Raw genomic sequence first — 72,089 nt, 5'->3', positions numbered from 1 at the left:
AAGTTCTGTACAAATTGTATATACCTACTAGTATGTTTTAAAATATATGATTACTTAGAATATTGCTTCAGTTAAGAGGTTTAAGGTTAGCATAAACTCTGTTAGTTGGTTGTGGACTTAGCCTAATATGACATAAGGTGATTAAGGGAAATCCTTGTATAGTTTAAGTATTTTTTTTTATTTTTTTTTGCATTAAGTTCTGCCAGATAAAGAATGAGCAAGCATATTTCAGTTTTCGTTGAATCTGTTGGTTAAAAAAAAAAAGATTTGCAAATGATTTATGCTCAGTGTAATATCATGTAAGTTCCCTTCACAGATCTGCCAAACAAGTGATGTTCCAGAGAGTCGCATATTGGTCTGTTGAGTTGGGTTCTATACCTGAATTTTGGAAATGTTGTATGAAGCTCAACCTATCTGCTGAATGACACCAGTTTAGGCCGATATGGCGAATGCGTATAGGTCCTTGAAATGTTAAATATTGAAAAAGAATCCTATGTGTAATAGCTTGAAAGTGGTATGTTGAGTCCAAAAGTGGATCTCAGGAACTTTGTAGTGTTTGCTTAAAGATAAATGCTCTGTTTTCCTTCATGTTTGAGGGTGTTTCCTCTTTTATCTTCTCGAATGCTATGTGTTAATTATATGTATGTTCCTCTTGAAAGCATCATCTGAACCCTGAATGTTGATACATGTCTAGTGTTTCGTGTGGAAAGCTGTCCCCTGTTTTCCAGCTCATTACATAAGGTTATCATTCATCAGTAATCATCTAGTGTGCAGATTTTCCTTGTCAAATAAAGATTAATAAATTTGTCTTGCATTCTTGCATGTTTACACCTAGTCAGTCGTGTCTATACGCAAAACCATGAAAATTGTGCATTTTGGCTTCTTTGTGACTCTGCTACTGTCCTGATTTGTGCATCTATACTTAATGAAGTCTTAGTTAGGAGCTTGTACGATATGCACTTAGGTGATGAAAGAGCACGGTGGACTATATTTGGCCTGAGGCCTGTAGGTTATTGTAGGAGCTAACTGGCCTTGTTGAATTATGTATATGTGTGTATATTACTAGTATACATTCATTTAAGCACGTTAATGGGAAGGTTAGATTGGTCATTATGGATCAAGCTTGAACCCTCCCCGGTGTTAGCCATGCCTAGGATTCATGAAATCCCTTGGAACTCGTGCAACATCGGGAAGACGGGGGCAAAAGATTTTTGATACTAACCTTCTATACATCCTTATGAGTGTGTATACATGAGGTATACTTAAATATACACAGTATATACATAGTCCACTGGTCTGTTTTAAATTTACATTATACATTGTTTAGCCTTATTTATTGATTGCGTACTAATCCCTTCCTTTCGTTTTTATGCATGACCATCGCGTACGAGTCCAAGGGACTCGTCATTTTTCGCATTCGATGTTGGGCCAAATCCCAACGAAACTTTCTTCTCGATTCAGCCCCAACCCGCAGTGTATAAAAAAGATTCTTGGGCCAAAGCCCATGTGGCGAAAGGAAAAATTGATCGCAGCCGTGCTTAAATGGGCTAGGCCCATTTAATTATATTTGCTCTTTTACTTTATTGTGCGTATTTGATTTGTATTATACGACTAACACTTTATCTTATTTTTTCTTTTTTTTTCTTAGCCTAGATGGATCTTAGCGGGGTTCATAGGAATTATAGTTTGGAAGATTAAGTATGATCGTTTAGAACTTAGAATGAATTTAAATGTTTGATTAATCGTTAAAATTTTGGCTAAATGAAATGACTTTCCAAAAGACGCCGAAGGTTAAATAATTACAACATCTTTCAAACAAATCATGTTTATTTCAAAATATTCTAAAATGATGATGGCTTGGATTATATTTTTAGACATCAAAATCCTCTCCGATTTCCGACGATTTCGTCATATTTTAATACCGTAAATACTTAAAACTTTATTGATATTAATCTTATAACGGATCTTTTAATTTGTTAGTTGGTATAACTTATTTTCTCCAAATATTATTAAACGTTATACATCTCGCGCTTTTTCAGTTTATTTGTAACTTAACTCTTTTATGCATATCATTATTTTCTACAAGTCCTATTTTAAATAACACTCTTATATGTCTATCTATAACTTTAGCAATGCTTACAAAATATTTTCTTAAATGTTGTAAATGTTACATCTACATTTTTAGCTTTAATTAAACAACATAAGTCCGGTCGGTTAACCATTGTTAATGGATTTTAAAGGGTCCCTAATACCTTCCCTTTAGATTAGTTGAACCCTTGCTTAGATCTTTTGGTTTTGTAGACATTAAAACAGAGTTAACTTTAGAAAATAACTTTAATAGCTTTAGGTGTCCTAATTCACCATAAGTAATTAGGTGGCGACTCCCTAACTTTAATTAACCCCGGAATTACCGGGATGTTGTAAACTATTTTGACTCTGGTTAAAATAGGATATAACAGCTTGGCGACTTCACTGGGGATTACTTAGGTTCTAACCATAACGGGCTTAGTTTAAATAGGATTTGTGTGCTTGTCTTAATTACTTTACTTGTTGTTAACTGTTTTTACATGCTATTAATTCTTTGTTTGATACAAACTGTTTATGTGTTACTGTTTTGATATAAACTGTCATCCCGTTTCACTTTCCTCCACTCCTGGAAAATTCACACAAATTCACACACTTAAAGAGGTTTCGCGGTTCGCGGCTGTGCACTATTAAATCACACTCTAGTTGGATTGATCTTGTGGATTTAGTCGATCGGCGGTGTAGTTGACAGCCACGGACTTTCCACTCCCAAGTTGTCCACTTGGGAGAACCTTGTGTCATAGGAAACCAACTCTTAGTCAACATAGAGTAGAGCTAAACCAACACCGTTTATTAGGAGCATACATTTCATGACCTAGGAGGTTTAATACCCTTGGTGTATTAAGCCCATTAGATGACTTTACCCAAACGTCCAAGTGGGTTCACGACCCCAAGTGACAATAATCATACTTTTTGTGCATGTGTTGAGGGATAATTGTGCCTAAATATTGACTATTTGCTCTAACTAATTAAACTTTAGGAGGGAGGGAATGACTAATGTTTCTATGACAGGTATGGATTTGCATTGGAGTATATCTGTGATCAACAACCGACGAGAACCGAGGACATCGCAAAATGTAGCTACACGTTGTATTTACTTTACTTAGATTAGGAAGCATTTTATGTTGTACTCATTTGACATGTAATAAATATTACATTACTTTTGTATTTTATTTTGGGAAATAGAACTTGTTTAATTAGCCAAAAGTAATGGGATGACGTATTATGGCACATTTCACCCTTCAAACAAACGTTAGGCCTACCTCTGGCACAAAGAGGTCACATGCATATTAGGATGCGTTATTGTTGTCTGATATCCTTGTTTACATTTGCTTGACAACTTGTTTGCTTTTATTTGATGAATTATTTGCTACATGACTTATTTGACTCTACGTGATCATGACTTTACCTAGATATGTTAATGAGACTGATATCATTTGCATTTTTGTTTACCTTTTCTTATTATGTTTCTTTTATTTTTATCATTCCCAAAAGAGTTGATTCGTATTGACACTCGAGCTGGCCGACCATCCTTACCTCACAAGGTCGAAGAAGACGTAGCTGCAGTCATGAATATCCAAGGACATAAGCCAAGCCAAGCCGTTACATACTTTAACCATCCACAACAACCTTTCTACCCTTACCAATACGCTGAACCCTACCAAGCTCCACTAACTCCCTACCCTGTCTACAACGCCCAAGCAAACTACTACCAACCCCTATCACTTCCCTATCAAAACCCACGTCCATATCAATCCGTTCAAGCTCCAACTTACCAAAATCGACCACACGCTACACCTAAAGCCCGTCCAAACCCTGAAATAAAAAATACCCGTAATTACACTCGATTCTCCGAACCCTTGGCTCAATTGTTTAAAAGAATGAAAACAACAGGCGTGATATAACCGATTGAAGGGAAAAATCCCGATCCTATTCCAAGATGGTTTGATGGTTCCAAGAGTTGTGCATATCATTCTGGAGTTGTTGGGCACGACACTGAATATTGCTATGGTCTCAAAAACAAAATTGAAGCCTTGATTAAGGAGGGAGCGATCCAGCTCATTGGAGCTCGGCCCAATGTGGACAACAATCCTTTACCTACTCACGAAAACGCCAATGTGAACATGATAACTGTTGAGGAAGATAAGGATTTGAAAGAAGCCATTGCGCCAATTGGAAAGATGGAAAGGGGCATGGCATCAACTTTTGTTGCTCCCGAGGGAACAGTCCAAAGACAAGCACCACTGAAGATTGCTGCTAAAACTAATCACAACACCGAGACACCGACCATCTGGGGTGCCGAACCAGGAGAAACTTTGAAGAATTGGACTTGTACTCCGTCCTTGGTTCGCCGAGAGTCTTGGTAGATTGAACATGTAGTGAACTTTTTGAGATAGCACGATTTTAAAATTGAGGCTCAAATCGTGCCCTAAAACTTTTGTTGCTTTGCCTCATCTTTTGGAAGCTTAATTTGCAAAATCTATGAATGCATTTCTGATTTTCCTTAACTGTCTATTATTTGTTACTTTCTATTTTCTATTTAATATATAAATTATCAAATCTTCCAATTTTATGATTGTGACACGAATGAATAAAATTTATGTGCTGAATATGATTATGAAGAACGAGAAGACAACATATATCTCGAGAGAGTAACAAAGAAATTAGAGGACAAGACAAGATTCCACTTGGAATAAAATGAAATAGCCGATAGGTAATGACAGAAGCATGAAGGCTATTAATTCAAAAAGAAATCAAAGGACAATATTAGATTAGATCGCCTAGTTTGCAACCTTTCCTTTAATGTACTATATGAACTACGCTGACCTGATTCCCTTGATGGGATACATAGGCAGCCCATATAGGGTTCGGTTGCATTATAACAGAAAATTCAAAAAACCTTTTACCATTTATGTAACAGAACTACACATGGCCTGATTCCGTCAGTGGGATTCGTAGACTATCAACATACAGGTCAGTCATGTTTAGGTAGAAATCCAAAAAACCTTTAGCCATTTATATAACGGAACTACGCTGACCTGATTCCCTTGGTGGGATACGTAGGAAATCCACATTGGGTTCGGTCCCTTTATTAGAAAAATCTCAAACCATACTTATGTACCTACGAACTACATTCTGACCTGATTCCTTTAGCGGGATACGTAGGCAATCTATATAAGGTTCGGTCACACCACAACATAAGTTTAGTATACTCTCACGAGGTCAAAACTGGGGCATATCTTGAAAGATATATACGAGAGAATGGTTGGACATCGACAAGATTAAGGCTATCAGACAGGAAGTATTTTAGACAAATGACCTTTCAATTGTTTTGGAAGCGTCACAATCTAAAGTTGGCAGAAATATTTACAGCTTACATACCTATATTTACATATATATATTTCCTTATATACATATACTTACATATATATATTTCCTTACACATATACTTACATACATATCTTTAAAATGAAGCACTTTCTTTCAATCGCTTTCACTACTATTCATCTACCAAGGCTTGAACGGAGATCACAAGATCCAAACAACCTAGAAGAATAGAGCGCCAACAACGTCAAGCTTCGAGTCAATACGAATCAACTTCCCCCTCCCAAACTAAGAATTTTTCTTTGAGTGCAGGAATTAAAAGACCGCGAGACCAACAGTCAAAACTATCAATCATGGCCAAAAAACATCATTTTGCTCATTATGGCCTCGCCATAAAATCCAAACAGCTTTATATCCAACTTTATCTTTAATTTTATTTTTATTTTTATCACAATAACTTTATGACTTATTGACAAAGACACCTATTTTTGTAGGTTGTCGAAACCGAAGGCGAATTAAATCAGGATTACATGTCGAAAATTGAAGACGTCATTAATTGGGCTTGTCACGATCTCATCAACATCAATAGACAAATGGATACACCATTACTTTCCTATCTCTAATTTATCATTTACTTTATCAACTTTAATGACTTTACCCTGAAATTTATAGGAATCATCATTAAGTCTCCGAAGACAACCGAAGGCATCATTTGGCTATACAGCCTCTTCTGCATTAGCCAAACGGCTACACTATCACTTTACTCTACCAATTACTTTATCATTTACTTTACCAACTTTAACGACTTTATCCTGAACTTTACAAGAATTATCATTAAGTCTCTGAAGACAACCGGAGACATCATTCACTTTATATACTTTAACGACTTTACCCTGAACTTTACAAGAGTCTTCCTCAAATCTCCGAAGACAACCGGAGACATCACATGGCTACACAGCCTCATCTGCATAAGCCAAACGGCTACACACTCACTTTACTCCCTACTTTATCAATTACTTTATTATTCACTTTGCCTACTCTAATGACTCTATCTTAAATTCCACAGACATCATTTATCATCGAGTCCCGGAAGACAGCCGGAGGCCTTATTATTATCATTAAAGTCTCCAAATAAAACTGGAGATATTATTACATCTTCAGCATAAACATCACGCATTCATTCAAGTCCCTGAAGACAACCAGAGACAACATTTAGCCACACTGCCTCATTATAAGCCACACGACTTCATCCTCATTCTCACACTCATATTTACTATCATTTTACACTCCTTATAGGTTTTACACTTTCAACTTTACCCCTGACTTTATTAATGATTCTGACTTGAGTTTCAGTTTTGACAGAAAGTACAATCTACAGAGATACAGCGCAACGTGGAACTTTATCTTATGCAGTGAACTGGGGCAAATATGCTGAAGAGGAATATCAAACTCACAAGCAAAGGTCACGGATCTACTCTCGAACTAAGCTTTGCCTACGTCCACAAACATGTGATACGTAGGTTATCCAAAAAATTTCTTTCATATCCGCCGCTAAAACCCTACTTAATCAACACTTTTCACAAATCTCGTATCCCTTTCTATATCTAGTCTCACCATATTTCAACACTAGGGCAACAAGCGTAGCGTAGGTATCGACCCGCTTCTTTCGAACTACATGGAACCCAAGATATGAAGGCAACTCGAAACTAGGGTTTGGCCATAATTTTCCAACATTCCTTCTGCTCCATAATATTTTCCACCAATTCTCCTAACCCATATTTTCTCAAGTTCTTCCAAGTTCGTATTTGTTGGTCGGAACAAAATTGGCTACTATGTCAACTTCTTCGCCTGAAAACTCTTACGTCTCCGGTCGAAGAGGGGCATCTGTTGATACCCAATTTCGTCCCTCCTTTATTCCAATTTATTTCTTTGGGCTTCTAAATTTATTAATGAACTAAATACTTTGTTTTCACTACTATTTTTTATTTTCTACTACTATTAATATCGTTACTTTCATTTTTACTATTTTACTACGAACATTACTAGCATTACGTTATCACAAATTTTTATAGTTCATCATCATTTCATTTTCGGATTTGGACTCTTTAAATTAATTACAAGTCAACACTTTATTAAATCCTTATTTTTCTACATATTAATCAGTAATTGTCATCATAATATATATAAGTTAATCACTTAGAAGTTGTAGAAGTTAATTACTAAGCAGCCCAAAAGGAATTAAATCGAATGAAGGATGGGACTATGAAATTCAGCCAAAATGGCCCAAGTCCAACCAAAAAAAAAAAAAACAGCCCACTACCCGTCAATTCACCAGCCCATTGTTTTCAACTCAGAAGCCCATTATCTTTCACCCGATTCATCCCACACTGCCTTCTACTAGACCCGGCCCACTATCTCAATTAAATCCCTAAAATCTAAATGAAAACACCGCCGACCTTGTCGTCTTCTTTACCCCGTCTGCCCTCCCTCTACCCTCTCTCTTTCTCTCTCTTCGTTCCTCTCCCCTCTCCATTTCCAACAAAGAACCAAATTCCCTTTAACCATACATAGCCTTGTCTAACCATTTCCATATAAAAATTTGTCTTCCTTTCTGTTACCTGCATGCGTTTGTCGATTGAAAGGGAAAGGTCTACCCATCTTGCTTCAAAACACGCTATAATCACCAAAATCAGAGAAGGTCTAGCCATTTTGAGTAAGATCCGAATCAAACCACGTGAAAGGACTTCAACGTCGGATTATCACGGGTTTTGACTCGATTTTTGAATTTTGGATTTCAAATTCCCGCTCGCTCGAACCCTAACCCTAGCACCCATCTTCTACAAATACATCTTGAAAATCTGAGGGGAGGAGGTTTTATTTAGCCGCCTATATCCCTCTTGAAAATATCGGTATTCTTGAGCCTTAACATTTTCAAGTATTGATTCAAATTATTAAATCATTTTATTCCCTTTTTGCCCCTGCTATTAACTCGAATCCGAGCGTACTCAAGCTCGGAGTTTGTTAGTGTTCGAGTGTGTATCGGAGAACCGATGCCCCATTTCACTGTACACGAAAAAGTTAGAAACCCTCCTTCTCCTGCTGCTTTAAGTTCTGTCCTATGTAAACTTATGCAGTTTGATTAGCTTTTTTATTTTGCTTATGGATTTATTTTAGTGTCTGCTTCTATATGTTTGCGTGTATTTATGAATTAGTTGTTAGTATAGCATTGTTAGTATTTTAGCATTACAAGTCTATCCTTTAGTTAATATGGGGTTGTTTGATTAAGTTGGTTTAATGGCCATTATATGATTAGTATAGTCTAGGTTATGCCATAGACAGTTTTGCATCAGTCCAAGTTACATACATAAGTTTAGTAAACATTGTATAGACCTACTAGTATGTTTTAAAATATATGATTACTTAGAATATTGCTTCAGTTAAGAGGTTTGAGGTTAGCATAAACTCTGTTAGTTGGTAATGGACTTAGCCTAATATGACATAAGGTGATTAAGGGAAATCCTTGTATAGTTTAAGTCTTTTTTTTTTTTTTTGCTTTAAGTTCTACTAGATAAACAATGAGCAAGCATATTTCAGTTTTCCTTGAATCTACATGTACTATATATTGGTTAAAAAAAAAAATGAGATTTGCAAATGAGTTATGCTCAGTGTAATATCCTGTAAGTTCCCTTCACAGATCTGCTAAAAAAGTGATGTTCCAGAGAGTTGCATATTGGTCTGTTGAGTTGGGTTCTATACCTGAATTTTGGAAATGTTGTATGAAGCTTAACCTATCTGCTGAATGAAACTAGTTTAGGCCGATATGACGAATGCGTATAGGTCCTTGAAATGTTAAATATTGAAAAAGAATCCTATGTGTAATAGCTTGAAAGTGGTATGTTGAGTCCAAAATTGGATCTCAGGAACTTTGTAGTGTTTGCTTAAAGATAAATGCTCTGTTTTCCTTCATGTTTGAGGGTGTTTCCTCTTTTATCTTCTCGAATGCTATGTGTTAGTTATATGTATGTTCCTCTTGAAAGCATCATCTGAACCCTGAATGTTGATACATGTCTAGTCTTTCGTGTGGAAAGCTGTCCCTTGTTTTCCAGCTCGTTACATAAGGTTATCATTCATCAGTAATCATCTAGTGTGCAGATTTGCCTTGTCAAATAAAGATTAATAAATCTGTGTTGCATTCTTGCATGTTTACACCTAGTCAGTCGTGTCTATACGTAAAACCATGAAAATTGTGCATTTTGGCTTCTTTGTGACTCTGATACTGTCCTGATTTATGCACTTAATGAAGTCTTACTTAGGAGCTTGTACGATATGCACTTAGGTGATGAAAGAGCACGGTGGACTATATTTGGCCTGAGGCCTGTAGGTTATTGTAGGAGCTAACTAGCCTTGTTGAATTATGTATATGTGTGTATATTACTAGTATAGTTTCATTTAAGCACGTTAATGGGGAGGTTAGATTGGTCATTATGGATCAAGCTTGAACCCTCCCCGGTGTTAGCCATGCCTGGGATTCATGAAATCCCTTGGAACTCGTGCAACATCAGGAAGACGGGGGCAAAAGTTTTCCGATACTAACCTTCTATACATCCTTATGAGTGTGTATACATGAGGTATACTTAAATATACATAGTATATACATAGTCCACTGGTCTGTTTTAAATTTACATTATACGTTGTTTAGCCATATTTATTGATTGCGTACTAATCCTTTCCTTTCGTTTTTATGCATGACCATCGCGTACGAGTCCAAGGGACTCGTCATCTTCCGCATTCGATGTTGGGCCAAAGCCCAACGAAACTTTCTTCTCGAGTCAGCCCTAACCCGCAGTGTATAAAAAAGATTCTTAGGCCAAAGCCCATGTGGCGAAAGGAAAAATTGATCGCAGCCGTGCTTAAATGGGCTAGGCCAATTTAATTATATTTGCTCTTTTACATTATTGTGCGTATTTGATTTGTATTATATGACTAACACTTTATCTTTTTTTTTCTTTTTTTTTCTTGGCCTAGATGGATCTTAGCGGGGTTCATAGGAATTATAGTTTGGAAGATTAAGTATGATCGTTTAGAACTTAGAATGAATTTAAATGTTTGATTAATCGTTCAATTTTTTGCTAAATGAAATGACTTTCCAAAAGACACTGAAGGATAAATACTAACAACATCTTTCAAACAAATCATGCTGATTTCAAAATATTCTAAAATGATGAAGGCTTGGATCATATTTTTAGAAATCAAAATCCTCTCCGATTTCCGACGATTTCGTCATATTTTAATACCGTAAAACCTTAAAACTTTATTGATATTAATCTTATAACGGCTCTTTTAATTTGTTAGTTGGTATAACTTATTTTCTCCAAATATTATAAAACGTTATACATCCCGCGCTTTTTCAGTTTATTTATAACTAAACTCTTTTATGCAAATCATTATATTCTACAAGTCCTATTTTAAATAGCACTCTTATATGTCTATCTATAACTTAGTAATGCTTACAAAATATTTTCTTAAATGTTGTAAATGTTACATCTACATTTTTAGCCTTAATTAATTAACATAAGTCCGGTCGGTTAACCATTATTAATGGATTTTAAAGGGTGCCTAATACCTTCCCTTTAGATTAGTTGAACCCTTGCTTAGATCTTTTGGTTTTGTAGACATTAAAACGGAGTTAACTTTAGAAAATAACTTTAATAGCTTTAGGTGTCCTAATTCACCATAAGTAATTAGGTGGAGACTCCCTACTTTAATTAACCCCAGAATTACCGGGTTGTTGTAAACTATTTTGACTCCGGTTAAAATAGGATATAACAAATGAGGCCTCTGAAATTTCTTTGGAAAATCAGATGTCTGAATGTACTCAAGCAGGTGATCTGTATTTGAATGATGGTTCTGTTGAGAAGATGCAAGATATGATTGGTTCCATGGATCAGGAGGAGTCTGCTCAGGCATTAATTCTGAAGGATATTTCTGATGAGGAGGTACATAGCTCTAATTGTAACTTGCAGTTGGTTGGCTATTATCCTGAGAAAGTTTCTGATGCAGAACAAAGGAATTTAGCTTTGGCCATTATTCCTGATATTAGAGATATGCAGCCTCTGAATGTTGCTGTAAGGGTATCACCTAACAGAGCTTTACATGATGTAGTCTCTCACAAGTTACAGGAGGAACATGATAAGGTGATTTGGGTCAACAATAAGAAGGAAGATGCTGATGGTGATGCTATTGATATGAAGCTTCAGCAGATGTGTGTAGAGGCAGGATTATCTCCAAAATCACAAAGCAAAGGGCCAAGAAAAGGAAGAAAGCAAAATTCTGATGTTCCACAAATAATGAGGTATTCAACAAGGAGTAACCTTAAGAAATCTGTTAAATGATTGTTAAATCTTTATTCTGGAACATAAGATCAGTGAAGTCCCAACAAGCATTTCATAGAGTTCAAATGTTAAATAAGCATCACAAGTTCTTTTTAGTAGCTCTGATGGAACCTTTTCAGCATCAGAGACAAATTCAAAAATATGGAAGGAGACTTGGAATGCCTTATGCTAATTCCAACTGTAATGGAAAAATCTGGTTCTTTGTGCAACACAATGTTGATGTTGAGATTCTGTTAGATACTGAGCAATCCATTACTGTAAAGCTGCAATTTCAAGATTTCAATAAAGATATGGTGGTTACAATGGTGTATGCAAGTGTTTAGAAGTGGAGAGAATGCAGTTGTGGGATAGTTTATACCTCTTGGCTAGTAATATGACATCTCCTTGGCTGGCTGGTGGAGATTTCAATGTTATACTGAATGAAGAAGAAAAAATAGGAGGTTTACCAGTTTTGCCACAAGAATATGAAGATTTTGCTTTTTGTCTGAATTCCTGTGAGTTGCATGAGATGCCTTTCAAAGGGAGTCCTTTCACCTGGTGGAATGATAGGGCTGCTAATGACTGCATTTTTAAGAGATTGGACAGGATTGTACATAATGATACAATTCAGAATTGGTTTGGACACCTAGAAGTGGAACATTTGTCAAGGACTGGTTCTGATCATGCACCATTATTTGTATCATGTGGAGATCAAGTGGAAAAGTTTATCAAACCATTCAGATTTCTCAAATTCTGGGTGAAACATGATACTTTTCTTGATTTGGTTAAGCAGCCAGGGGAAACAATCTTAACTGATGATGTATTTCTGTCATTTAAGCTCAAGATGAAGAAACTGAAAACTGCTTTAAGTACATGGAGTAAGACTACTTTTGGGGACATTTTTAAACAACTTGTAATCAGAGAGGAAATAGTTAAGATTAAAGAGCAGTTGTTTGAGGAGAATCCATCTGAAGAAAATAGAATGGTCATGCAAAGGGCACAAGCAGAACTTAAGCTGTATCTTCAGTATGAGGAGGAATTCTGGAGGCAAAAAGCCAGGATGGACTGTTTCTCTAAAGGTGATAAGAATACAAGATATTTTCATAGTCTGGAAAAAGGAAGAAGAAAAAAAATCCAGATTAGGAGGATTAAAGATGATGTTGGTAAGTGGCTAGAGGATGCTGATAGTGTTGCTGCTGAAGCTGTCAACTTTTTCCATAAGAAATTTACTCATGAGGAGGTTAGTGAAGATTCTCCAATTTTTAATCATATTCCAGAGCTGGTCAGAGAGGAGGATAATATACTACTTGCTGAACAACCTACTATGGAGGAAGTACAGAAGGTTGTATTTGAATTAAATGGGGACAGTGCCTGTGGCCCTGATGGATTTTCTGGTATATTTTATCAGAAGTGTTGGGAGGTGATCAAGGCTGATGTATATAGTGTTGTGAAAGCTTTCTTTGAAGGACAGACTCTTCCCAAGTCAATCACTCACACTAATCTGGTTTTGCTGCCAAAGAAGAATGTTGTTAAGACATTTTCTGATATGAGACCTATAAGTCTTAGCAACTTTATCAATAAGGTCATATCAAGAGTAGTTCATGACAGACTAGACAAGCTACTCACAAGGGTGATCTCTCCAAATCAATCTAGTTTTGTTAAGGGAAGGAATATAATTGAGAATGTGTTGTTGTCACAAGAAATTGTAACTGATATAAGGAAGAGAAGAAAACCAGCAAATGTTGTGATTAAGTTGGATATGGAAAAAGCATATGATAGGGTCTCATGGTTGTACCTCTGTAAAGTGATGGGAAATATGGGATTCTCTCCATTTTTCACTTACCTTATATGGAGGCTGTTGGCAAATAATTGGTATTCTGGTCTCTTAAATGGTCAGGCACATGGTTTCTTTCATTCTACAAGGGGTGTCAAGCAAGGGGATCCACTCTCTCCTGCTCTTTTCATTATAGTTGCAGAAGTTCTTTCAAGGGCACTAAATTCTTTGTTTGATCAGCCTGGTTTTGTTGGATATGGGATGCCAAAGTGGAGTGTTGAGTTGAATCATCTGGCATATGCAGATGATACAATCATTTTTTCTGCAGCAGATAACCAATCTTTACAGATGATCATGGATACTCTTCAGGAATATGAGAAAATATCTGGACAGCTGATAAACAAGAGGAAACGTTCTTTTTATATGTTCAGCAAAGTATCACAGGAGTTAAGTCAGCAGGTTGCAACAGTAACAGGATTTGTGAGAGGACAATTTCCTTTTACATATCTTGGAGTACCAATTAGTCATGCCAGGAAAAGGAAAGTGGATTATACTGAATTATTAAAGAAAGTCAAAGACAGATTACAAACTTGGAAAGGCAAGTTACTGTCTCATGGAGGAAAAGCAATGTTGATTACAAGTGTCTTTCAAAGTATCCCAATTCATGTTTTATCTGCTATAAGGCCTCCTAAATGTGTTATAAAGGAACTACACAGGATCTTTGCTAGGTTCTTTTGGAATAATAAGGAGGAAGGAAGATGCAGACACTGGGCAGCTTGGCTTAACATGTGCATTCCCAAACATGAAGGAGGTTTGGGTTTCAGGTCTATCTATGACATATCCAAAGCTTTATGTGCTAAACTCTGGTGGAAGTTTAGAACCACTAGTTCTCTCTGGGATAATTTCATGTGGAATAAATACTGTAAAAAACAAATTCCTCAGGTGGTTCAATGGAAGGGAGGGTCACAAGTCTGGAAGATGATGTTGGAAGCAAGGGAAAGTATAGAACAGGAAATCTGGTGGGAGCCAAAGATTGAAAGTTCAAACATTTGGTTTGACAATTGGACTAAGCTAGGTGCTCTTAGCTATGTGGTTCCCCAGTCCTGGAAAATCAATGAGCATGCTGAAGATGTTTCTGAACGTATGTCAGATGGAGGATGGAATATCAGCAAACTCATGCAATTGTTTCCTGAAGATATTGTGCAGCATATAATACAGGATATTGACATTAAATATGCATCAAATGAATGGGATAAACCTTGGTGGATGATGACAAGTACAGGCAGGTTTACAGTAAGTAGTGCATGGCAGTTATTGAGACAAAAAGCTAATGTAACAGTGCCATTTCAGAATATGTGGATCAAAGGTGTGCCTTTTAAAATTTCATTCTTCATCTGGAGATTGTGGAAGTTTAAAGTCCCAATTGATGAAGTGGTGGAAAGTATTGGCATTCCATTAGTTTCAAAGTGTTGCTGCTGTCATAATGCTCAGATGGAGACTATAAACCATCTATTTCTGTGTGGAGATTTGGCTTCAAAGGTATGAAGATACTTTAATATGGGGGCTGGATTGAGCATGAATTGTGTTCAGGTCAAACATGCCATAAGAAGTTGGTGGGAAGCAAAATGCCATTTCAAAATGAAGACCATATACAAAGCAGTGCATGCTTTTATTGTGTGGCAAATATGGAAGTGGAGAAATAATAGGCTTCATGGTGGTACTATGAATCTGAATAGAGTGTTATATGACATAAATATGAACATTCATATGTTATGTAAAGTTCAGTTTCCTGGGCTGAATTTTCCAACTATATGGCATCAGATTGTTCAGTTCTTTGAAGGATATAAGCCTACTGTTATATGTAGAATTATTAAATGGATGAGACCTGCATCTGGAGTTTACAAGTGTAATACTGATAAAGCTGCTAAAGGAAATCCAGGACCAAGTTCTGCTGCTTTTTGTATCAGAAATGAAGATGGAGATTTGGTGTCTGCAGCTGCTAAAACTTTGACAGATGGAACAAATATTGTGGCTGAGGCTGAGGCTATTAGAATGGGACTAAGGTACCGTGTGGAAAAGCAGCTTTTTCCATTGATCATAGAGACTGATTCCATGACCATGAAGAAGATTTTAAATACTGAATGGAAGATCCCTTGGAGCATTTCAATGTTGGTGGATGATATTAAGAGGATGATGGATGATCAAAGTGTATCTGTGGAGCATATACATAGAGAAGGAAATGGGCTTGCAGATTTTTTAACTAACTTGGTTTTTGTTTTTGCAGGTTCAGTTCAGTTTCATAATTTTCAGGAATTGCCAAGTCAAGCTAAGAGGATTCTGAATATGGAGAAGAGAGGAATTCCAAACTTGAGAATAAGAACCCTTCAAGACAAAGCACCAGATTAATCCTTGACAACAGAACTGTATCTATTACTGAGTACAGTTTTCCAACTGATTGTGAGTATTTACAGCATCTGTATTAGGGTGGTATCAGTGTGCTTGGCATGCTCATTCCTTAGTATAAATGGTGTGATGCTCATGATCTAAGTAGCAGACTGTACTAATTATGGATCAAGTATCATAAAGACCTGGTTTTCATGCAAATGATTAAGCTAGCGACAGTTTGAACATTAAAAGAAAAGTACAGCTTTTGAAAGATCACCAGGATGATGAGCAAGATATGTATATGAGTCATATTCAAATGTTGTAAGAACTAGCATGGACAGATACAGTAACTATATTAAGGTGTCATTTCTTTATATGGAAGCTACACATGTCCAGGCTAGGATTCATGCTCTTTTGACAATGTTACAAAGTTGAGAGTGGTTTTTGCTTCCATACAGATGCTGGTTCGTACAGAAGATCACAACTATACTTAAATGGCCTGAAGAATGATTCAACTGATTTGAAACATGCCACCTGTGAGATTTTGAAGGTGTGAAAGATGTTATCAAGTCAAGGCCCTTGGATTAATAGTTGTTAATAGTCTGTTTTAAACTAAAATTTGTATTTCCATTTTCCGCTTGTCGATTTTCCTTTCTATTGTTGTTTTATTTATTTGATCAATCACTTTTGGATTGATATGTACATATTTTCTTTATCAATAAATTTCCACCTTTCTGGTGGCTTTGCTTTAAAAAAAAAATCTCACAATAACATCAAAACCATAAGCTTTGAAATCTCTAGAAATAGAATCATCCTCATCATTATTTTCATCATGGAACATATTTATCTTTAACATCATAGGAACTCTAAGAATCATGAACTTCTAGTTTTTGGGAATAAGGATGTCATGGAAAACATGTATGGGTTCAGAAAGAGGGAATCATGCCTTTATAAAGAAAGGGATTAGCCTTAACATACCTTTTTGGTCTCCTTACTAGTTAACGCTTATCCGCCCAAGCTCGTAAATCTAAAATCAAGAGACTTCGTACTATTGTTGGGCTTATCATCATATACTTATCTAAAGCCTTCAATTTAAATCCTTTTAGAATCTGCCGAAATTCGGGCAGCATCTCCCCTGTTTATATCCCTAGCCCAAAATCACAATAATAACAACCAACAACAACAACACTAACATCAACACCATCATCATCAATACCAAAATATTCCATAAAACATCCCACACGATGTTTATCCGATTTCTCAACCAACTAATTTATTATATGACCATTTAATAGCTCTATCTACGTAAATAAACCTAAATCAATATCAACAAGGAGAGATTCATACCTTGTTCCCACTAGAACCGTAATATCCTCAATATTCACCTTGATTTCAAGCCAAGATTCACCGCAATGCGATACTATAATCACAATTGTACGCTATCCGATTCTAAATCTCGAGATTTCACTTGATTTTGGCTAACATTTTATGGGTGGAAATTGGGAGAAGGTTCCCGAGGGTTTGGGATATTTTTGATGGGTCGTTGGATGAAAATGAGGGGTAAACCCCCTTTTTATATTGTTTTAGAGTCGGTTTGCACTAACCTAATTTTTGCTCTGCACATTCGTGCCACCTTGGGGCGCGTTCGCATAGAGTTGCACAGTTGCTTCCCTGGGCGTTCGTGCCGGGTTAATCCCTGCTCTGGCAGTCCATCTTAAAATGTTCATAACGCTTAATTCTGATGTCGGATCGACGTGCGATTTATTACGTTGGAAACTAGACTTCCTGAACTTCAATTTAGGCGTTTATTTCACCTCCAAACTCCTGATATACAAGGGGATATTCCTTTCTCAAGTTATACCAAGATTACGTATGAAACCTTTCCCATCCTTTCTCCAATGTTCCAACAAACTTAATCTACTTAATTCACCTATCCTCCGATGCTTCCTTGACCTATTACATGCACTTAAACTCTCATAACCGTAAAATAGGCGCATATAATTTCATATGTCCTAGAAAATAACTCCAGTGTTTGCAATTAAGTAACTAGCATCTAATGAATTTTCAACGTATAAAACTACAAGGTATAACATTCCTCCCCCCTTAGAAACATTCATCCTCAAATGTTAAACTCTTAGGAATTCTATAAAAATTTCGCTGGAGTTTCCCCTGTAATTGTACTACTACCATCCTATCACAACAACTCAAAATATACGGTGCCTCAAAGGGCTACAACAACAACTATTATGGCCTACACGACCAAGGCATTATAAGAAGGAAAGCATTACGCACCTGAAGACAATGATGTCTCTGTCCGAACTTCTTCTGGTAGTGGAAACAAATATGGGTACCTGGACTTCATATCTTCCTTATCTTCCCTAGTTATTTCTTCCCTATTATTGTTTCTCCACAAAACTTTAACTGAGGCTACGTCTTTGGTTCTAAGTGTCTAGACTTGTCTATCTAGAATAGAAATGGGTACTTCTTCATAGGATAATATCTCAGTAACCTGGACATTATCTAGAGGCACAATTCTGGAAGGATCTCCAATGCACTTACGAAGCATTGACGCATGAAAAACTGGGTGGACTGACTCCAAGTCTAAAGGTAGATCTAACTCATAAGCCACTTGTCCTACCTTTAGCACAATCTTGTAAGGCCCAATATACTGGGGACTAAGTTTTCCCTTCTTGCCAAATCTCATTACACCTTTCATCGACGACACTTTCAAGAATACCCAATCGTTAACTTGGAACTCCAAGTATCTTCGGTGATTATCCGTATAAGATTTCTGTTGACTTTGAGCTGTTAATAATCGATCTTAAATAAGCTTAATTTTCTCCACTGCTTGCTGGATTAAATATGGTCTTATTAATTTTGTCTCTCCCACTTCAAACCATCCAATCGGTGATCTACACTTTCGCCTATATAAAGCTTCATACAGGGCCATCTGAATACTGGAGTGGTAATTATTGTTGTACGCAAACTCAATAAGTGGAAAATGATCATCCCCATTATCTCCAAAATCTAGTGGATAGGCCCTTAACATATGTTCAAGGGTCTGAATAGTGCGCTATACTTGCCCATCAGTCTGTGGATGAAATGATGTGCTAAATCTTACTTGAGTTCCCAAACCTTCTTGAAAGGACTTCTAGAAATTAGCGGTAAATTGTGCTCCTCTATTAGCGATAATGGATACTGGAGCACCATAAAGTCGTACTATTTCTTTGATATACAGCTTTGCATAATGTTCTGCCGAGTATGTGGTTCTAACTGGTAGAAAATGAGTTGACTTCGTAAGTCTATCAACAACTACCCATATAGAATCATACTTATGCCGGGAACGAGGCAAACCTGTAATGAAGTCCATATTAATCACTTCCCATTTCCAAGTTGGAAATTCCATAGCTTGCAATAATCCTCCAGGCTTCTAATGCTCAATTTTCACATACTGACAATTAGGACATTGAGCAACAAACTCTGCTATATCTTTCTTCATTCCATTCCACTAATATATAGATTTGAGATCATGGTACATCTTCGTTGCTCCTAGATGAACAGAATAACGGGAATGATGGGGTTCCTCCAGAATCTGTCGACGTAGCCCTGCAACATCAGAAACACATAATCTGCCTTGATACCTGAGAACTCCATCTGCAGGAACCTCAAATGGTAACTTCTTCTTCTGAGGAAACATATCTCTATAATGACCTAACATGGGGTCCTCATATTGGCGCTTCTTTACCTCCACTACTAAAGATGAAACATCTGGGTTCTAGACAGTAACTCCCGCACTGCCCGAGTCCATTAAGCGAACTCCTAGGCTGGCTAGCTGTCGAAGCTCACGAGCTAACTCCATCCTCTCCAGCTGAACATCACATAAACTGCCCATAGATTTGCGGCTAACAGCATCAGCTACTACATTTGCCTTTCTGGGATGATATAAGATACTCACATCATAATCTTTCAATAGCTCCAACCACTGCCTTTGCCGCAAATTTAATTCCTTGTATTTGTAAATATATTGGAAACTCTTGTGGTCTGTATAAATATAAACATGTATACCATATAAATATGTCTCCACATTTTCAGTGCATGAATAACCGCAGGCAACTCTGCGTCATGAGTTAGGTAGTTTTTCTCGTGTTTTACGCAACTTCCTTGATGCATAAGCAATAACTTTGCCATGCTGCATCAACACACAACCTAGCCCAAAACCTGAAGCATCACAATAGATAACATAGCCCTCCGATCCTTCGGGAAGTGTCAGGACTGGGGCCGAAGTCAATCTATCCTTCAGCTCCTGAAAACTGCGCTCACAAGAGTCGGTCCATTGGAATTTTGCGGATTTCTGAGTCAGCTTCGTCAGTGGTACCGAAATAGAAGAGAATCTTTTTCCGAATCTGTAGCACCCCCTTTTTGGGAGGATGCCACTTACGAAACAAAAGCAAATTCCATACCTCAACGTTCAAAATAAATTGATTTAATAAAACATTCATCATAATTTAGTAGCGAAAATAGGCCCATGTGAACAAGTTTCAAAAGTGCATACCTAAATTTGTCACATGGGTCACGTACAAGCCCCCAAACGTATGCAAAACGAACATGCTCATGCAAATGTGATCTTCATATAAGCTTCCAAATAGTCTACCTCAATTGGCCATCCTTAATTCTCCCTCGGAACATCACCTATGATAGTAACAACTATCGCTAAGCATAAAGCTTAGTGGCACATATACTTAACTAACATTTCATATCAAAAAGAGAAGCAGGCTATGTAAGGAGTACAACAATAAATTCTAGGAATAAGCTTGTCAAAATCATCATCAAGTACATAACAAAAGTACAATGGTTTCAAGGAAATGAAATATCAAACAAGTGCTAAATGAAGGTACAATTCTTTCGAGAAAGTAAATATCATATATTAAAATAGTTCGAGATATCAATATTCCAATATCTCACATATCAAGAAGCCTTCCAAAGAAAATCCAAGAATTTCCACCATTTGGTTAATTTAATAGTGAGCTATGAATCACATATAAGTGCAAGAAGTAAGTTCAAGACAGATGCTCATCCGAATTATAACCAAGTACTTAGTCAGTGTACGACATTCTAAGAGAATCACCAAACCATAAGATAGTTCAATATACTAATATTTCAAATACCAAGTGTCAAGAAAGCCTTCGAAGCTTTAAAGACCGAGTGTCAAGAAAACTTTCGAAGCTAATTCTCGAAACGTCATTCAGTTAATTAATTTCGCCCAACACATACGTCATTCCATCACATCAAGCACTATCGAATATCAAGAAGGACTGAAGCCCCTATCAAAAAGGACCGAAGCCCATATCAAGAAGGACCGAAACCCCTATCAAGAAGGATCGTCATCCAATAATCAAGAGAATCATGAGCCATGTTGAAAGTGGCTTTCCACTCATACTCGAGAATGGACAAAAGCCCATCATCAAGACGAAATGCAAATCCAAAGTCAAGATGGGCAAGATTCGAAATCAAGAAGGGTCGTCACCCCATAATCAAGAATGCCATAATGCTCAAGCAATCCGTATATGTGGGCGAATTAAGTCGTCTTACAAAAAATGCTTCATATAACACCAATGTGATTTTAACATACTCGTAACTCAATTTACAAAATCATACTCTCAATGATCATGTTATCATATTGATGTGTCTCAAGATATTCTTCACAGCCCACAAAGCAAGTAAACCATCCAAGTAGCACCAAACCCAATATGCAAACAATTTAAAGTAGATATTATTTCACCAAGATTCAAGATTCTCACAACATCTCAAACCAAATAAATTGAGAGCGAAGTTCAAGTTTAGGTGCATACCTTGGAGCTTTAGAGCTTCTAAAGCTCGAACAACCATCAAGAAGTTTATATCCCAAAGCAGCGATCAAGTAACTATGTCGACTTCCTTAGCCAATTTTCCCTTAACTTGTACAAGAGTGTATATATGCCTTAAACACACAACCAAATGTCTAATTAAGTTCAATAGTTTCAGCACATCAAAACTAACCACGATATCAGTGAAAATCACCCTAAACTCGCAGAACAGAAATTCTGGACAGAACTACTGTCTTGTATTGTGGCTCATTTTCAAAGGGGTAAACAACAAAAATAGACTTTGTGGCCTTAATGAAAGTTGTAGATCTATGTCTTGGGGTTTCAGAGAAAGTCTAATAACTCACATAGCAGTTTTGTACAAAAAGATATGCTCAAAATACCAACAGCAGTACATGCAGAGTTTGCAAAACGAAAATCTGGGCAGCGCCTGCCCTGTACTTCTTCGCCCCTTTTCGAGTGAATACAAGCAAAAATGAGTTTTGAGGCCTGAACAAAAGTTGTAGGTCTACGAAATATCTTTCTAGAACATCTTGAAGCACTTAAAACTAAGCTTTATACAAGGAGTTATACTGCAAACACTAACAGCAGTCTAATCCAAAAACGGGTTTGCATCTTACCTCAATCGTGTAGAGTTGTTTGGGGCTCAACCAAAGCAAGTCTTGATGATTGATTTAGTGGATGAATATTATGAGAGAAGATAGGTTTTTGTGTCTTTCTTCCTTGGAGAAAATGAAATTGGAGGGGTGGAGAGGATAAGAGATAAAAAGGGTATGAATCTTACTTGATAAGATTGGAAGAAATTAATAAAATAATTTGTATCTTACTTGGTAAGAATGAAAGAAAATAATAAAATAAAATATAATAAAATGGTTTCCCACTCTTATAAATATCTAATCCATTTAATAAATTTAATAAGATAATCATAGTAGGAGTAGTTTATATAACTACACCATAACACTTCAAACAAGTTTCAATGTCGTCAAGTTCACATTCAAGAAGTGCGAAGTACAATATACCCTTATTATCAAGATGTGGTCAATCGAAAATTCAAGTGTTAGTTTAAAAATTTCGGGGTGTTACAGAATCTCCTGTAGTAACTAGCCAACCCAAAAAGCTACGAACTTCAGTAGGTGTTGTAGGCCTTGGCCAAGTCTTCACAGATTCAATCTTCTAGGCATCTACTCGAATACCATCAGCTGAAATAATATGCCCCAGAAAAGTTACACAATTCAACCAAAACTCACATTTTGAAAACTTGGCATATAGTTCCCATGTCCGAAGAATTCAAAGAATAGTGCGTAGATGATCTGCATGCTCTGCCTTCGATCGAGATTATACTAGAATTTCATTGATGAACACAATCACGAATAGGTCTAGGAAAGGCCTGAACACATTATTCATCAGATTCATGAATAATGCTGGGGCGTTAGTCAATCCAAACGACATTACTCGGAACTAGTAATGGTCATATCTAGTTCTGAAGGCTGATTTTAGGATGTCCTCTTCCCTAACTCTCACATGGTGTATCCCAATCTTAAATCTATTTTTGAAAACCATTTGGCACCCTGCAACTAATCCAATAAATCATCGATTATTTAAAGTGGATATTTGTTCTTTATGGTCACCTTATTCAATTGTCTGTAGTCAATACACATCCATAAGGAACTATCTTTACTTCTTACAAACAGCACCGACGCTCCCCATGGCGATTAACTAGTCCTAATAAAGCCTTTTTCTAGCAAATATTTTAATTGCTCCTTTAACTCCTTTAATTCTGCAGGAGCCATCCTGTAAGGAGGAATAGATATGGGTGTAGTATCCGGTAACACATTAATGGTAAAATAAATCTCTTGTTCTGGTGGAAGACCTGGGACTAAATGACTCATTCACTACTGGGACAGATTGAAGAGTTGGCGGTTTCGCTTCTGTCTTGTACCCGGACTAAATGATATATATATCCCTTAGCAATCATCTTCCTCGCTTAGACATAGGAAATAAACCTACCTCTCGGGGACGCTGTATTACCTTTCCATTCTAAAATTATTCTCCCGGAAACTGGAATCGAACCATCTTTATTCTACAGTCAACATTGGCGTAACAGGATGTTACACCCCAGAAATTTTTCTTTAACGTACAGTGAGTAGACTAACGAAGGGCACGACGTAATATTTTAGTAAGTAAGAAATAACATTAGACGATTTAAAATAAGATTTCAAAGACATTTGAGGTAAGAGACGAAAGTTGTGAAGGAAAGCAAGGTATATGTTGTGTGTTGGGCAAAATTCACGAGTATCGAATTAATGATGCCTTAAGGATGTTTTAGAGAAGAGTTATAATGTCTCCTAGATTGTTAATGAAGAGTTAAACAAGTATCAAGAAGGTTCCATAAGGATTTGAGATCAAACGAAGTGACGAGAAACAAAATACGAGAAAGGACATATTATACGACCAATTATACGGTCCGTATAATATTATACGGTCCGTATAATAGTCCGCAGAATCATCACAGTGAAGGTCCCTCACTGATGGGATTATACGGTCACTTATACGGACCGTATAATGTACCGTATAATGGTCACAAAATGAGTAGTAGTTTGGGGTGAATCATGAATATTGATATGTTGCGAGTATAATTATGTTATGAATGATGTTAAGAGCATGATAGAAACATTAGATGAGAATAAAAGTAAAGTTGTATTGTGATCATGATTATGGATGACCTTGAGAGGAAATTGTGGGGATAGGATAATGATGAATTTGACAAAAGTTATTGATGATGATATTATGAATGTTATTATAGACGTTTGGGAGTTGATATATGATATGAAGAAAGTAGTAGAAACAAAGGAAATACTGCTCAATTTTCTCAAGCTTTAGTTTAAACACGCTTATGTTATCGATTATCTAAAATGAGTATGAACTCTCTTGAAGGTAGAAACATGAATATCGGAGAGGAACGTTCAAGCGAAAGAGTAGCTAAACGAAAAGGTATGTAAGGCTAGTCCCTTACATACTCAGTACAATGTTCGTACTAACATCCGTTTTCTTTTGACGCTATGTTCATGCCCATAGGTAGACAAGGAGACGGTGCAGACCTATAGGAGCTATCAGCAGATTTGCAGGAGCACTCCATTATTCCGGATGTGCTATTTGGTTTATTCTTTTTTGTATATATATGTATATGTATTTTGGGCATGACGGGGTCTTGTCCCGTCCATATGTCTAGTACTCTAGTAGAGGCTCTTAAATACGCATGTGTGGGTTGTATGGTCTCACGATGTTACTATTGTATATGTATTATTATTTTGATAGCCGAAGGGCTTATGTATATAAAAGTAATTATGTTTCCAAATGAAAAATTGTTTTCCTATGATTTGAGTATTATATTAATGAATGTACGCTTAATGAGTATTATAAGCAATAGAATGAGTGGTGCTGGATGGTTAGCCCCGGGTACCCGTCATGGCCCCTAGTCGGGTCGTGACAAAAGTGGTATTAGAGCACATCAGTCCTAGGAAGTGTCTACGAGCCGTGTCTAGTAGAGTCTTGTTTATGGTGTGTTGCGCGTCACACTAATAAACAGGAGGCTACAGGGCATTTAGGAAAAATGACCATCTTTCATCATAAGAGACCGTACGATAGAGCTGTGTTATAAGATTTTATCCTCCTTAATAGTGTGCTATGATTTTAGAAATGTCGCCAAAGGGAAAAGCCACAGCTGCCCAGAAGGGAAAGACTACGATGAAAAAGCGGGTAGAAAGGGAGCCGCCAATGAACGTAGAAGAGGGCGAGTCACATAATGAGGCACCATCTAATACTTCTTCCACTACGCCCAATTTAGAAGAACAAGAGGGAGCCTCAGCTCCAGCTCCTATGCCTCCGGTTCCTCCACCGGCTACTTCGGGTCAACAAGTGACCGAGGCCATTCATCTATTAACGCAGTTAGTTGCCGCCCAGGCACAGCGGCAGAATGCAGGTCCAAGTGATCAGGCAGCTAGTACCAGATCCCGTGATTTCATGAGTTTGAATCCTCCGAAATTTTTCGGGTCAAAGCTGAATGAAGACCCGCAAAGTTTTATTGATGAAATGTTGAGGACGCTGAAGATTATTCATGCCTCCGAAACTGAATCTGTGGAGTTGGCATCTTATAGACTCCGAGATGTGGCGTATTATGGTACAATAATTGGATATCATCAAGAAAGGAGGATGTGCCTCCTCCCGTTTGGCAAGAATTTATAGATGCCTTCATCCGCCACTACTTGCCACCCGAGGTCCGCCGAGCTAGAGCGGATAGGTTCTTAAATGTAAAACAAGGAAATATGAGTGTCTGGGAGTATAGCCTTCAATTTAATTCATTGGCTAGATATGCCCCGACTATGGTGGCCGACATGGGGGATAGAGTGCACAGATTCGTGAGTGGATTAGGGCCACATTTGTTCAAGGAATGCTTGACGGCTTCGTTGCAAGACGGGATGGATATATCCAGCATTCAAGCCCATGCCCAGAATCTAGAAGGACAACAACATCCGAAGAAAGCAAGAGGGCCAGATCTATGGGGGCAAGTAGTGATTACAGAGGGGGATCGAGGCAGACATATCCCAGACATTCGAGCCAATCCACGACTAGTGCGCCTCTACGATTTACAGATAGGAGATTTGATCGCTCCTTTCTTTCAGGACAGAGTCAGAGTTCAAGAGCTTCAGGTTCCCAGTTTGGGGGTGATTATAGTCAGAGGAGACCACCAGTTCCACAATGTAGCCAGTGCAGAAAATTACACTCTGGGCCATGTCACCAGGGTACAGATGCTTGCTATGTTTGTGGACAGACTGGGCACTTGATGCGTGATTGCCCCTCGAGGTATGGTAGAGGTGGGGCTGAGCCCACAGGATCAGCAGCTGGTTCCTCTTCAGTGCGCCCGGTAGGGCAGACTCCCTAGATTTCAACAGGTCGAGGTAGAGGCAGAGGGGGAGCATCTACATCAGGTGCCACTCAGCCTCGTATGTATGCTTTAGCCAGACGACAGAATCTTGAGTCCTCCCCAGATGTTGTTACAGGTACATTATCCGTATTTTCACATGATGTGTATGCATTGATAGATCTGGGTTCTACCATATCTTATATTACTCCGTATATTGCTGGTCGTATTAGGGTGAAACCTGAGCCAATTAAACCTTTTGAGGTATCTACTCCGGTTAGTGATCCTGTGATAGCTAGACAAGTGTATAAAAATTATGTAATTGTGATATGCGACCGCCAGACTAAAGATGATTTAATTGAGCTGGAAATGTTAGACTTCGATGTGATTATGGGTATGGATTGGTTGGCCTCATGTTATGCTAATGTTGATTGCCGAATGAAAGTTGTTCGATTTCAATTTCCGGGAGAGCTCGTTCTTGAATGGAAGGGTAATACAACATCTCCAAGAGGTAGGTTTATTTCCTACCTTAAGGCGAGAAAGATGATAGCTAAGGGCTATATTTATCACTTAGTCCGAGTACATGAGACCGAAGCAAAGTCGCCAACTTTTCAGTCTGTTTCGGTGGTGAATGAATTCCCGGACGTATTTCTAGATGAACTTCCAGGTCTTCCACCAGAAAGAGAGATTGATTTCGCTATTGATGTGTTGCCGGACACCAAGCCTATTTCTATTCCTCATTACCGAATGGCTTCGGCAGAATTGAAAGAATTAACGGCACAGTTGAAAGATTTGCTTGAGAAAGGGTTTATTAGGCCAAGTTCATCACCGTGGGGAGCACCAGTCTTATTCGTGAGAAAGAAAGATGGTTCCCTACAAATGTTCATCGACTATAGGCAGTTGAATAAGGTGACGATAAAGAACAAATATCCTCTTTCGAGAATCGATGATTTATTTGAACAAATATCCTCTTCCAAGTGGTTCTCCAAAATAGACTTGCGGTCAGGTTATCATCAAGTGAGAGTTAAAGAAGAAGATATTCCCAAAACAACTTTCAGAACGAGATATAGGCATTATGAGTTCCGGCTGATGTCGTTTGGGTTAACCAATGCTCCAGCAGTGTTCATGAATTTGATGAATAATGCATTCTGGCCTCTCTTGGATTTATTCGTAATAGTGTTCATTGACGTCATTCTGGTATACTCTCGCACATAATTAGAATATGCAGATCATTTACATATTGTTCTTGGAATTCTTCGAACCCGAGAATCGTATGAAATTTTTTCAAAATGCGAGTTTTGGCTAAATTTTGTGACATTTTTGGGCCATGTTATTTCAGATGATAGCATTCGAGTTGACACTCAAAACATCGAAGCTGTGAAGACCTGGCCAAGGCCTACGATGCCTACAGAAGTCTATAGTTTTCTGGGATTGGCCGGGTACTATAGAAGGTTCGTAAAGGGACTTTCCTCTATTTCAGCCCCATTGACGAAGCTAACCCAAATGTTAGCTAAGTTTCAGTGGAATGATGCTTGTGAACATAGCTTCCAAGAGTTGAAGGACAGATTAACTTCAGCTCCGGTCTTAATGCTCCCAGAAGGGCCAGATGGATATGTTGTATATTGTGATGCTTCCGGTGTTGGGTTAGGATGTTCTGTTAATGCAGCACGGTAAAGTCATTGCTTATGCTTCAAGGCAGTTGCGGAAACATGAAAAGAACTACCCAACTCATGATCTTGAATTGGCTGCAGTTATTCACGCGTTAAAGATGTGGAGACATTACTTGTATGGTGTGCATGTTGATATCTATACAGATCACAAGAGTCTTCAATACATTTTCAAACAGAAGAAGTTGAATCTGCGGCAGAGGCGGTAGTTAGAATTATTGAAAGATTATGATGTGAGTATTTTATACCACCCCGGAAAGGCAAATGTAGTAGCTGATGCGCTTAGACGCCGACCAATGAGCAGCCTATGTGAAGTCCCTCCGGATAAGAAAGAATTAATTCATGAGCTCCACCAACTAGCTAATCTTGGAGTACGTGTAATTGATTCGGGTAGTGCAGGGATTGGTATTAATGATCTCACAATCTCGTCCCTGAATATGGAAGTAAAAGAGTCTCAATATGAAGATCCTCAGTTGAGCCATTATAGAGACACACTTCATGGAAAAGAGAAGTCTCCATTTGAAACTTTTATGGATGGAATTCTTAGATACCGAGGCATGCAATGTGTTCCAAATGTTGAAGTATTGCGCCGTTGAATTCTATAAGAAGCTCATTATTCTCGGTATTCTATTCATCCAGGTGCAATGAAGATGTATCATGATCTCAAGCTCATATATTGGTGGGATGGCATGAAGAGAGACATAGCAGAATTTGTAGCCTAATGTCCAAATTGCCAGCAAGTAAAAATCGAACATCAAACGCCAGGAGGATTATTGCAAGCAATGGAAATCCATACTTGTAAATGGGAAGTGATCAACATGGATTTTATTGTGGCATTACCTCGTTCCCGAAGCAAATATGATTCTATATGGGTGATTGTGGATAGATTGACGAAAACAGCTCATTTTCTTCCTGTTAGGACCACATACTCGGCTGAAGATTATGCAAGGTTGTATCTCAAAGAAATTGTGTGACTCCATGGTATTCCGATATCCATTATCACAGATAGAGGAGCGCAATTTACAGCCAAGTTCTGGAAATCCTTCCAAGAAGGTCTAGGTACTCAATTGAAACATAGCGCGGCATTTCATCCGCAGACTGATGGGCAAGCCGAACGCACCATTCAGACCTTGGAGGATATGCTAAGAGCATGTGTTCTAGATTTCGGTGGTAGTTGGGATGACCACTTACCTCTAATCGAGTTTGCATACAACAATAGCTTCCATTCCAGTATCCAAATGGCTCTGTATGAAGCTTTATATGGAAGGAAGTGTAGATCCCCAATTGGATGGTTTGAAATAGGAGAAGTACAGGTAATAGGCCCTGAGTTGATTTAGCAAGCGGTAGAAAAGGTCAAGGTAATCCGAGACCGACTATTGACAGCCCAAAGTCGCCAAAAATCTTATGCGGACAACCGCCGGCGAGACCTAGAATTTCAAGTTGATGATTGGGTATTCTTAAAGGTGTCACCAATGAAAGGTTTGATGAGGTTTGACAAGAAAGGAAAGTTAAGTCCTCGATACATTGGACCCTATAAGATTATCCGCAAGGTGGGTCAAGTAGCTTATGAATTGTACTTACCTCCAGCACTTGAATCAGTCCATCCAGCTTTTCATGTCTCAATGCTCCGCAAGTGTGTTGGAGATCCTACGAGAATTGTCCCAATAGATGATGTTCAAGTGACAGAAAAGCTAGCATATAAAGAAGTGCCCATTGCCATATTAGACAGGCAAGTATGAAGACTTCGAAATAAGGAAGTGGCCTCAGTTAAAGTCTTATGGCGAAACAACAACTGGTAAGAAATGACTTGGGAAGAAAAAGAGAGTATGAAATCTAAATACCCGCATCTATTTCAGCCCCCAGAAGAGATTCACGATGAAATACCAAGATTATGAGGTATGAATGTTTTCTTTTATGCATATGGGTCGTGTGTGGCCCACTTATATTGTTATTGTGTTGTAGCCCTGTGAGGCAATGTCATTGTGGGTTGTTCTGACAGGATGGTAGTGCCATATAATAGGGGAAACAATGGCAAAATTTTCGTAGAATTCCCGGGCGTTTAACATTCGAGGACGAATGTTTCAAAAGGGAGGAAAAATGTTACACCCCAAATATTTTTCGTTAACGTACAATGAGTAGACTAACGAAGGGCACGACGTATACGATGTTTTAGTAAGTAAGAAATAACTTTTGACAATTTTAAATAAGATTTCAAAGACATTTGAGGTAAGAGACGAAAATTGTTAAGGAAAGCAAAGTATATGTTGGGCAGAATTCACGAGTATTGAATTAATGATGACTTAAGGATGTTTTGGAGAAGAGTTATAACGTCCCTTAGATTGTTAATAAAGAATTAAACAAGTATCAAGAAGGTTCCATAAGGATTTGAGATCAAACAAAGTGACGAGAAACAAAATCGGAGAAAGGACAGATTATACAACCAATTATACGGTCCGTATAATGGTCCGCAGAATCATCACAGTGAAGGTCCCTCACTGATGGGATTATACGGTCACTTATACGGACCGTATAAAATTATACGGACCGTATAATGTGTTGTATAATGGTCACAGAATAAGTAGTAGTTTGGGGTGAATCATGAATATTGATATGTTGCGAGTATAATTATGTTATGAATGATGTTAAGAGCATGATAGAAACATTAGATGAGAATGAATGTAAAGTTGTATTGTGATCATGATTATGGATGACCTTGAGAGGAAATTGTGGGGATAGGATAATGATGAATTTGACAAAGTTATTGATGATGATATTATGAATGTTATTATTGACGTTTGGGAGTTGATTTATGATATGAAGAAAGTAGTAGAAACAAAGGAAATACTGCTCAATTTTCTCTAGCTTTATTTTAAACACGCTTATGTTATCGATTATCTAAAATGAGTATGAACTCTCTTGAAGGTAGAAACGTGAATATCGGAGAGGAACGTTCAAGCGATAGAGTAGCTAAAGGAAAAGGTATGTAAGGCTAGTCCCTTCTTTCTATGGCATGACTCTTATGACATAAATCTTCCTATCTTTCCATGATCTTTCTAAATAACAGAAATTATGAGTCCATGACTATAAAAAGCTACATACGCATATGATGAAGAAAGGAGATATGATGACGAGCAAGATGATGATGATGATGAGTTTAAGTATAAAGAATCCTAGAGTAAAATAAGATGTTCATGAAGCTAATGATTCTAAGTATGGCTCTATTGATGTTTTTTTTCCTTGTGTACACTCTCCTTAAAATGTTAGTTCCTTCAAGGTGAGGTATGATGATGATGATTACCCCATAATATGATGATGTTAAGTTTACGATGGGTATATGACGATGCGATTCCACCGTGCCTAAATGGCCGGACATGACACCACTAAGGCGGGCTGCTTGTGATTCCACCGTGCCTAAATGGCCAGACATGTCACCGCTAAGGCGGGCTGCTTATGATTCCACCGCGCCTAGAAGGCCGGACACGATCACCACTAGTGGGCGGCATATGATGGTTACCCGGACGCGAGTTAACGATGATGGTACATATACAATATGGTAATGTATGCACTATGATGATACATGTACTATGATTATATATATATATATATATGATATATGTATGAAATGTATCCACCCTTAAAAGTTACGCAGGTTGTATCTTTGCCTTATGACTTATGATTTCTCTATCATGTTCATTTCATTCATGCCTTACATACTCAGTACAATGTTCGTACTAACATCCGTTCTCTTTTGACGCTGTGTTCATGCCCACAGGTAGACAAGGAGCCGGTGCAGACCTATAGGAGCTATCAGCAGATTTGCAGGAGCACTCCATTATTCCGGATGTGCTATTTGGTTTATTCTTTTGTGTATATATATGTATATGTATTTTGGGCATGACGGGATCTTGTCCCGTCCATATGTCTAGTACTCTAGTAGAGACTCGTAGATACGCATGTGTGGGTAGTATGGTCTCACGATGTTACAATTGTAAATGTATTATTATTTTGATAGCCGAAGGGCTTATGTGTATAAAAGTAATTATGTTTCCAAACGAAAAATGGTTTTCCTATGATTTGAGTATTATATTACTGAATGTACGCTTAATAAGTATGATAAGCAATAGAATGAGTGGTGCTCGGTGGTTAGCCCCAGGTACCCGTCATGGCCCCTAGTCGAGTCGTGACACAGGAGTCCAGCCAGTACATACCCATAATAACATCAAAGTCTAACATTTTCAATTCATGTAAATTAGCCATAGTATGACGGTTGCAAACTACCACCACACAATTCCTATATACCCGTTTAACTACCACCGGGTCCTCTACAGGTGTAAAAACCTCAAAAGGTTTGATTGGCTCAGGTTTCACCCCAACACAATAGGCAATATAAGGAGTAATATACGACAAAGTAGAACTCGGATCAATCAATGCATATACATCATGAGCGAATACTAATAATGTACCTGTGACAACATCAGGGGAGGACTCAAGATCCTGTCGCTCGGTTAGTGCGTAAATACAGTTCTGAGGACCACTTGAACTAGATGCTCCTCCTATGCCTCTACGACGACCTTCTAATGCCTACGAACCTTGCTCCAAAGGGCGTACGGACGCTGAAGAACCTGTTGCTAATCCTGTCGGTTGGACCCTACCTTTTCCAGCCATCGATGGACAATCACGGATCATATGCCAGTCTGACCGCAGGCATAGCAAGCATCTGAACCTAGGCGGCACTGTCTCGAATACGGCTTACCATATTGATTGCACCGTGGTAAAGCAGTCGCATCTAGCTGGAATCACCTCGATAGTGGGAACTCAAAACTCTAGGTCTCGACCTAGTCTAGAATAAATAGGGTGATCAAATCTCTTGCCCGGAAATCAAGGAGGTACATTAGCCGCAGATTGTCCTGAATACCGAGAATACTGCTGCCTCTACCCTCCTTTATACTCATTGACAGCACCAGAAGACCTGGCCCTCTTACTATACCCTCTATCAGAATCACGCTCACCCATTTGCGGCTACTGCTGTTCTTCCAAATTCTGGGCATGGGCCTGAATACGAGAGATATACATCCCTTCCTAGAGTAAGGCCGTCAAGCACTCCTTAATAATATGTGGCCTCACACCACTCACAAACTGGTGTACACAGTCCCCCATATCGACTACCATGGATGGAGCATACCTAGCCAAAGAATTAAATCGAAGGCTATACTCTTGAGCACTCATACTCCCCTGTCTGAGATTAAGAACTTGTCAGCTCTGGCCTGTCGAACCTCGTGCGGCAAATAATGTCAGAGAATGGCATCTACGAACTCTTGCCACACCGGGGGAGCTGCATTTGCCCCTCTAGAAACTATCAAAATGTTGTACGAATGGACGGCCACATCCCGCAATCTATAAGAGGCCAATTCAACTGACTCAATATCAAAAGCATGTATTATCCGCAACGTCGTCAGCATCTCATCTATAAAGCCCTGTGGGTCTTCATCTAATTTTTACCCATAGAATTTCGGAAGGTTCGGACTAATAAAATCACTGGCTCTAGCACTAAATGTTCTATCACCATGGCCCGCACCCTATCGCTGAGCCTGACCGGCAACTAACTGGGTCAGCAACTGAATGGCCTCTCTAATCTGCTGGCCTGAGGCATCTGGTAGAGGAATTGGAGATATTAGAGCTAGAGCGGAGGCCCCTTCATGCTCCTCTGAAATAGGTGGAGTATGAGAGGTCCGAGATGGAACGTCATTATAGGACTCACCCACGTCTATATCTGCTGGTGGCTCCCATTCCGTCCGCCTTCCCGTTACTGTCTTGCCATTTTGGGCTGCTGTAGCTTTCCTCTTCACAGGCAGCGCTGAAATCATAACACACGATTAGGAAAAGGGAATCTTGATAACATAGCTCTATCGCACGATCAAAGATATGAAATAAAGGTCAATCATTCCTAAATGCCCTGCAACCTCTTCTTTATAAGTGTGGCGCGCTTCACACCCATAAACAAGACTTTACTGGACACGGCTCATAGACACACCGTAGGACGAACTGCTCTGATACCACTTTTGTCACAACCCAACCGGAGGGCCATGACGGGCACCCAACGCTAACTTACCAAGCACCTCTGATCATACATCTCATAATCATTTCTAGGTGGACCACATAGATAGCTGATAGGCATCATGTTACGAACCTGATTACCGATCGTGCGGGCACCTATCTTATTATCACTAGTAGGCCAACCCTTATCCGTTAGCCAATTTTAACTTCTTTAATCATTTATACTTAAACAATCAATGATCATGTGAATGAATAAATAAATAAACAATTCATAATTAATAGGTAGTGTAAGTGCGGAAGTCTTAACTATTACACCCGCAAGATCTGAAAGTCATCGTACAAGGACTCTAACTAACAATGTCTAAATAATGAAGTATATCCCATATATAATAACAAATAATGTCTGGAATAAAAATAGACATCTGGAAAGAAATATCTTCAGGTGGCGTGGTATGGATAGAAGCTCACCCTCAGATCTGATCGAGCACACTAGCTTCAAGCTAGAGATGTAATCAGGATGAAATCTTTTGAACATAATCTGCACTCAAAAAGGGTGCATCAAGGCAGTATCCGTACAAACACTATGTACCGGTAAGCATCATAGGCCGACTAAGATTAGTTCACGCATATAAGTATAAAATCAACAAGATAAACAGATAGGCACTTAATGCTCAAATTCAAGTCACAGAATATCCCATAACAGAGTCACAGCCTAAGATAAAGCTTCTAAACCACAAGTCTATCTAGTCTCAATAATCTCATCCGATAATCACAAGTCCATGTTCCTTCCCTATGTAGAGTCACTAATCCACAATTTAACTCTGGTCATATTTATATCACAATAGACATTCAGCTTCCATACCAAAGTCAGAAACAAACGAGCATATAATAATGAAGAATAAAATATAATAATGTGTAATGCAAAATATGATGACGTACAATGCAATGTAATGCAATGCCATGGCCAAATACACACTGTACACACATGCTACAGATGTCATAGCTCAATAGTCATGACCTACAGGGGACCCATGGTGCCCATGTACCACAGGTTCCGGAACACTCCTCAGACCCGAGCCACAAATACTCCGCCCTGAAAAGAACCTCAGTCACGTATCCATATCATGTATCACTCGTTCTGGAACACTCCTCGGACCTGAGTCACTTATTACCCTCCGCCCGAAATTTACCTCGAACTCGAGCTTATAAACCCTCCGTTCCGGAAAGAGCCTCGGACCCGGAGCCACTCGATTATACAAGACACACTGTTACATCTTTCATCGAGAAGATCATATTAGCTTCTCACCACAATTGCCATCAATTTGTATCACAAGTTCATCAAGAAGATTATATTAGCTTCTGCACAATTTCACATAACAATGTATGTCTTAATGTATTTCAGTTCATTAGTATGTATGGACTATGAACAATCAACAATATCAATGTCAAACACAAGGCATCATGCCACAAGTCTTGAAAACCATTTCAATCATACATGAGTGTATGAATGCATAAATGAGTGTAAACGTGGAAAATCAATACAAGCCAATAAAGCAACAGTGAAGGTACAAGTCACAAAGCCACAAGTCACATCAAGACTTGGATCAACTCAGCCATGAAATAGACCATACAATCATCTCAACCAACATAATAGTCTATGTCCCCCTTCACTTCCACATGTAGCAAGTACGCCTCACAACTAAGTCATGTATCACCAAGAAGCTCCACTTTTCCATATATTATCATCAACAGCAATCATAAATCAAGTTTTCATCTACGTACTGTCATAAGTTTATATCACAATTCAAGCCTAAACTCATTATCCTTCCTTTCTCTAATAATATATGTCACAATAAGAGAGAACTGAGTACAAGACGACAATTTAGGCAATAAGTCTAATCACAATAATAGGGAAATAAGCCATAATCAACAACAAGCAACTGAATATAAACCCATCCCGAATCGCCACAGTATGAATATAACTACACCTCATGTTTTAGTACATAAAGTAACGGCAACGAGCCCACAAAATCAGAAGTTATACCAACCTAGCTAATATCCAACCAAAACACCATGTCTGAAGACCTAATCATGCTTTCTCCCGTCAATTCTATACAATACATACGTTTCGCTAATCAAAGTCTAACTAAAGTAAGTCATAACCTACCTCGAATGCAGAACAGGAGCCACGAACTACTCCACACGAGTCTACTATATCCGAAGTGCCTCATAACGGTCAAAGTCTAACACTATGATGCTAAGTAAGCAACAAACCATGTACTTGAACAAGAACAACAATTTGGGGAAGAAGACCCACTTACTTCTACCCTTTTCAATTGGATGAAACCATCCTTCAATGGTGAATTAATCATAACCTATATCTCTACAATCATTAACCTTCAATTCGTGGGTTTCTAATCACTTTTACCCTTAAAACATATTTTAGGACAAAGATTCTATTTTTATTAGAACCCTAAGCCTCAACATGCAATTCCAACCATAAGAAATGAAATTCTCTTCCTAGAAAGTGATAATCTATTCTCCTAAGTGATTAATCAACAATAAAATCAACAACCCACTAATTGTTTAAGGGTTTACTAATTCCAGGGTTCTAGTATTTTCACCCACCATTGATGGACCTCTTAAAATAATCATGGAACTTGAAGAAGAAAGGAAAAAGGAACAAAAAAGATGGGAACTTACCCTCCAAGACGTTTTCACTAATGAATGGAATGAAATTTGCCTCTTTCTCTCTTGAAAACTGAATTTGGGGTCTTGGGGTTAAGGGTTCGAGGTTGGGGAATTAAAATAAGAGATTCTGGCCCCGTTGGCCGCGCGGTCACCAGACCGTTGCAGCGGTACCGCTACAGCTGCCTCTTGGTCGCTATAGCGGTCCTGCTGGACAGGTCCATACTAAAATGGTCATAACTCCCTCATATGGAGGCCAAACACATCGATTCATTTTCGTATAGCTTCGTAATTTCAATACGGATCTAATGGTTCAGACCTTACTCAAAACAAAGATTGGATGCTCAATCTAGAGCAGTTTCTATCCACAGACCTCCGGTGAAAACACCGAATAAGAGCGCGACAAAACCCAAATGCTTCTGAAACTCTTTGGAACCTCACCAAAACTTGTGAACAAGTTCAAAATCATTATATTTACATGTTGGAACTTCCAAATTATAGACACAGGGTCATCCTAACCTGACGTTGACCGTGATCAACTCTAACTCTTCAACTTAACTAGTTTCTCCATGAATGACTCAATCTACACTCGAACCTTGCGGAACCCAACCCAATGACTTTATTAAGTCATATATCATACTAACGAGTCTTGGGGAAAATTCAACGGATCAAAATACTATAACGACCAAAGGGGTCATTATATTAGATATCAATTTGCCCATCGTTCATCCTCGAACGAAGAAAGGGAGTACAAAGGTTGACGTTAACCCAAGGACGTGCATCATAACCCCACGGAAGCCTCTACGGCACTAAGTGCGCCCTAACCACTATTCATTTATCTTATCAGTCAAAGCTTATTTCTAAATTTAGCTCAAAGACCCAATTTCCATATTTATGTACTCAAACCTACCACATGAATTGCTATAACACATATGCGTCATCTAATATATCGAAATTGGTCATACTAATCCCAACTTATTCCTCTAATGATTATAACTTCTCTAGACCCTTGTGAATACCAATTCAATCAGCAAATCTTCCTTAGATCAGTAAACTAAGATTTCATATCTCAACACGCTTTGTTTAATACTACTATGTCAACCTCTTTCCTATCAATCATTCAAGCCAAGTAACAGTTTATCACGGACTTACCTGAACCTCTTTATTTCTATCACTTACCTAATACTACAAAGGACCACATGAAACCCAACAGCCTTGTCTGTTCCGCCAACACATTTACCTTTTTTTCTCGAGACTACATTATTAGGACACACTTCCTAACATCCCGTCCTATCGGAACTATTTAACATCCCTATATTTCTCACATTATGAATTTACTATTTATCGAGAAGTCACAACAATATATCAACTCTAATACAAATCTCAACTACCGTCAATTTATTAATTATTCCTCATATCTATCTCAACAAACCGGGACTCAGACACCTGCTTCACTAAGTTCATGCTTAACCCTTTTCTGACTTAGACAACTGATTTAACTAATATCATAACTACTTTAAAATGACGGAATTTAACTCAGAGATCTCGAAATTAAGCCTTACCTTAGCAAGATGTCGTATAACTCGGGAACACCAACCAACAAATATATATTCAAGCTCAACAACCACATAGGTAATTATGAAAATATAATACAATAAGTAATATCATCTCTCACCAACCATAAGTAACACAATCACCACTAAAGTCTTCATTTCTCTTGTCCAACTAAACGTCCCCTTTAGCCTATGACATACTAGAACTTACCAATTCATACATAACCCTCGAGTCGACTTCACATTGTACAACCTCAACATAACTCTCAAATTATTAGCTCTTGTTTCGAATGATCCCTCTTTTTATCCTTAATCAATCTTAGTCTAGATTAGAGATTCAAGCTTATTATTTTCTGCTCCATTAAATACCATCTTACTATAGGCAAGACTCACCAATTAAACTAATATTTAAAGCCTATTATTCAATTCTCAATGCTAAGGTAGAAACTCATCTTTCCCAACTAGTCCCCATACATTTGCACCAATAATTCAAGCCTAAGATGATAGATAATCGTAAAATGAGGCAAGGGAACTCACCCCCAGAAGAAACTAATTCAAATTAAAACATGGCCTATTATTTCCCGTCGACTGCTGCGGCGGTCAAACCACCGCTGCAGCGGTCTTCCTACGGAGGCCAAATGCCAGCTATAGTGGACGCTAAAGAAAAACGGAACCTAGCTATGGCGGTCCAAGTTTCGCTATAGCGACGTCGACATAGAGGGACATGGCCCACCACAAGGGACACATTGAACAATTATCGACCGCTGGCAGCGAGGGCCTCACCGCTGCGGCGGTACCGCCGCCACAGCGGTACTACCGAGGCAGTAGCTCGTAATTTGTTTTTTCACTCTATCATCCATCGTTTCATCCGAGGCTTCACAAACATAAACAAACATGCGCATAGACATAAAAAAACCATACCACCTCACCCATGGCCTTGGAATTCCCAACGGAGGTCTAATTTTCTGCGTCACCCCCCAAATAGACTCAATACAACCAAACAAGCCAAGTTTTCAGTTCTTGGACTTCTACATCTGAGTTTCTATTAGCTCATTCTACTCTCGGAGAGGTGTTACCGGCTAAGGTGGTCAAGGTTTCTATAACAACCGGGACAGTCAGATACCAATTATTCCCTTCCTAATAGTGGCAATTAATCTATCCAATGTTCTTCTTCTCTACAAGATTATGCAAACATAATAAACGGGTCTAAATTATAACCCATACAACTAAACTTCAAGATACAACTGGAAACTGAACTTGGATCATGCGTCCGAATCAGGAAGACGCATTTAGTACCATATCGGGCCATGCCATAACATAAATCACTCGCATAAGAGTTTAGCAGAGGGGTTTTCACCATTCGGGGAAGAATAAGTCAAGGAAGTACAGATACCAATTGGAATCGTCTAGATACCAATTTGAATGAAGTAGCACGAAAGAATGAAAGAAGTGGAAGTTTCCTAAATGTTCTATAGCCTCTCACAGATAGGTATGGAGCTCTTCGTACCAATCCGCAAGACTTCACAAGACATATCCTTGTATAACGAAATTCATGAACCTAAAGCTCTGATACCAACTGTCACGACCCTAATTTCCGATCGTCCGGGCACCTACCTTATTATCACTAGTAGGCAAACCCTTATCCGTTAACCCATTAATCATTAGCCAATTATAACTTCTTTAATCATTTATACTTAAACAATCAATAATCATGTGAATGAATAAATAAATAAATAAATAAACAGCTCATAATTAATAGGTAATGTAAGTGTGGAAGTCTTAACTATTACACCCCCCATATCTGAAAGTCATCGTACAAGGACTCTAACTAACAATGTCTAAAGAATGAAGTATATCCAACTATAATAACAAATAATGTCTGGAATAAAAATTGACATCTGGAAAGAGAGATCTTCAGGTGGCATGGCATGGATAGAAGCTCACCCTCGGATCTGATCGAGCACACTAGCTTCAAGCTAGATATGTAATCTAGATGAAATTTCTGGAACACAATCTGCACTCAAAAAGGGTGCAGCAAGGTAGTATCAGTACAAACACTATGTACCGGTAAGCATCGTAGGCCGCCTAAGATTAGTTCACGTATATAAATATAAAATCAACAAGATAAACAAATAGGCACTTAATGCTCAAATTCAAGTCACAAAATATCCCATAACAGAGTCACAGCCTAAGATGAAGCTTCTAAACCACAAGTCTGTCTAGTCTCAATAATCTCATCTGATAATCACAAGTCCAAGTTCCTTCCCTATGTAGTGTCACTAATCCACAATTTAACTCAGTCAATGGTCATATTTATATCACAATAGGCATTCAGCATCCATACCAAAGTCAAAAACAAACGAGCATATAATAATGAAGAATAAAATATAATGATGTGCAATGCAAAATATGATGACGTGCAATGCAATGCCCTGGCCAAATACACACTGTACACACATGCTACTGATGTCATAGCTCAGTAGTCATGACCTGCAGGAGACCTATGGTGTCGATGTACCACTCCTTCCGAAACCCTCCTTGGACCCGAGCCATAAATCCTCCGCCCGAAAAAGAACCTCGGTCACGAATCCACATCATGTATCACTCATTCCGGAACACTCCTCGGACCCGAGCCATAAATCGTCCGCCTCAAAAAGAACCTCGGTCATGAAACCGCATCATGTATTACTCATTCCGGGACACTCCTCGGACCCGAGTCACTTATTGCGCTCTGCCCGAAATTTACCTCGGACTTGAGCTTATACACCCTCCATTCCGGAAAGAGCCTCGGACCCGGAGCCACTCCATTATACAAGAAACACTGTTACATCCCTCTTAATGAGAAATTATCAAGTAGTATATTATTTTGATTGAGAAGATCATATTAGCTTCTCACCACAATTGTCATCAATTTGTATCACAAGTTCATCAAGAAGATTATATTACCTTCTGCACAATTTCACATCACAATGTATGTCTCAATGTATTTCAGTTCATTAGTATGTATGGACTATGAACAATCAACAATATCAATGTCAAACACAAGGCATCATACCACAAGTCTTCCAAACCATTTCCATCATGCATGAGTGTATGCATGCATAAATGAGTGTAAACGTGCTAAATCAATACAAGCCAATAAAGCAACAGTCTATGTCCTTCTTTACTTCCATATGTAGCAAGTACACCTCGCAACTAAATCTTCTATCAGCAAGAAGCTCCACTTTTCTATATATTATCATCAATAGCAATCATACATGAAGTTTTCATCTACGTACTGTCATAAGTTTAAATCACAATTCAAGCCTAAACTCATTATCCTTCCTTTCTCTGATAATATATGTCACAATAAGAAAGAACTGAGCACAACACGATAATTTTGGCAATAAGTCTAATCATAATAATAGGGCAACAAGCCACAATCAACTAACTAGCAATCCATCCTGAATCGCCACAGTATGAATACAACAACACCTCATGTTTCAGTACAAAAAGTAACGGCGACGAGCCCAAAAAATCAGAAGTCATACCAACCTAGCTAATATCCAACCAAAACACCATGTTCGAAGACCTAATCATGCTTTCTCCCGTCAATTCTATACAATACATACGTTTCGCTAATCAAAGTCTAACTAAATTAAGTCATAACCTACCTCGAATGCAGAACAAGAGCCACGAACTACTCCACACGAGTCTTCTATATCCGAAGCTCCTCATAATAGTCAAAGTCTAACTTTATGATGCTAAGTAAGCAACAAACCACGTATTTGAACAAGAACAACAATTTGTGGAAGAAGACCCACTTACTTCTACCCTTTTCAATTGGATGAAACCATCCTTCAATGGTGAATTAATCATAACTTATATCTCTACAATCATTAACCTTCAATTCGTGGGTTTCTAATCACTTTTACCCTTAAAACATATTTTAGGACAAAGATTCTATTTTTATTAAAACCCTAAGCCTCAACATGCAATTCCAACCGTAAGAAATCAAATTCTCTACCTAGAAAGTGATAATCTATACTCCTATGTGATTAATCAACAATAAAATCAACAACGCACTAATTGTTTTAGGGTTTACTAATTCCAAGGTTCTAGTATTTTCACCCACCATTGATGGACCTCTTAAAATAATCAATGAACTTGAAGAAGAAAGGAAAAAAGAACAAAAAATATGGGAAATTACCCTCCAAGACTTTTTCACCAATGAATGGAATGAATTTTGCCTCTTTCTCTCTTGAAAACTGAATTTGGGGTCTTGGGGTTAAGGGTTCGAGGTTGGGGAATTAAAATAAGAGATTCTGACCCCGTTGGCCATTGCGGCGGTCACCAGACCACTGCGGCGGTCACCAGACCGCTGCAGCGGTACCGCTATAGCGGCTTCTTGTCCTCTATAGCGGTCTTGTTGGACAAATTGGCGCTAAAATGGTCATAACTCCCTCATACGTAGGCCAAACGTGTCTATTCATTTTCCTATAGCTTCGTAATTTTGATACGAATCTAATGGTTCAGACCTCACTTAAAACAAAGGTCGGATGCTCAATCTGGAGTAGTTTCTATCCACAGACCTCTTATGAAAACACTGAATACGAGCGCGACAAAACCCAAATGCATCTGAAACTCTTTGGTACCTCACCAAGACTTGTGAACAAGTTAAAAATCATCACATTAACTTGTTGAAACTTTCAAAACATAGACACAGGGTCATCCTAACCCAACGTTGACTTTGGTCAACTCTAACTCATCATCTTAACTAGTTTCTCCGTGAGTTACTCAATCTACACTCGAACCTTGCAGAACCCAACCCAATGACTTTATTAAGTCATACATCATATTAACGAGACTTGGGGAAAAGTCAACGGGTCAAAACAGTATAATGACCAAATGGGTCGTTACACATCATACTCTGTAAGGGCATATATCATAAGATAATGGCACATCTCTATATAATCATCAACAACTATGCCCATAAACATAAGCCAACAAGTCTGCCAAAATATTATACAACAATATGAACTGATAACGGTATGGGACATTTGGATATACACATCTGTCTACGAGCCTCGACATAGAATACAAGAATCCATAAAGATAGGGAAGGACTCTGCCACGCCCAAGTCTATATACAAAAGAGTAATACCAATAAATTGATGCTCCAAAGTAATTGGAGCATCCCGCGTTCGGGATGATATCATAAGCTGCCCACTGTAGTGGCGTGTCTACCCGGCCGCCTATAGAGTGGCGTGGTGTTATACTGCCTGGCCATATAGGCACGATGTTATAAAAATAACATATATAAATACATATAGCATGCATGAGAGCCCAATGAAACGTTTCTACACTATCGGAGTGACATAATGTCGGTAACCTCTAATTTATATTATGGAATAATCATCATTACTATATCTCACCTTGAAGGAACAATTATCATGAGGTGAGATCAACAACAATGAATGAAATCAAGAAAATCATGAAATAAGCTCAATAATCGCACAATAACATCAAAATCATAAGCTTTAAAATCTCTAGAAATAGAATCAACATCATTATCATTGTCATTATGGAACATATTTATCTTTAACATCATAAGAACTCTAAGAATCATGAACTTCTAGTTTTTGGGAATAGGATGTTATGGAAAACATGTATGGGTTCACAAAGAGGGAATCATGCCTTTAGAAAGAAAGGGATTAGCCTTAAAATACCTTTTTGGTCTCCTTACTACTTAACGCTTCTCCTCCCAAGCTCGTTAATCTACATTCAAGAGAATTCATACTATTATTAGGCTTATCATCATATGCTTATCTTATGCCTTCAAATTCAATCCTTTTAGAATCTGCAAAAATTCGGCAGCATTTTCCCCGTTTATATCCCTAGCCCGAAATCACAATAGCAACAATACCACTTCAATCAACAACATCATCATCAATACCAAAATATTCCATAAAACATCCCACACGATGTTTATCCGTTTTCTCAACCAACTAATTCATTGTATGACCATTTAATAGCTCTATCTCCGTAAATAAGCATAAATCAATATCAATAAGGAGAGATTCATAACTTGTTCCCACTAGAACCGCACTATCTTCAATATTCACCATGATTTCAAGCCAAGATTCACAGCAATGTGATATTATAATCATAACTGTACGTTGTCCGATCCTAAATCCTGAGATTTCACTTGATTTGGGGTAACATTTTGTGGGTGGAAATTGGGAGAAGGTTCCAGATGGTTTGGGATATTTTTGAGGGGAACGCCCTTTTTATATTGTTTTAGAGTCGGTTTGCACCGACCTAATTTTTTCTCTGCGCATTCGCGCAGAGTTGCCCAGTTGCTTCCTTGTCCGTTCGTGCCACCCCCATGCGCGTTCGCGCAGGGTTAATCCCTGCTCTGGCAGTCCATCTTAAAATATTCATAATGTTTGATTCCAATGTCGGATCGATGCGTGGTTTATTGCATTGGAAACTAGACTTTCTGAACTTCAATTTAGGCCTTTGTTCACCTCCAAACTCCTGATATACTAGGGGGCATTCCTTTCTCAAGTTAGACTAAGATTATCGTACGAAACCTTGCCCATCCTTTCTCCAATGTTCCAACAAACTTAATCTTCTTAATTCACCTATCCTCCAATCCTTGCATGACTTATTACATGCACTTAAACTCTCAGAACCATAAAATAGGCGCATATAATTTCATATGTCCTAGAAAATAACTCCAGTGTTTGCAATTGAGCAACTAGCATCTAACGAATTTTCAACGTACAAAACTACAAGGTATAACACTCATCTTGTATACAATATATATATATATATATATACACATATGTATACACACACACAATATATACACACACACACACACATACATACTATATATACACATAATGCCAATCTGATAGAGGGAGAGGATGTGTCCTATCTTGTGATATGTCTAAGGCACATTTGACAGGGGGTGAGGATGTGACCTATTGTGTGAACTCATGATCCGAGGTCTGTTCCAGAGTGAGTGGTATGTTACATCCCATAATTTATTTATTTTTTACGTTAGGCTTTGTTGTAAGTTAGTCGACCAAAGCTTTGAGGACAATATTGTCCTTGAGTTTTAAGTGCTCAAAACCATGCTTAATAAATGTTAAGTATTGTGAAAATTAGAGGTTGAGCAAATTGAAGGGATTAAGTTTCATTGATGTTCGTAATTGATACGCTCAAATTATACCTTTTAATGGCATAACGCGGACGTTGTCAAATATAGTAACCCAACAAGTTTGCGGTCGAATCCCACAGAGAACAATATGTAGGCAATTTAAGCAGATTAGGAAATATCACTAGCAATAGCTAGACCGAACGCATCAATGGTGGGTTTTGATAAGGTTTTGATAAAATACAGAAATATAAATTCTAATCTAGAAAGCAAGTAAATTGATCAATGGCCACAAGAATGGAATAAAGGAAACTACTTCTCAAGTAACGATCCAATATATTTCACGAATTATAAATAATAGCAAGTTTATGTTATTTAGCCTCGGATAATGACTCTAAATTAACTTCTCCCGAAGATTAACTAGACTACCCAATTGAAGATCCCTCAAGCAATTAAGAGCATTATGAACACCCGAATATGGCTACAAGTGGTATCGCCTATTCCTAGGTCAATTTTCATTAGATGTGGGTTAACGCCCCAAATTCATGTTAATTATTCTATCCCAACCCCGTTCTTCCTCTTCCGAGTTTCAAACAAAGTAAATGGGCAAGTCCTAGGATTGGCTACTCCCTTGAGAAACGTTGAAGAATAAGAATAATTAAAATAACAAGTTCTCGTGCCTGGGAACATGACTAAGTTCTCGCGTTAACCGCACCGCCAGCAACGCGTCTGTTTTGCTCCTTTAAATTTTGTTTCCTTTTTTCGGTGGGTGTTAGGTGTAAGCTTCAGTTAATTTTCCTTAGCTGCTCCCCTTTGTCACGTTATTTGTTGTTCCTTCTTCAATTGTTGTAAATTGTTTTGCCTCATCAATCATCAATCCATGATATGTCAATCATTGCTCATTAATTCATGTCTCTTCTTGCCTTCTTTTTATTCCTACACAATAAAATATAATATTAAGCACAAATCAATATAATTAATATTCAAAAGACAATCAAAAGTACTAATATGTGAGGCAACAATGGCTAAATATATGCAAATTTGGCCTAACATCACCACCCCACACTTAAACTCTTGCTCGTCCTCGAGTAAGCATTAAAATCACTCTCAATAAATCAAGCCTAGGAACACCACCACTTTGGTTGATACAAACAATTAGGCCTCATAGCAACTCAAACCATCAACTATACACTTCCTGATCATCATGCAAGATATGCAATCCAACTCAAGGAAACAACAAACTTCTAACATCAAGGACGGACTCTAACTCATCAAATTTAAGTTCGCTCACCTACTCTGTCAAAGAAGCTAATAACATCACCTATCTATCATGAAACAAGTGCCCTCACAAGAAGAAATAGTCCACACACTCAAATCAAGGAATGAATGTAAATTACGGACTTAGCATCAAAGCACAACTCTCGCACTCACAAAGAAATTCACATGTATGCACAAAGAATCATAGGCTTGCCCATTATGTACATCTCTACTAATTAAGTGTGCTTGCATAGAATCAAATAGGACTTCAACGGGTTGTAATGTTGGCTAGGGGACGGGTAGGAAAACTATATAATAGTGACTTACACTTCCCTAAGCACTTTGCAATTTTAGAATTCATCACCCATTATTTTCATCTTTTCACTTTAGTTTTCAGCCCTCTCTTCATCAATTATTTCACAAGTATTTCTCATCATATCAAGAACGATTCAATTTGTTTTTTTTCAAGCAATTTTTTTCTCACATTCTTTCATGTCACATTCTTTGTAAGAGGGCCTTTTCATCACTTTGCAGCTATCATTGGTCACCATTTTTTCACTTGACCATCCATTTTCTTCAGATTTATCAATTAATATCACAGTCTATGCTACAGTGCTCAAGGAAGCAGGGTGCAAAAATCGGCGATTCAACAAATAGGATCAAGGCAAAAATACGGCTAACTAATGAAAGGCTACAGGCTCAAAGGGCTAACTAGCGGCACAATTTCTGAAAAGGCTAAAATTCACAAGACTTATCAAAGAAAGCCTATAATCATCTTCTAAACAGAGCAACACTTTTTATTTCGCTTCAATAACATGCAGGGCAAGTTCTAGGCTATGATGAAAAACATGGAATATATGCAAGAAATCCTCACCACACATGGCACAAGTCTCAATCAAGATGGATTAATTCTACTCTAGGACAAATAGGATCATGACGAACTACAAAATAAGAATAAGCTATATACAAAGCCACTATCTTGAGCCTAGGTGTCAGAAAGTCTGCTATTTTTTCATTACTCAAGCACTCACAGGAAAGTACTACTCAAGTTCAGGCCCTAATATGCTAGTATCAACCAAGTCAAAAAGGGTCTTCCTTCTCTCTTCTTTACTACTAAAAAAAATTATCCTAAAAATAAAAAAATTACCCAGTTCAAAGGCCCCCCCTTGGGAAAGAACCGAGGCCATAAGAAAACCAAAGGGGGCGGATTGTAAGAAATAAATTCCTTGCTTGATTATGATTAAATGTCCTCAATATATCCAAAAGACTTACCTTATTCTTGGACACATTCTAGCTGTACATAATATTCTAGGAAATATTCTAGCAGTACATAATAATGACTAATATTCTAGCTGTACATAATAATGCCAAAATACAATGGTTATCACACCCCGAAAGTCACAAACAATACGCACGGAAGCCCTTTTGTAAAAATGTCTGCAATCTGTTATCGGGACGGAACATGAAGGACACGAACTTCTCCACGGGCAACTTTTTCGCGGATAAAGTGTCACGACCCACTTTTGTCACGACCCAACCCCGTAGGCCGTGACTAGTGCCCGAGTTGGACACTCATACACACCTATTATCTGTAATCATCTACAGCTAGCATAGCAAGAACTTATTTACATATAAAGGCAAGACGTTATTTTACAACTATCGTATATATGCATATCAAAGCCACCTGTCTCCTCAGGAGTTACAACTTTCAACAGTTTATATCGGGCATAAGCCGGCAAGGCTGTCATATATAGGGGAACATCCCAGTACTACATAAGCCGACAAGGCTACCATTATACACAACTCCCACAGCAAATATATATATATCAACGCAAGCCGACAAGGCTGCCACTACAAATGGGTACGCCCCAAACATAAGTCATGTCCACACAACGAGACAACAACTATATACAGACCCACACGTATGTCCACAGACCTCTAAGAGTAATGACAGTATCATATGACGGGACAGGGCCCCGCCGTACCCTGAACAAACACATATATATACAACAAAAGGGATCTATACCGCAAGCTAGTATCCGGAACAAAGGAGCACTCCAAAGTAGCTGAATAGATATCCTAGGCTGGCGGATCTCCGAAACGAGCGTCTGTACCTGCGGGCATGAACGCAGCCCCCGAAGAAAGGGGGTCAGTACGGAATATGTACTGAGCATGTAAAGCATGAAATATAGTAAATAAAATCATACGGAGACAAAGAGTGTAGGACCCAATGCAACAACCAGAAACCCATAAGACTTACCTTTGAACATAATTCATATGTGTCAACATCATACCGATATCAATGTAGAGTTTAGTAATCATAGCTGAATAATCATTCTGTATATAACATATATAACGTGTCCCGGCCCTCTAGTGAGGGGCTCGGTAATTAAAATCATAGCATTATAAACATGTACATATACGTGTCCCGGCCCTCTAGTAAGGGGCTCGGTGAATAATGATCATATGCCCTCCTGGCCGTCATCCCCGTATCATCATGTCATCATATCATCATATATATATATATATATATATATATATATATATATATATATATATATATATATATATATATAACGTGTCCCGGCCCTCTAGTGAGGGACTCGGTGAATAATATAGTAAATATGCGCACGAAAACGTGTCCTGGCCCGGGACTCAGTGAAGGATGTAACGGTAAGCACGAGCAGAATAATAAGCAACCACATACATACAAATCATCTTTGGAGACTCAATAGATAAGTAACTGATCAGCTTTCAAGTGTCAGAATAATAACAATATTCAGTTCTTTCTAAATCTTATTACAAACCATAGCAAGGAACGTTTAAGGATTCATATACTTGTATCAATCTAACATGATATGGCTTTTGAAAGTCAAATATGACTCTAATTATGCAATTCTTTAAGAGTAGGAATTTCCATACATCATTTGTTAGTCAATCATATAGTAGGCTCGTGACAATAACATTAAGGAATGAATAGAATCATAAGTCATGCTTGGAACTAGAGAGTAGAGTTTACCCCAAGGCTCATATCATGTCTTACTTACATCTAGGACATGCCAAAAGAAAGAAGGATTAGGCTTTACATACCTTTAGCGTTTAGTCGTATTATAACTTGTACTTGCTGCCCAATAGTACCTTATCCTATATCAAGATATCAAGAGCTACGATTAGTCTACGAGGGAATTCAATACGTATTTTAGCGTTAATAATCCCTTTCTAACATTTAGACGACGTTTCGTTCGCATTCAAACCAACTAGTGCCACAAGCTAACATTGCTAGTCATACTTTCGAGTACCAACCCGGAATTATTTAAACATGACTTAAGGGAACTTTGGACAGTCCGTACATCATTTAAAACAGCCCCCTATTCACGGCTAAACAGCACACACAACATTACCATTTTCACTTCGCAATTTTCCAACTTCAACTACACGACAACAACACGTTTACAACATTACTTATACGATTATTGGAACTGTTTTAGCATCATATTAATTCTTACAACATCCCACAACCCATTTCAATTTCAACTTGAATCATTAAACTTCACTTTCACTATACGATCATAACAACAATCAGCATTCAAAACGCACTAATCTACCCCTATCATTAAAACAGTCCACGGTTTTGACTGTTTTCCTACTTCAACATAATTCATTTATTTTACTCCTCAATTCACATATTCATAATGCATACAATACACCACAATGTCCATAACAACAACAATTAAAGCATGACACAAAACAGTCCATAACTTTTCCTAAATCAGTCCCCTACACGGCTTCAACACAACTACAACAACTTCATGATTTTCATCTATTTATCCATACTACAACACATTCAATCCATTCCCAATACATGTACAAGAAGATTAAGCATCATTTCACCTAAGTTTATAGCACACGGCCCACTTCAACTTTAAGAAAAATAGTCCAATACCAACATGCACAATCAAAAACATTCAACTCACCACAAACCTATGAAAGATGATCAACTCTTACTTTGTCACTCAATCCTTCAATCGGCTAGCCCTTCAAATTCACTTCTTGAATTTTAACACCTGTTCTTGCTATTCCAATGAATGCTACACGTTATTATACACCTTCAAGGGAGTTGAATTGCTTGAGAAACTGATTTTTTTTTATCAATTGCACAGCTCCATTCTCGGCCAGCTATGGCCGAGACTCTCCCTCTCTATCTCTAAGTATTCTTGACTTTGTAAAGATGAAAATGGCTTGTTTAGTGATAAATGAATCAGCATTCTTATATATATATATATATGATGTCCATGGGTTGGACATGTGTCCCACTCAATATTTGAGTCAATTATCATTGACCATCTCCACATACATACACGGCCACACATGGCTTTGTTTAATGGACTGATTTAGTTTTTTTAAACCCACTTAATAATCTAATCATGGTTAATTTAATCCTAATTTTCCATTAATACTTCTATACCAAACTAAATTGTATGGGCAACTTGTGACTTGAAACGAAATCCGAAGTTAAAGTCTCTACTTCGTACCTTAAAATAGTCTTGTTTTTAACATGTCGCGTTTAGTTTAAAATGTCCCAATGTATAAAAATACGGGATATAACACAAAGTGTATGTCCATTTCAATGTGTTTAGTGCGCTGATGTTGTACCGGGTTACCTGATAAGTATATCGCACGCACATTGTCATAATAAACAAGTGTCTTCTTTTGGATCGGGCTATGTAGCTCAAGGAGTAAATTCCTGGTCCAGCAGGATTTGGAGACAACATTAGCAACTCCCCTGTATTCGGCCTCGGCACTAGAACGAGAGAGTGTAGGCTGACGTTTTGAGGACCAAGAAATCAAGTTGTCACCGAGGAAGACACAATAGCTAGAGGTGGAGCGTCTGGTATCCGGGCAGCCACCCCAATCTGCATCTGTATAGGAGACTAAGCTGCTGACAGTAGACTTATAGAGATGCAACACAAAATCGATAGACCCTTGAATGTAGCACGGAATGCGCTTAAGAGCAGCCATATGTTCATTACGAGGGTCATGCATGTGGAGACACACCTGTTGGACGGCATTAGAGATATCTGGTCTAGTGAAAGTAAGGTACTGCAAAGCCCCAGCAAGCTGACGATACTTAGTCGTATCATCAATTGGTGCATCTTTCGAGGCACTTAGCTTCGGCTTCGTGTCAACAGGTGTAAGAGACGGGCTACAAAGTGACATACCTGCCCGTTCCAGGATTTCTTCGGCATACTGCTTCTGTGATAAAAATAAGCCATCTGCATTACGAGTAATAGCAATACCCAAGAAATAGCTTAGTCGACCAAGGTCTTTCATAGCTAACTCGGCACTTAAGAGTGCCATAATAGACTTACGGAGATCGTCTGAAGAGGCTGTCAGAATGATGTCATCGACATAAAGCAGTATATATGCAATATCAGAACCCATGCGATAAATGAATAATGAGTGATCAGACTTGCTGTGTGAGAAGCCAATGGTGGCGACAAAATCAGCAAACCGCTGGTACCAAGCTCGAGGGGCTTGTTTCCGGCTGTAGAGAGACTTCTTCAATAGGCAGACATGATCAGGAAAATTGGGATCCCGAAAACCCAATGGTTGATGCATATACACAGTGTCAGAGAGATTGCCATGAAGAAAAGCATTCTTGACATCGAGCTGGTGGATGGGCCAAGAATAAGATAAGGCAATACTTAGCACAGTGCGAATGGATGCCGGCTTGACCACCGGACTGAAGGTCTCCTCACAGTCAACATCCTTCTACTGAGACCTGCCATCACCTACAAGACGGGCTTTATGCCTCTCAAAAGAACCATTAGATTTCTTTTTATGATGAAAAATCCACATTGATTGAATCACATTAATATTAGCAGGCCGAGGAACTAACTCCCATGTCTTATTTTCAATTAGAGCATTAAATTCATCCATCATGGCATTCTTTCAATTTAGGTCACGGAGAGCACTTACGAGATTTTTGGGTAATGGAGAGATGGAGGTAGTGGTCTCGGTGTTAAGATTGGAGGAATATTTCAAATTGGGTTTGAAAATGCCATTACGGGATCGGGTAATCATGGGGTGTGGTTGATGTGGGGAGGGGGTCGTAGGTGGTGATGGCGGGCTAGAAGGCAGCGGCACAGGAGCAGCGGAAGGGCTGTCCTGCGACGGGGAGGGCTGCTGCTGGGGACTAGGAGTGGCCGCGGGTGGAGCCAGAGGTGGCGGTGGGTTGGGATTTAGAGTGTTGGGAGATGTATTGCCAGAATTTCGCTGCATATGATGAATGATGTATGGATTAACATTATGGTTCAAAAATTCATTCGTGTGAGATGTCGGAGTATGAAGTTGTGAGAATGGGAATGTATGTTCATCAAAGACCACATGATGGGCAACGAAAATTTTCCGAATTGACTTAGCATAACACTTATATCCCCTATGATCGGAAGGGTACCCAAGAAAGACACAAGGAGTGGACCGTGCTTGTAACTTATGAATGGTGGTGGATGGAAACAAAGGAAAACATAGACACCCAAAAACCCGATGATGGGAATAGATAGGATCTTTTTGGTATAGGAGTTGAGTAGGGGAAGAGTATCCTAGAACTTTAGTAGGGAGAATTTTCAAAAGGTATGTGGCCATAGAAAGTGCATGATGCCAAAAAGAGGGGGGCATCGAGGCATGGGTGAGCAAGGTCCGAATTACATTATTTAAGGATCGGATGTGACGTTCGGCTTTTCCATTTTGAGGAGATGTGTGAAGGCAAGAGAGGCGGAATTCCATCCCATGTTTTTGAGCAAATAGTTGAAGTGGTCCGTTATCAAATTCTTTCCCATTGTCACATTGGAAATTTTTAATGGACCTTTCAAATTGAGTTTTGACAAAAGCATGGAATGAGGTGAAAAGAGAGTAAACTTGAGACTTTTTAGAGATAGGAAAAGTCCACAAAAATTTACTAAAATCATCAAGAAATAGTACATAGTAACGATGCCTATTAGAGCTAGCTACGGGCGACGTCCAAAGATCACTATGAACTAGGTCAAATGGAAAAGCAGTGAAAGATATCGAGTCATAAAAAGGTAATTTAAATTGTTTCCCCAAAGTACAAGATGAACATAAAAACTGTTTGTTCCTATTACATTCAATAAAATGCTTGCTATGAAGAGAGCGTAAAGGTTGGGCTCCCGGATGTCCTAAACGACGATGCCATAAATCAGGAGACAAAGCAGTGAAGACGGAAGGAGATTTTGAAAGTGAGGCTTGGATGACGGTGGAGAGTGGATAGAGGTCCCCACTACTGTTACATCTCATTAGTTTGTTCCCCGCCTGGAAATCCTTCACATAAAAACCAAATGGGTCAAATTCAACAGAAACCCAGTTATCAATGGCAAATTTTCGGACGGAGATAAGATTTTTAATGAGCTTGGGTGCATACAATACATTATTTAAGGTGAGAGGGGGGTGTGGAGGTGAGAGAGTAGTGTTCCCGAAACCATGAATTGGAATTACATGCCCATTACCAACAACAATGCGATGATTACTATTGCTCAAATTAAAATAAGATGAGAGTGTACCTTGGTCTGAGGTCATATGTGATGTTGCACCGGTATCCATATACAAATTCCCATCCGGTGGAGCGATAAATAAAGTATGCATTGCCGCCTCAATGTCCGTCGGAGTGTAGCCAATATGGGGCTGGGCTGTCGAGGCCACGTAGGCCTGTTGAGGTCGTGGCCTGAGAATACCGGGTTGCATCGCCGGTCGGGACTGCTGCCGTGGGGCAGTCGGGTAGGGGCATGGATGAGCAGGCCACTGTGTCGGCCACTGCCCATATGGAGGATACGAAAAAAGAACGTGGCGCGGCTGCCACTGACTGGTGCCGCCAGTTGGCCATTGGTTGGTGCCGCGGCCAGCGTTCTGCCCACCCCCACCGCGGCCATTATTACGGTTTTGCCCATTGTTCTTTCCATTATTATTTTTCTTCTTGTTCTTGTTGTTATTATTCCTGCCATTATTGGAACTTGAAGAAAAATTATTCTAAGAGTTGGAGTTAACATGTTCCATGTTACCTGGTTGGGCACCGCCAGTAGAGGCAATAAAAGCCGTATTCCCGCCGGCTTCCTTGGAGAGACGATTTTTTAGCGTACGTTCCGCCAGTTTTATTCGGGATCGAACACTTTCAAAAGGTGGTAGTGGGTCTTGATTTTGGACAAAATCCACTGTGCCAGAGTAGGCCTCTAGAAGACCACTAATGAGCCGCAAGACAAGGCGACTATTTGCCACCGGAGCATCCACATCTGCCAGCCTGTCCGCCAAGGTTTTCACGTGGTTGCAATACGCATCCACACTTGAAAAAATTTCGAGAGAGACAGCAGCAAGTTCTTCCTCGAGATGGGTTGCCCTGGAACCCTTGTTGTCTTGAAAGATGGTCTCCAACCTCTGCCAGGCTTTCGCCGCGGTGTCATCCTTCACCAATATGGCTTGAAGTAATTTAGGAGAGATCGTACCATATATCCACTGTAAGACAGCCGCATTAAAACGATCATAGAGTTCAGGATCAGCTGCCCATAGGGCATCAATTTTGGCCATAGCTGTGGCCTCTGTAGGGGGAATAATGTGATGCATCAGGTTATGCCCTCGGGCTTGCACCTTAAATAACGCCACCCATGAATGATATGGACCATTTTCAATGTCCAATGTGAAAGGAAGAAGAGATTTGACATTGGTTATGGAGAGGGCAGAGTGAAACTTTGCTCCTGTGTCAGTCATGGTGGCTTTGAAGACGAAGGAAGGAGGAATAATTTGAGGAAGAAGAGGAATGAAGGGGAGAGGGGAGGTGCGGCCGGCTAGGGCTAGGGTTAGGGTGGCGGCTAGGTTAGGGTTTTGTGGAGAAGGAAAACCTAGTCTGATACCATATAGGAAATCAATTCCTTGCTTGATTATGATTGAATGTCCTCAATATATCCAAAAGACTTACCTTATTCTAGGAGATATTCTAGTTGTACATAATATTCTAGGAAATATTCTAGTTGTACATAATAATGACTAATATTCTAGTTGTACATAATAATGACAAAATACAATGGTTATCACGGATGATGTATGCCGCTAAAAGAGAAAAAGAATCTATAAAAGAACGAACAAAGAAAGATAAAAAAAATCTTTTTAAATTTTTATTAGTTTTTTTTTAATTATATATATATATATAAGGCTAGAAAATAAAAAATAAAAAATCTATGGCATAATCATTCTTGACCTCAAAAATCGGAAGTACCCACCCCACACTTAAAAATATGCATTGTCCTCGATGCATGTATAGTAGAGAAAAATCAAAACAAGGGTGAGAAATACTCCTTGAGACCCTCTAGGGCCTAGCTAGCAGCATAATCCTCAACATTAAGGGTCGGGATGACCCCACATTTAAGCCCAAATATGCTCCTCAGCTTTCAACTTCGGGTACTCAGACTTCCCCTAATCTGCAAAACAAAAACAAAACAACACGTGACACTATAAAAAAATAAAAAATAAAAAATCTAAAACTATTACACATTGCGTTGCCTCCCAACAAGCGGCTTAGTTAATGTCGCGGCACGACGTGAATCAACTTTATTGCTTTTCTCGCCATTTGGAGCTTATGAACTAGGCACCCAACATTGATTCAAGTTTGTGACCACGAGCAGCGGGGGGTGGTAAATAGATGACCACGCCAAGTAAAATATTTTTCATCTTACACTTCTTGGCTTTCAAGTGAGAAATGTCGTTTTGCCTTCTTGAATTTTCAAATTGCAAAATATAAGGCTCTTAAACTTCTTGAATTATGACATCCTCTTTTTCCCCGAGATTGGAGTCAACACCAACCATGATCTTTAGAACAATGGTTGACTCCAATTTATTTTTTTCTTTGGCATTCACAATAAACTCATCTTCATGATTTACCCTTTCATCTTGAGCATTGGGGGGTTCATAATGATTTGCCCATGGAGGATTTTCTTCGTCTGTCATCAAACCAAGTTGGAGACTAGTTTCCAAGTATTCTTCCAAGGCTTTTTGATTTTCTTTACCCTCACCTAACAAGCATTCCATCATGAGTTTGAACTCACTAATTTGGCCATGCTCACAATAAAAATCACTACTAAACAAGTTTTCATGGAAAGATGTCATTGTTATTTTCTAAAAATAAAATAAAACAAAGAAAACAACTATACAGATTTTAACGGGTTTAGCTCAAAGCAAGTTAGATTATTTCCTAAATTAGCCAAAATACGCCAATTGTTCCCCGGCAACGGCGCCAAAATTTGATACGCTCAAATTACACCTTTTAATGGCATAACGCGGACGTTGTCAAATATAGTAACCCAACAAGGTTGGGGTCGAATCCCACAGAGAACAATATGTAGGCAATTTAAGCAGATTAGAAATTATCACTAACAATAGCTAGACCGAACGCATCAATGGTGGTTTTAGATAAGGTTTTGATAAAATACGGAAATATAAATTCTAATCTAGAAAGCAAGTAAATTGATTAATGGCCACAGGAATGGAATAAAGGAAACTACTTCTCAAGTAGCGATCCAATATATTTCACGAATTATAAATAATAGCAAGTTTATGTTATTTAGCCTCGGATAATGACTCTAAATTAACTTCTCCCGAAGATTAACTAGACTACTCAATTGAAGATCCCTCAAGCAATTAGGAGCATTAAGAACACCCGAATATGGCTACAAGTGGTATCGCCTATTCTTAGGTCAATTTCCATTAGATGAGGGTTAACGCCCCAAATTCATGTTAATTATTCTATCCCAACCCCGTTCTTCCTCTTCCGAGTTTCAAACAAAGTAAATGGGCAAGTCCTAGTGTTTAGCTACTCCCTTGAGAAACGTTGAAGAATAAGAATAATTAAAATAACAAGAACTTACTTGATTAAAAATAATGTCGATGAATAAATAATCAAAACAAGAGTATCAATCTCAATTTTCACAAAGAAATTTCCATAAACAATGTCCAAATAAAAGAAAGAATATTTACGTAGGAACCCTAGCCTCCAAACTTGAGTTTTATGCTAAAGATGTCAAAACAATTGTGTCTTATGAATTATTTATAGGTGTGGGAAAAATCCCCAAATAAAATAACCTAGTCCAAAATAAAATAGGAATAATTCTCTGGAAGTTTTGGACGAATCACGCCTGGGAACGTGACTAAATTCTCGCGTTAATGACCGCACCGCCAGCAACGCGTCTGTTTTGCTCCTTCAAATTTTGTTTCCTTTTTTCAGTGGGTGTTAGGTGTAAGCTTCAGTTAATTTTCCTTAGCTGCTCCCCTGAGGCAACAATGGCTAAATATATGCAAATTTGGCCTAACATCAGTAATATCAAATAAGCTATACGGATCATATGATATTTTTTGTTATACTCATGTATACTAATCAAAAGCTCAATGTATAAGAGCATGAAGTCCACAAATAATTTATGACTTAACAAGTGGGATGACAGTAATTGGGAATAATATTTTGTGTGTGGCAAAAGAGGCTATGAGTTAATGTTATATCACATCGTAATGATATGAGTATATGAAGTGAGTTGAAAATAATTATTATTTGAGTAAATTGAGATTAAGAAATCAAGTGTGTAGCCGGTCAAATGGGGAATTGTAATGGAAGAAGAAATTGATTAAGATTACTGGTTAAATATTACTTGGACAACATTTCTTTTAATAAATAAGACAATCTTTGAATTTTCAAGAGGCTGCCATGTGGCAACAATTGAAGTAAGGGATGATAACTAATATTAATAGTCACAACACATAAAGTGCTTACATGACACGTGCAATGCTTTATCATTATACATTTAGACCTTAAAATTCTTTTCTTTAGAAACTCATTTTTATGAATTCAAAGTTATTTTTACAAAGGACAACTTGATAATACAAAATTTAAGATAGCAAATGTTCTGAAAGACTATATGTATATATACATATATGATCAATTATTTTCCACAAGGAGAAGCAAAAGTTAGCAATGATCTAATTTTAGTAAGAGAAGCAACATTTTCTAGTTTTAGCAAATTGAAGGGGACTTCGTAGTAAAGTAAGGTGGAAGAAGAGTAGTTCTTGGCATACAAGGTAATAATTCTCCTCTCCTTGATATATTTAAATTCGTCCTGGTCATAGCTAAATTGTAGGATGAGAAATATGGAGTTCATAGCGGGAAATCATATTTTGACATTGTTGTTGTTGTTGTTGTATCGACGGTTTTGTAATATTCTAAGTTGTTTTGTGGTTGGAAATTGTTGGAGTAACTTGTGTATATTTTTTTTCATTGATATGTATTTTGAACGAAATAAAATATTAGAGAAGTGTGTTTGATAATCGTATCCGTGTTTGTCGCTCGTCGTGAAATGTTTATGACTTGTTGTTGCTACATGGTATCTTGTTATTGATTTATATGCTTGCTAGATTGTTTTGGTTATTGTTGTTGACATATGGAGTAGGGGGAAATTAGAAGAACGGGGGAGATGCTGCCCATTTTGTTTTAGGATAAGTGAAATTTTCGTTATACGATTAAGAGAATCGTTTGTATGGTTAATGATAGTATCATTATTATTATTATTATTATTATTATTATTATTATTATTATTATTATTATTATTATTATTATTATTATTATTATAATTATATAGGTCGAGAAGCAGATACGAGTTGAGTTCTTGAGCCGTTGAGCTAAGACCAGGCATGTTAATGCTATCCTCTTTTTCATTTTGGCATGACCTATGGTAGAACGAAGAGTAAATGAACATTGCTCCATAATGACTCTACTCTTAGAAGTCTAGGGTGGTCTACTCTTTTTCATTCATATGATTGGGTTTCAAAACATATTGTTCCTTGAGCTCCTAAGTCCCGAAGGGGCATATATAAGGTTTCATATTTCGTATACATTTTCTTGATTTATTCTGAGTTCCGAAGGGGCCGTATGATAATAATAATAATAATGATGTACTTAACAAGATAAAAAGGCAAGGACTAGAAAGTCACTCCGTAGGGAGTTTTGCGCTTACATATATATACACACGCACACACACACATATCTATATACTTGTGCATCATGATTTTTAGGCAAGGGGAAGGGCTATGGCGTTATATACGCAAACCACCTGATCAGCTGGTATACGATGATTATGTTGCCCGAAGGGGCGAATATGATATGATGCATGATAGGGCAGTGAATGGGCAGCATCTCCCCCGTTCAGGTTGATTCACAGTTCAAGTTGATTCACAGTTCAGGTTGATTCTCGTATCCCTTCTGATTCATATCGTATTTATTATGCCTTCTTGCTGCCTTGCATATTCAGTACATTTTCCGTACTGAAAACCTTCTGCCTAGGGGTGTTGCATTCATGCCATGCAGGTTCAGATAGACAGGTTGGCGGTGCATATTCTTAAGGCTCCTGTTCAGCGACTGTTGGTGCACTCTATTGTCTCGGAGTTGCAGACTAGTATGTTGGTATGATATTTTGCATATATTCATGGGTATGGCGGGGCCTTGTCCCATCCTTTATACAGTTGTATTCCATTGGAGGTCTGTAGACATGTCGGTTATGGTAGGATGTTATGTGGCCTTGTTGGCCTCTATTTTGGATGTACAGTTATTAATGTGCGTGAAATTATGGCACATTCGATGCTCTTTGGTTATAAGTTTTACTTGTTTTTGAGCAAGTCTTGGTCTTTTTGATGTGTTGTGATATGTTGCAGGTGTTTAACGTATTATGGGAGCAAGTCGGGGAAATGGATTAAAAAGACGTTCAATTAAAGGAAAAAATAACTAAAGCCTGACTTATACGGAGTAACATACGAACCGTATAATATTTATGGTCCGTCAAAGCCACCGTAGATGCATAACAAAAAAGCCCCAGGCCTGAAAAGGAAGTCAAGGCAAAAGTACGGACTGTATATTATTTACGGTCCGTAAATCCCACCGTAGATTGGTTCCAACAAATTCTCAAAGGGAAGAGGATTGTACAGCCAAGTTATACGGACCGTATAATATTTACTGTCCGTAAAAGTGGATCGTATATCTGGCAACTGAAGAAGATTTTACGGAGACTGTTCACTGATTCTAAAGACCGTATAAATTGTATGGTCCGTACATTGGTCTGTCGGGGGCAATTTTGTCAATCATACTTTGCACGACATAGACTCTTATAAGTACCTGATTTAGGTTTCTTGTAAAGTACAATTCACCATATCTCAATTTTATTTTCCTTAGCACTAAATACTCATAGTTTTTTAAGGTGTTTAAGATTACAAACAATTGCAATTAATTTCTCTTCAATTCCAAGTAATCATTCGTCAGCATTATGATCTCGATTATTCCTTATTGTTCTTCTTCTTCTATGAGTAGCTAAATTTGCTTACTAGGGTTGTGAACCCAATGATGGGTGTTTTGTGATTGATATACACATAATGGATTATTGGGATTTATCTATTTTTCATCCTTCATTCTTCATTCATAATTAATGGTTGCAAACATTGATTAAAGCCATAAATCTTGATTAGTTTGAGAAAACAATTAGGGTTGTTCAGAATAGATAACAAGAACTCAAAGCTTTAAACTTTGTTTAATAAATTCATTTAGGAATAAGAAAAATTTACTTGGCATAATTAACCCTTCCTCATAGTTACTTTCTTATATTTGGGAAAATCATAGAAAGAGATAATCTTTATTTATTGGGAAATAGTAGAGATTCATTCATATAGAGGTTAAGTGCATTCATATAATGATCCATTAGAAGTATATCAAGATCAATACTCATGATCATATACCTTATCTAACGGGGACACAAACTTGGTTTCATTTATCATAAATTACAATCCAAAGCAATTAGTTATAAATAACCAACTTTTACCAAAATCAGCGGATTAAGACATTAGACCTAAATTAAGCATTCTACAACTTTAGTACCCTTTTCACACCATATTCTCGGTGGGATTCGAACCCAACCTAGTTGGGTTACTATATTTGACATCGTCTACTTTACGCTTAATAAAGGTGTAATTTGAGCGTATCAAATTTTGGCGCCGTTGCCGGGGAATACGGTTTTGAAATTACTAAATAGTGTTTGCTTTGATTGAAGTATTTTTCTTAGTCCATCACACCTTGTTTGCTATTTCTTGTAAACCAAGTGAACATGAATCAGAATCAGCAAAACCAACGTGCTGGTAACCAGGGGAATCGATTGAATAATCAGGCGAATGAATCAGATAAATAGAATGTTTTCGCTGATCTTATTCCAGAGGAGGACTATACGTCTGCTATTGTTCATCCTTGAGTTGGAGCTGCAAGCGTAAAAATGGACTCCTCTCTATACCAGTTGTTGAAGCTTGAGAGCTACTTTCGGAACTCTACCGAGAATGACCCTCAACGTCATTTGCAGAATTTTGTGGATGTGTGTGCTAATCATCTCCAAAATAATGTTTCACAAGATGCTATTCGGTTGAAGTTATTCAAATATTCCTTAGCTGGAGATACGAGAGCATGGTTCGAGAAGCTGCCCCGGAATTCTATTACTACATGGACAGAGATGGCAGTAGTCTTTCTCAAAGAAATGGTATCCACCTAGCAAGAAGGCTGAGATTCGTGACAATATCTATGAATTTAAGCAGTGACCGGGGAACAGTTATATGAAGCTTGGGAGAGATTCAAAGAGTATTTGCAAAAGATTTCGAATCATGGTTTTTTGGAGAACATATTAATGGAGAAGTTCTACCGATGGCTGGATCCAATGACGCAATCAGTTGCTAATAATGCAGCTAATGGTTGTTTCATGAATAAATCTTACCGACGAGTGACCAACATACTTGACAGGCTGACCACTCACAATCAGGCTTCGCACTCAAACAATGCTGACATTGTGCCTTACGGTAGTGCCATGATCCATAATATGGTAAAGAAAAATCTAGATACACAGCAAACATTGGCTAAGCATGCAACAAATATTTCCTTGCTAACAAAGAATTTTGATGAGACCCAGATTAAGAAGGTGAATGTTTGTGAGGATGATGCAGGTATGCCAAAAGGGATGTACCAGACCCAAGAGGGTCCATTTCATGAGGGACCTCCTATGCAAGTTGAAGATGCTAACTACGTGAATAACTCTCAAGGGGGTTATCAAAGACAGAACTACCAAGGTGGTTACTAGAATCGGAATCAGTGGAGATCTTAGCAAGGTCAAGGTGCTTATAACAACTCAGGAAACTACAAAAATAATTATGGTGGTGCGAACCAAGGGGACTACAACAACAACAATAATTTTGGGAACCATAGTTCAAATCCTTATATACCACCGAAAGGGCAGTCAACAGGGCAAGGTAGTTCGAAGGTCGAAGCAATGCTTGAGAAGATTCTGGCAAATCAATCTAAGTCTAAGAGGACTTTATCTGGGCTGACAAAGACAGTTGGTTCCCATACAGCTTCTATTCAGAAGCTCGAGTCACAGATGCGAGATATTTCTAGAGAGCAGCACCCTCCAAAAAAGGGAGGACTTCCGAGTGACACTGTTCCGAATCCGAAAAATGGGGGAGGTGGTGTAGACTACATGTTTTCCATCACTACTAGGAGTGGGTAAACACTCCAAAGAGCTGATACGGAAGTTGTTAATCTTGAGCCGATAGATGAAGAGGAAGAGGTTCAATATGAAGCACCAATAATTGTTGATGAGAATCTTAATGATAAGAAGGTGGTTGATATTCCAGAGACTTTGAAGGAAGCTGATGACAAGAGCAAGAAATCTATAAAAGGGGCTCTCCGCCCTTTGACTCAGCTTTTCAAATCTAAACCACCATTTCCTCAGAGGTTGGTGAAGAAGAAGGAAGATGCTAAGTTCGAAAAATTTTATGATCAGCTGAAGCAGTTGTCTCTGAATTTTCCCTTCTTGAAAGCTATCAAGGAGATTTTGGGGTTTGCAAAATATTTGAAGGACCTGCTGACCAAGAAGAAAACGGTGCAACATGAAACCGTTGGTTTGACTCACACCGTGAGTTCCATCATCTCAACTACTACTGTTCAGAAAAAGGGAGATCCTGGGGCGTTCACCATTCCTTGTTCTGTTGGGCACCATTATTTTGCTCGTGCTTTGTGTGATAAAGGGGTGAGTATTAATTTTATGCCACTTGCTATATACAAAAAAATAAAGTTTGGGGATGCCAAGGCCAACTACTATGAGGTTACAGATGGCTGATAGGTCTATCAAAAGGCTTGTTGGTGTGGTCGATGATGTGCTTATACGGGTTAGTAAATTTATGTTGCTCGCTGGTTTTATGATTCAAGATTGTGCTGTTGATCGGGACATTCCTATTATTCTGGAGAGACCCTTCCTGGCTACAGGGAGAGCTCTGATGGATTCGGGAAAAAATGAAATCAAGTTCTGAGTCAACGATGAGAAAGTTACATTTCAAGCTAGCAAGGGGATGAAATTACCAAGTGCTTACGAGAGCATTTCGGTAATTATTCATTTGATGTTGTGGATGAAGCGGTGGAATTCAAGATGGAAGAAGAAAGTTTGGGCGAAGCTCTGGCCGGTATTCTTGTTAACTTCGATGCTGAAAACATGGAGGGTTATGTGGAGACAGTTATTCACTTGTTGGGTTGGGTTCTTATTCTTACCACCCAAAGAAGCTAAATCTCGATCTGGAAAATAGAACAACTCCTCCAGCAAAGCCTTCGATCATTGAGCCACCTAAGTTGGAGCTTAAGCAGCTCCCATCACATCTGAAGTGCGAGTTCCTTGGTCCGAACAATACATTGCTAGTGATTGTTTCATCCCCACTGACTGAAGAGCAAATTCTGCAGCTTTTGGAGGTATTGCGAGAATATAGGCGTGCTATTGGGTGGACCATAGCAGACATTCGGGGGATTCCTTCTGGGATCTGTGAACATAAAATCCAGTTGGAAGAGGATAGTAAACCGAGTGTAGAGCATCAAAAAATATTGAACAAGAATATGCAAGAGGTAGTCAAGAAAGAGATCATCAAATGGTTAGATGCTGGAATGGTTTACCCGATTGCTGATAGTAAATGGGTGAGCGCAGTCCAATATGTTCTTAAGAAGGGCGGCATCACAGTTTTGCCCAATGCAAAGAATGAGCTGATTCCGACGAGAATTGTAACCGGATGGAGAGTTTGCATGAACTATCGCAAGCTCAACACTGCCACATACAAGGATCACCTCCTTATGCCTTTTATTGATCAAATGCTTGATCGGCTAGCGGGGAGTTCTTATTGTTGCATCCTTGATGGTTATTCGGGTTACAATCAGATCAACATTGCATTGGAAGATCAAGAGAAAACGACATTTACTTATCCTTATGGGACATTTGCGTTCAGCCGGATTCCCTTTGGGTTATATAACGATCCAACCACTTTTTAGAGGTGCATGATGCCGATCTTTTCTGACATGGTAGAGTACTACTTGGAAGTGTTCATGGATAACTTCTCTATTGTGGGTGATTCATTTGATGATTTTCTTGGGCATCTGGGTCAAGTGCTGAAAAGATGTGAGGAGACAAATCTCATGCTAAATTGGGAGAAGTGCCACTTTATGGTAAAGGAAGGGATCTTCCTCGGTCACAAAATCTCTGAAAATGGAATTGAGGTCGATCAAGCGAAGATAGATGTGATTACAAAACTTCCTCCACCTATCTCAGTCAAAGGTGTCCAAAGGATCTTGGGACATGCGGGGTTCTACATGCGCTTCATCAAAGATTTCTCCAGGATAGCTAACCCGATGTGCAAGATTCTTGAAAAAGAGGCTAAGTTTGTATTTGATGATAAGTGTCGGAAGGCGTTGATAAGTTAAAGGAGCATCTCACTACTGCTCCTATTATTGTTTCTCCTGATTGGTCCTTTCCCTTTGAATTGATGTGTGATGCTAGTAGTTTTGCGATAGGTGTTGTGCTTGGCTAGAGGCACAATAAAATTATGCACCCGATCTATTATGCAAGCAGAACACTGAATGCTGCCCAGATGAATTACATAGTGACGGAGCAAGAACTGCGTGCCATAGTTTTTGCTTTTGAGAAGTTTCGAGCCTATTTGTTGGGGATCCAAATTCATGGTATACACTGATCATGCAGTATTTAGATACCTTATGCCCAAGAATAAAGCAAATCCGCGACGGATCCGATGGGTGCTATTGCTGCAAGAGTTTGATTTTGAGGTGAAGGACCGCAAGGGTACTGAGAATCAGGTTCTCTCTGCTTGAAAAAGCTGGGAGACCTTCTGATGAGCTAGATATAGATGATGCATTTCCAGATGAGAGGGTGTTGGCTGTGTCAATGGAAGTGGCGCCGTGATATGCTGACATTGATAATTATTTGGTGACAGGCATAGTTCCAGAAGATATCAAAGCTTACCAAAAGAAGAAGTTCTTGCAGGATTCTTGTCAATAATATTGGGACGAGCCTCATTTGTTCCGAAGATGTGCTGACAACATCTTTCGGCATTGTGTTCCCGAAAGTGAAATGATGCCAATTCTAAAGGCGTGCCATGACTCTTCTGTTGGGGATCATCATAGTGGTAACTAGACTGCGGCTAAGGTTCTTGAATGCAGTTATTACTGGCCGACTATATTTCATGATGCAAATCTGTTGGTGCGGTCTTGTGATCAATGTCAGAGGCAAAGGAATATAGGTAGAAGGTAAGAGATGCCTATAAACTTTATGATGGAGGTAGAAGTGTTCGATGTCTGGGGGATTGACTTTATGAGACCCTGTGTGAGTTCCGGTGGCATGATATATCTTGGTTGCTGTGGACTATGTATCAAGATAGGTAGAAGCGGTGGCTTTACCTAACAATGAGGCCAAGAGTGTCATGGGGTTCCTCAAGAAGAACATATTTACTCGATTTGGTACTCTGAGGGCTATAATCAGCGATGGTGGCTCCCAATTCTGCAATAGAGCTTTCGCAGGATTGATGGAGAAATATGGCATAAAACATAAAATGGCAACACCTTATCATCCTCAGATAAGTGGGCAAGTTGAAGAATTCAATCGGGAGATCAAGAGTATTCTAGCGAAAACGGTGAATGCAAATAGAACCGATTGGGCCTGCAAGCTCGATGATGCTCTATGGGCATACTGGACTGCTTTCAAGACTCTGATTGGGACTTCACCATTCAAGATCGTTTTAGAAAAAGCTTGTCACTTGCCGGTTGAACTTGAACACAAGGCTATGTGGGCTTTGAAAAAATTGAATATGGATTGGGAAGAAGCGACCAAGCTCAGGTTGTTTCCACTCAATGAGATGGATGAGTTTCAGTACACGGCATATGAGAGTGCAGCACTTTATAAAGAAAGGATGAAGCAATATCATGACAAGAAAATCCTGAAGCGAGAATTATACAAGGGTGATCCAGTCTTACTATTTAACTCTCGGTTGAAGTTGATATCGGGCAAGCTTAAGTCAAGGTGGTCTGGTCCGTTTGAGATGGTAGGTGTTTCACCCCATAGGGCAATTGAGCTGATGTCCGGAGATGGAACTCAAAAATTTAAGGTGAATGGGTAGAGGGTGAAGCACTATCACGGGATAGTTGTGGGAGATAGAATTGTTGAACTATACCGGTTGAAGCACCTCAGAACGAACACTGACCCGATGTTAGGCGATAAGGAGTGAATGGGTACCACCGTCGTGCTGCGACGTTAAATCAAGCGCTTCTTGGGAGGCAACCTAAGTGTAATGTTTATTTTCTTTTGTCAATCATTTTTATATTGAATCATATAGGGTAATGTTTGTTTTGGTGCAGGATGCAAAGGGTAGAAACTGGAGCTGATCTACGCCAGAATCCACGGTCCGTATAATTTTACGATCCGTAGATGGAAGCATAGAATATAAGCCACGTAAAAAATATTTCTATCCTTGATTTACGCCAACACATACGGACCATGTAAATTATACGGACCGTAAAAGGAAGCGTAAACCAAGGACCATCAAATCAAATCACTGTTGCAGATTTACGGACAGATCTACGCCCCGTATAATTTTTACTGGCGTAGGTTAACTATGAAAAAAGGCCAGGTAAGTTAAAAGGCGGCGAGGGTTTAAAAAGAGAAAAATAAAAGACAAAAACTCTATGCTTCAAATTCAAACCCACGAACCACTCTCCTCTTCCAACTAAAACTCTAAATCACAATCCTTCCACTACCAAATCACACCCCTTAATTCACTCCCCTTTTCATTCCCTCAAATCATGAGTTACAAATACCCACAACCCTTCTTATACGCATCACCCTTTGTACTCGATATCCCTTAGCAACAAAGTTGAAGTAGAGTGACTGTTGTTTTTTAATTTACTCGTTCCGTCTATTTGATCGTCCACGTCCCTACGAGGTTTGTGATTCTCTCATACCTTCATACTGCTCTTAAGTTGCATATTAGCGAGAGAGACGAATGCCCATTTGTCTCTCAATGATCTTTTTGTGTGATTTCTTGAAATCTTGTTGTATGGGGTTTAGATTCTTGAAATTAGATAGGGCGGGGATTTGGTTGTGTTGTGCTTAACAATGGGCTCATGGGAAACGAGTATTCGAAACCCCCATTGGGTCGGTGGGCATTTCGAGTGTCAATGTCTTAATTGATATAACAATTCGTTATGCCCACCAACTATTTGATAAAATGACTTAATGAGAAACAGTGTAGATTGGGGTGACGTCTAAGTAACCCCAACATGTTGCGAGAAAAATAACGGGGTTCCATGTATAAAAATAAGTCTTGAATGCATATGGGTCACGGGAAGTCTGGGTAACTGATTACAGAGAAAGTATATATATATATATATATATATATATATATATATATATATATATATATATATATATATATATATATATATATATATATATATATATATATATACATATACGGATAAATTTACGGATCGTAAATCAGTGTCGTATATATACCAAATTGCAATGAGTCTCTCTATTCCTTTTTTACGACATAACCTACAGACCGTAGAAATTTTACAGACCGTAACTTATGTCGTAAAACAGTTGCTTCAGTTCCCAAACTTGTTGTCCCAAATCTACGATGGGTTTTACGGACCGTAAAATTTTTATGGATCGTAGAACTCACAGTAGAATGCTCCATGACCAAACATCCAGTTCTGTCACCAATTTACGGTCTCTTTTACGGACCGTATATCTTTCACGGTCCATATATATATAAAAAAAAATCTACGAGTTTGTAAAATATTTATCCTTGTTTAGACTTTCATTATTGTAGATACTAATATGTAGTCCACAGGTATGGCTATAAGAACACTGTCACAAGGGGCCGTGCCCAGGCCACAGGACAGGGCCGAGGGGGAGGTCGGACCCAAGTCAGGAGTAGGCTCCGTGATCATGACGCAAGTCAGGAGTAGGCTCTGTGATCATGCCGCAAAGAGCAGCCCAAACACCGGCAAACCCCTCATCTGATGAGGGGTCCAGCAGTGATGGGAAGCACTCATCAAGCTCTCCTGATCTGTCTACTCGGGAGGAGGCAATTAATGTGCCGGAGGAGTCTGATGCTGAAAAGGCAGCACGCCTAAATGAGAACAGAATGAAGGAGAAGTCTGAACATGATATTGGGTTCTTAGTCCAGGGTTCGAAAGAAATATATGATAACGAGCTGGAGCCAAAGGAAGGAGGACAGGGTTTCCGCCGAAACATCTATGAGGAAAGGAGGATCAGTTTCGAGGGGTTATAATATTGCCCTATTATACAGGCCACCATCGATCACCATGGATGGGGGTTCCTTAGCAGCCTCCCAGCATATGTATATCCTCTGTCGTGAGAGAGTTTTACGCTAACTATGCGGCGGAGATAAACAACAGATACAGGCCAGCCAAACAAGCAAAGCAGTTATATGCCTCCAAAAGGTGACTATTAGATGTGTAAGGATTGACTTCTCCAGTAAGGCCATCAACCAATTATATATCGGGGAAAACTATGAGTCGCCTACAAACACTGATGGGTTAGACTATAGAATAGCGGGGAACAGGACTGATATGTTAAGAGAATTACCGTGGTTAGCCTCGCTAATTGTTAGATGGAATCCAGCTTGGTGCACCAAATCTAGTGTGCCGATTAAATAGAAAGAACTTTCAGTGGAAGCACAATTCTGGTGGAGTGTTCTAATGCACAGAATAAACCCAACTCAGATAGATAATTAGCTTACTATAAGCCATGCAATTCTAGTGGCTTTGATCATGTCCCGGTATGCAATTGTTATAGGGAAATTGATAGCCTATGAGGTTCGCATGCGGGCGACTCAGCTTGGACTTTCTTTGGTCTTCTCATGCTTGATTACATCCTTTTGTCTGAAGGCTGACATCCAGAAGTTTCCATACTAGGACCAAAAATATGAGGCAAAGAACTTGTTAAAGAGCCAAGATAAAGATGTTAAGGACAAGTTAACAGCAGCCCGAGGTGGAGTGGCAGCACCAGAATTTGTGCAATATAAGTCTAACCAGAATGAGGATGAGGGCATGACATTAGAGGAGACCAAAGAGGGTCTTGAGATTTCCACCATGCTAGCACCAGCTCCCATAGTGGCTCCAGAGTCATCTTCAGGCCCCACCTCATCAGCAGCCCTTGAGGTTGGTACTAAGCCAGTCACCATGGCTGCCCCACCTGCAAACACAGTCACCTCCAGATTTACAGCACTTCCTGGAGGTGTAATGATTCCATTTAACAGACAAAACTCCCATGACTCATATATAAAGGTAGACAGAGCCGATCGACGGATCACTAGCCTATTAGGGGAGCTGGAAGAGGTTATAACACGGGCAGTATAGAAAGAGATAGAGCCACTACAGGAGTCCCTCACTTAATCACACCGTCAAATTCACTCTAGAATTGATGGTATTGAGAGAAGAGTCCTTGAGTTGGAGAAGGTATCGCCAGTAGCAGCAATGAAAATAGTAAAGAAGGACAATACTTAGTTGAAGGACGATGTCCTGGCTCTTCAAGTGAAGGAGGGGGGAGTGTTTTCATATCCCCCCTCAACCAGCAATGCTAATTAATTTGGCATCTTTAGTGCCTGCGGTGAGACTTTCGAGAGAGGAGCCCTCAGCCCAAGATAGAGGCAAGAGGCCGAGATTTGGGGAAGATGGTAAGGGGCTAGACCCGGTTGAGCTAGAAGAGTGCCAGCTAAAGAAAGCCACATGGCTATCTATGGTTAACTTCCACTATACGAGCGCATCAAACAGTTTAGACCCTCCGATTGAGCAGACGGTACCTAGCATTGTAGTACCTGAGGAGGTCCGGATGACTGTCCCAGCAGTGGACCCACTTCTGCAGAGCTAGTCCGAGCCTCCCAGCAGCACTATTGATCCAGCACCTACCGATACTGACGCGGTGGGAGCACAGCAGGAGGAGCATCGCACATAGTATGCCTCAGGTAGTCCTAACCCTTTTGATTTTCTATGCCTACATTGATGCACTGAGGTTAGTGCATGATTCTTAAGTTGGGGGTGGGACTGCTTGATATTATTGTAGTGTAAATATATGTTTCGGAACGCCTTGGCTTTTCTTTGCCAGAGTTCTTTTCCTAAGGGGTTTTATTTTTGTTGAAACTGGCACATTTAGGATGTTGCTTAGGTTGAATAGAGTAGTTTTGACTTATTTGGTGTGACTCTATAACTGATGGCATGTTGTTATGGTTTGTTGGAAATTTTGGACACCTCGAAAATTTGAAAAATGCATACTTAGAATAGTTATTAGTTGACATGATTGATTCTTTATATGACATTATGATTATTGGGGTATTGTGTATGATGAATGACTACACAAGTGTAAAAATAATTCTCCTTATGTCAATGTGTGTGTAAGTTGTATATATAATCTAGAACTTGCCCGGTTGGTCTTGTTTGAAATCTGAAAGTTAGTTTGGTTGTGAGATGATCTTAGGCTTTCTTTGTGTAAATAGTCACTTTGCCTAAATAAGCCTTACCAAAAATTTCAAATATCCCTA

The 72,089-nt window shown here is 38.7% G+C and overlaps 2 protein-coding genes across 2 annotated transcripts; both read right to left on the bottom strand.

The window, feature by feature from the left end:
* Nucleotides 1–33,961: 33,961 nt before the first annotated feature.
* On the bottom strand, nt 33,962–52,873 carry LOC132612865 (uncharacterized mitochondrial protein AtMg00810-like). Its single transcript, XM_060326944.1, has 3 exons — nt 52,844–52,873; nt 51,746–52,754; nt 33,962–34,089 (listed from the first exon to the last, which is right to left on the bottom strand). The coding sequence occupies exons 1-3, from the start codon at nt 52,871–52,873 to the stop codon at nt 33,962–33,964; spliced, it is 1,167 nt and encodes a 388-aa protein (XP_060182927.1).
* A 2,251-nt stretch (nt 52,874–55,124) lies between these two features.
* Nucleotides 55,125–55,856, bottom strand: LOC132612864 (uncharacterized). Its single transcript, XM_060326942.1, has one exon. The coding sequence runs from the start codon at nt 55,854–55,856 to the stop codon at nt 55,125–55,127; it is 732 nt and encodes a 243-aa protein (XP_060182925.1).
* Between the last annotated feature and the right edge of the window lie 16,233 nt (nt 55,857–72,089).

The sequence above is a fragment of the Lycium barbarum genome, chromosome 10, assembly GCF_019175385.1.
Source record: "Lycium barbarum isolate Lr01 chromosome 10, ASM1917538v2, whole genome shotgun sequence".
Classification (NCBI taxonomy): domain Eukaryota; kingdom Viridiplantae; phylum Streptophyta; class Magnoliopsida; order Solanales; family Solanaceae; genus Lycium; species Lycium barbarum.
The sequence above is the reverse complement of the archived record's forward strand: the minus strand, read 5'-3'. Positions and strand labels throughout refer to the sequence as shown.

Excerpts from the sequence above, each read along its gene's own strand:
- LOC132612865 (XM_060326944.1), bottom strand. The coding sequence starts at position 52,873 with ATGGCAGGTCTCAGTAGAAGGATGTTGACT. Across the intron at positions 52,755-52,843 it reads TCAGTAGAAGGATGTTGACT|CTCGATGTCAAGAATGCTTT; the intron begins GTGAGGAGACCT and ends CCCATCCACCAG. Across the intron at positions 34,090-51,745 it reads GCGTGCGATATACTTATCAG|AGGAGCATGAAGGGGCCTCC; the intron begins GTAACCCGGTAC and ends CACCTATTTCAG.
- LOC132612864 (XM_060326942.1), bottom strand. The coding sequence starts at position 55,856 with ATGACTGACACAGGAGCAAAGTTTCACTCTGCCCTCTCCATAACCAAT.